This window comes from Pangasianodon hypophthalmus, chromosome 30 (assembly GCF_027358585.1).
Source record: "Pangasianodon hypophthalmus isolate fPanHyp1 chromosome 30, fPanHyp1.pri, whole genome shotgun sequence".
NCBI lineage: Eukaryota > Metazoa > Chordata > Actinopteri > Siluriformes > Pangasiidae > Pangasianodon > Pangasianodon hypophthalmus.
In genome coordinates, this window is record NC_069739.1 from 8,515,324 (window position 1) to 8,587,412 (window position 72,089).

The following is a 72,089-nucleotide window of genomic DNA, read 5'->3' on the forward strand; positions in this document are numbered from 1 at the left end:
ATTCTAACAGTGAAAAGCACAGCGCTTAGAGCATTTCCTTGACTACAGCTAAAATTAATAAATGGAGATTTATTAATCTTAGAGGAAAAACAGTGTGTGTGGATTTTTTTAACACTATTTTGGCTGAACTGACTTTATTTTATACACCAGGCTGAGGTAACGTTTAGACTGGCCAGGGTTGAGACGTACACCACAAAATATTCTATTCAAAACATTTTGTTTAAGAATGTCGATGAGTATAAACACATCAGCTTTATACTCTTCCTAGGACAGCCATAACAAAGATGCACTAGTAGTGAGGAAACAATACCTAAACACACGTTTACTATTTCTGAACAGCCCTTAATGTCTCTACCTCATGTTCCATTTTGCTGATAAGTAGTTCATGACATTATGTAGTCACTTGAACATGTGAATAAAACCCCACTCCAGTGATTTTAAAAGCAAAACGCAGATGCAGATAACAGGACAAAGCACTGAAACACTAGTGCAGGAAAAAAACAGTTCATTATCATCATTCGTGTACTCTTTGGTCTTCGGAGAAAAAAAAACGGGGAAAAAAAAACATCTATTACATTTATTTTAGAAATGTTCTCTTAGGTGCTGTAAAGTTAGGCACTAATTCAGCTCCATTAAATCCAAAGCACACACCCAAACATTCAGTATCAACGCCTTATCTGAAAGTTGGCCATAATTCCGAAATATAATATGACCTTGGAATCGACTGATGGGTTTTGTGTTTCTTTAGGGGCTAAAATACAGCAGCGATTGGTTTATTAGGTGGGAACTGATGGAACTTATGGCATTTCCATACCTCATTGAGGGCTGTAACACTGTCAAAGTCTGATGTCTGCATGATTGACTCCCAAGACCTGGCACTAGTGCCACCGTTTCTTTAAAAGCAATAGAAATAGAAATACAGGAAGTATAGAGAAAATATAGAAACTGGAAAAATGGAGAAAAAAAACAGTCAACTATTCGTTATCTCAAGAAGACTTCTGGAAAGAAGATCAGTAAGTATTCTATGAAAATTGCTGGAATTTATTTATTTATTTATTTATTTATTTATTTAACGAGTCGATATCTTTTGGATGTTGATGTGCATCGTGGTTAAATGTAATAATTGCACATTGATTTGCACGAAGCATTCAATATTGCAATTATATGCCTATAATAAACATTAATTATAAACATGAATCCCTTTTACAGCTACATTAACTACATTATTGACAACAGATCAAGCCTTTAATCTGCTCACGGATTCTGTGTTGGAATAATATCTGGAACAGTGGATGAGAAAACCCTTACAATGAGAAATGGCAAAAACATTGTTGGAATTTTTTTGGTAAATGTGATTATAATAAGGGAACCATATGGCAATATGGAAATGTGGTGGAAGACTAATTAATATAGCTTAATGTATAAAATAACTCTAAACACATTTTTTTCTGTATGAATAAAGCAAACATTGCCAGTACATGTCATTACAGAGAAACTGGATGTCTTTATTTCTCAGATAGATTGAATTTTAAAAAGTGGGACACTTTAGTTTTATTCTTGGGGTTCTCCAGTTTCCTCCCACATGTAGGTCGGTGGAATAACTACGCTAAATTGCCCCAGGGTTTAAATGAGTGTGTGAGGGTGTGATGCAATGGACTGTTGTCTTGTCAAATGTGTATTCCTGGGTAACTACTACTGTTAGTACTAATAGTACTGATACTAATATCAATAATAATAATCATCCCCATCATCCTTATCATCATAACGACAACAATAATATAACTAACAATTATTATATATCATATACAATATAACAACTAACAATTAACTCTTATATTGTATGTACTATATAATTAATATTAATGGTATATAATATACAATCAATATTAGTTAACCTCTAATATAATTCATTAGTGATATCAGATGGTGACATGCACTTTGCCTAATTCATTAACGTTTAATAATTATCTTCATATCTTCTTTTGGTATCACTAATCATCATAGTGATATTACCACACTAATATATTCTCACTAATATATTCTCTGCTAGTTTGGTGATGTGCAATTAAATTCGCTAATTATTAGCCTTTAACAATCCCGTGAATAAAAAGAGATAACGTATGAAGTCATTCCTTGATGAACCCTGTTTTGACCAGCATTAATGTTAGGACAAGAAAGGGATCTACTCAGCACTTCTCTCCCCTTTAAAGTGCCAGAATGTAACTACAGGACATCTAAAAGGGTCATGAGAGACAGGTATACAACTAATTTTTAGAGTAGAGTGTTTATTAAAGTTTGCCTGATAATAGACACCAGCGTCTAAGGTTTGTGTGATGATAAACCCTGGCTTCTACAGTCTGACTATTGTGTAAAAAATAGCGTTTGTATAAAGAATATAGCAGCAATATCAAGAAAATCTGCATGTCATCTTTCATAGTAATAAGCTTTCTGTTAGCATATGAAATTTGAGCTAGCATGGCCAAGCATTTGGGACATCACAAATCAAATAATTAAAAAAATCTTGTTCCAAAAAGGCAAAAATAAAATACAGATGATGGGTAGAAACAATTATATCATAGTTTATTTTGTTTATTTAGTTTATTCTTTAGTAAAATTAAATTCTTAAACCATGATCTATTTTGGTCCATGTTTGTCCTTTCATGTAAGTGAGTAGTCATTGGTGTGCAGTGCTTATATTTTGAGACTGTAAGACATAAAGGACCCTATTTTGTCCTCTGAACAATGTGCTCAGTGTGCTCAGTGTATGGTGGTAGAACCACTAACAAATTACCGGGTTCTTTATGACTAGCAGCATTACAGAATTCCTCCAGAACACAATGGACTGCTTTGGTGATGTTATATGTCAAATGTATTCTTGCTGTTGATCACCACGCTCCCGTTCCTCAAATTCAGTGTGTCAAGTTGCCTAAAGCCTGTTAGGTTCGACTTTATATATGGCAGCAGCTCAGAAGAGGAAATGGAAGAAACACTTGTTAAATTTTGTCCTTTAGTCTCATGAATTTTTTTTTTTTTAGCATGAAACCATAGAAGATCTCTCCTTGGCCTATCTTTTGCCCTTGATTAAGGTCTGTGGTGTTTTCCACTGTCCATAGAAGCTGCATTTATTGTGGTACTATTACAGAACTTGCTATTTTACAAGTTTCTTTCATAAGGATGAAGATTGAATGAGGTTTTAGGACCATGTGATTCTCACATGATACACATGGCTTATTTCAAATTAAAATTACCTTTTTTAGATTAAATGAGAAAACCACAAACAAGAAGAAGACATTGAACCTTATAATGGATTTACTGCCTGTGGACCATAGAGAACGAACTTAATGCCTCAAGAGTGTTCCTGAGTCGAAATTAAGCCTTGCTCTCTTCACACATACATGGTACGTGATTGAGGCAAAAATACGAGACCTTTTTTTTTTTTTTTTTTTTTTTCTAAATAAGAACTCATTTCCAGTGCTCACCATGCTTGGGCAACTGCAATTCTTCAAATGGATTTGTTCAAGGCAAAATATGTATTTTTTTCCAACTCACCCTAGGGCAGAGTGAAAACAAGCAAAGACCTGAGAGAAGCCTTTATAGAAGACGTTAATGAGCCCATGAAGAGACCTTAGTGACAGAGCACACTTTTAATCTGTTGTTTAACCCTGTGCTGGGGTCATTCAGGTGAGCGCTGCTCTAAAGTTTAAAACGTCCCTCGGTTTCAGATTTCTGCATCTTCTCCTGGTCTGACATCACACAGGGTAAATGATGTGTCTGGTTTTTTGTTGTGCAATATTTATGAGTCATGATTTCAGTTTTGTACAGTACATAAACACAAGAATAGCTAGGTTCATGTTCTGGCAATACCGAAAATCACACTGCCGTGTATTTATTTTTTATTTATTTATGCGGGGAAAGTATTCAGAGACAATTTGCACAGCGTCCAAGACAGCATTTTTCAATATCATCTAGACCACAAACACAAGCCTTTAAGCCTGTAAAAAATCAGGATTAGAAAATCCTGTCTATTTTTCTTTGCTGATAAATATAGTACGATAACTGCAAGCGGCAATTTAAAAATGAAAAATAAAAATCAGTGATGTATTAAAATCAACATCTAATAGGTGTTTATTATATTGCCTGTATATTGCTGCATGAATAGTCCTAATTGTAATTATCACATTAATCACTGCAAATTTGGTTTAACAATATGATTCTACCATCGTTATTCGTAAGCTTATAAAATAGCACTTGATCCAGCACATCTTGTTATTTTGCATTTTATTTGTTTTATATTGTGCTCTGACAGTTACTCATGCACGCACCTTAATGAAGTCAAGAAATACTAAATTGAGAAAATGAAATCGTAAGATTTTATCACGTTTTTCGTTTGCTATTTTGAGTTTTTGTTAATTAGATGTGTTCTCCTATAAAGAAAAAAAACGCTGGCGGGTTGAAGGATAAGCTGACCAAGCAATCATCTGCAACACTTACAGCTCACTTTAAGTAGGTGTTGTTCATAATTTTAGCCATAAACATTCACTCCTCAAGATATGCAGTGTCTCCGATAAAGACTCCACACTTCTTGTGTAACGATCATGTAACTTCTGAATATTTTCAATTTCAGTATTAACTGTTCACTATGTATGTTTAACTCAACTCTGAATGTTTGATGAGACATTATCTCTCAAGCAAATGCATAGCTGAGTTATGACTATGGAGATTTACTGCAATAATAATATGGCTTCCTCTGAGTTGGTGTAAAATATCACCTTGTGGTTGACATAAAATTCACATTTTTTGATAATTTTGGATTCCTTGGGAGGAGATGGTTCTTGCTCTTCCTTGACCTCTGTCTTCATATTCTCATCAGGTTGCCTCTCAGACTGAACATTAGCTGCACTGTCTTCATACGCCTCCATAATAGGCACTTATTTTATTTCAAATGCCCATTATTTTCTTCTATGAAAACTGGTTCAGAAAGTTCATCTTCATGATGAGAATAACCCATATTATCGACCTCTACAGATTGATGATAACTAGTGTCCTGACCAGGTGTATTAACCTCTTCCTTCAGCTTTTTCCCCCTTGTCTCATGTTTAGACTCTTGTTCAGGTGTTCCTTTCTCAAATGATATATCTGGTTCTGCTAATTTGCTGTTTTTCACATGTTGTCCTGCCCCACCCTCAGCGTCTGGTTCATGCATCACCTGTTGCCTGAAAATCTTCCTCAGTTTGTTTTTCTTTCTATTTTCACTTTCTATTGATCATCTTCAGTTTTGGTTAAACTTTTCCCAGGTTTCAATGTCTTTTTCGGCTTCTGTTACCCCAATATCTTTTTCTGTTTCTGTCACCTCAATCTCTACTACAGGTTCTGTTGTGTCTTCTGTTGGTTCTTCAACCTTATTTGGCACAGGCATGGTTTCTACCTCCAGATTTGATAGCACAATCCTCAGGGTCCGCTTCTTCACCCTTGTTTTTGGGCTCTGCTTCATGGCCCTCGAAACAAATATTTCAGCTTTCTTTGGTTTACTGTAGGTAGCTCTGGTACCTCAGGTACCTTGGAGTCGTCATCAATTGGAAGTACTGTATTCTCTTTTTTCCAGTTGTTAGGTAATGCCTGGATCTGTTGTTCCTGGAAATTCAGTGATATCAGAGAGAGTGGTTGTTGTTGTGGTGACTGGTGTTGAAATGTTATCATTGGAGGATACAATATTAGGACTCTGGTGAATAAATGGGTCAGGCCTCTTTTGGGCATCATGATGTTCCCTTGGTGAAATGAAGGCTGTAGTGAGATTACTATCTAGGCCATCTTTGTCCTCTTCACTAGCATCCTCAGTAGATGGCTCAGTGGCTGTTGCTGTGGCAGAGATGTCTCTTTTTGGTTCACTGTTTTCTCCTTGCATTATTTTGATGTGTGTGAAAAATACCTCCTCATCATGTACTGTTGTTTTTGAGAGAGGCGCCTCTATAGTAAATGTTGGATCTAAGAGTGTGTCATTCTCATCTTTGGCAAGAGAAACAAGAATTTCCACAACTGCTGATTTCTCTGTTAGTACACAGAGTTCATCAAAAATAATGGCCTTGGTTTTTAGCAGGTTAAAGTTAATATGAAATGGTGTGCGTCACTTTGGCTATAAAACTTCTGGGTCTGGTGATGAGGTTGATGCTGAACTTTTGCTTGGTGTGACTGGAGAACATTTGATAAAATAATATCTGATACAAAAAAAGGGTATCAAAGGCCAGACACTTTGAAATATATATGCTAAACCCTTACAGTTTTGCTTTGGGGAAGCGTTGAAATAGTTCAGATAATTTAGTGGCATGTATATTTAATTAGATTTCACAAAAATGACTCAGCTTGAGGTATAGTTTAATTATTCAGTATTCTGGCTGCCTGAACCAAGACAATCATCTGCCTACCTGACTCAGAAGTCAGCGTATTGAGGTCAACTGGCAAAGAGGACTTCTCAGTCAGTGCTTTTATCATAGTTTCCCTCAGGCTTGGACTTCCTGATGAAGCTCCTCTAACTGGGCTGTCCTTACTGATGTCTGTTGTATTAATCTAAAATATAGCCACATAGTGAACTGATATTCCTCCAGAGCTGTGAAGTCATAATGTATTTAAGTCAAGGCTTAAAGGGTACAGCATTTCAAGAGCTACATAAACATGCTGCAATACTGTTTCAGCTGTTTACCATAGAGCCATAGAGCTTTTTATTCCTGTACGTTCCTCTGACAGAACACATTAGGAACTTATTTATAGGCTACTTGTTTTTGAATTATTGGGGTTTGGATTAAACTCATTGAATTCAAGCAAGCAGTCAAACAGGCTAATATAACTAGAAGACATCAATAATAAATATAATAGCTTTGATGATAATGGGTTGTGATTTCCATTACTGTAACAAAATAAGAAAAATAAAACTCAAAATAATTCACCTGAGCAATAAGGGATATCATGTCATCAATAGCACAAGGGGTCCAGCTAGCTCAGTTAGTCATGGGACCCTTGATCTCGGGAGCGTGGGTTTGAGCCCCACACTGGGCGCCGGTCCCCGCCACTGGGGGAGCACAGGCTAGTGCACTCTCAGTGTCAGTCCCAAGCCCAGATAAATGGGGAGGGTTGCGTTGGGAAGGGAATCCGGCATAAAACATGTTCCAAATCAACACGCTGACAATGGAAGGTGATCCAATGTGGTGACTCCTAATGGGACCAGCTGAAAGAACAACAACAACAGCAGCCTAGATTTTGTTTAATAGTAATATGTATAGAACAGTATATGTTTTATAAGAATATAATATACTGTCATACTGCTACAGCATTAACAAATTCCTGTGTGTATATACATGAGCCTCACTGAATGATGGACAATGTGGTATTTAAGGTACTTGTGGGGGCGAGTTTGCATGTTCTCCCTGTGCTTCAGGAGTTTCTTCCAGGTACTCTGGTTTCCTTCCCCAGTCCAAAGACAAGCTGTAGGCTGTAGTCTGATTGGTATTTTCAAATTGTCCATAGTGTGTGAATGGGTATGTGATTGTGCCCTGCAATGGGTTGGTACCCCGCCCAGGGTGTCCCCTGCCTTGCGCCCTGAGTCCCCTGGAATAGGCTCCAGGCTCCCCCGTGACCCCGTGTAGGATAAGACGTACAAAGAATGGATGGATGGATTTAAGGTACTTGTTTAATTTACTGAGAGTAACCTCTAAAGTACCACTTTGCTGAAGCAATGATAGGTCATTTAGCTAATTCAACATAGTCTTGGTGTAAACACCAAGATTCCGATTTCATGCCATTGAAATCCCTGTGCCATAAGATTTCCTAATTGTGTATTTATTCTCTCATCATTCAATATTCCTAGTCTTGAATAACACTTTTCAAAAGATGTTTGGCTCTTGACTAGCTGTATAAGTTAACCAGGGGTAGAAAATAGTTGAATAATTGTAATTCTTTAATATATTTCTGTAATTATATTTTTCTTGAGTGTTATTGATATTGAAGTTGTCTCACTTAACTACATTACCAAGAAATAACCTTACTTATTACTCCGTATATTTTTTATTGATACTTTCAATGTACTCTTTAGAAATCTCGAAAGTCTCTTCCAATGACCGTATACTAGACATCATTAGAATTGCCTCCTTTGTGATTTATTTGTAATTTAAATGTGTGTATCAGACTAATGCTGCACTTTGTTATACTGAACACCCCTGTATATGTATGGTGAAAATAAAAGTTGAATTGTGTGTATCAGATTAGTACAATGTCTAAGCAGTTTATATCTATGACCGGTGAGCAGTGCATCATACAACTAATGACTCACTGACTAATCAACAAGCTTTAGTAGAGAGGATATGGATTTTGAATGACTACAGAAAATGACCTCATTCTCCTCATTCCCGCTCTTATCCCCAGCTGTGCTGAGGCTCAGACTACCTATTTCCCAGAACTATGATATCTTTAAACCCAACAAGGTCATCGAAGACATGCTGCATACATGGGAGAGAAAACACAATACAAGAGATATTTATGCTATATTTTATTGCTTTTAACGAGTCAGATGTAGTTTTGCTAATTAGTGGCTCTACCAACTGTTGCCATGCTTCAGGTTATTATTAAGGGTGCTTGGATTTGGCAGGGATGAAATAGCATACTGATCTTAGTAAATATATCTTAGTTCCCCAGCAGGGATGAAAAAATACAGAACAATTATACTTAAGTGTAGATAATGTATTAAAATCATACTCATTCAAACAGTATCCAGTCAAAAATGCTAATTTTAAATGTATTCAAGTATTGAAACATAAAAGAGTTGATGAAAATAAGTAAGTCACAGCAGGTAATGAATTTGCAAGATCCTTAATCTTTTTTTTTCTACATTGATGAATTTGATTGGATGCTTTAAGCTTTAAATAAATCGCAAAGGAGGCAATTCTGATGATGTCTAGCATACGGTCATTGGAAGAGACTTTTGAGATTTCTAAAGAGTACATTTAAAGTCAAAATACTTTTGTATTTCATTAATACATATATTAATGAAATACAACTACTCAACTATTTTCTACCCCTGGTTAACTTATACAGCTAGTCAAGAGCCAAACATCTTTTGAAAAGTGTTATTCAAGACTAGGAATATTGAATGATGAGAGAATAAATACACAGTTAGGAAATCTTATGGCAAGGGATTTCAATGGCATGAAATCAGTAGCCAAATCCTTGTTTATGCCAAGACTATTTATGTTGCATGAGCTAATTTCTTTAGCAAAGCAGTACTTTAGAGGTTACGCTCAGTAAATTAAACAAGTACCTTAAATACCACGTTAAATTAATTGCCTATCATCCAGTGAGTCTCGTGTTGCCATGCAAATGAGCCAAACATAATTGCCACATATGTGATTAGAAATTATGTTTTTAGCATCTTTAATGTATACATATACACTATTTAGCAAGTTTATGTACATTAACCAAATGTGAGGGATCAGGTTGTAGTTACGGGTCTTGCTCAAGGGCACTATAGTCACTGCTGTACTGGATTTCAATTCGTGGTCAGTCTCATGTCTGCTTTTGTTAAGTTCTTTGGCTAAATTCTATGTAACTGGTGCATTTCCTTAGAAAATGTTGTGTTAAAACTCCCACCTGGTCTTGTAGGTGATACAAGTGGTCATGGTACTGAGGTGAATTAGCATCACCAAGCAGCTCCTTGTATCCAGGATCATCCAGGATAATACTGCACACTGTCATTTTCTCTAAAGACTTTTCAGGCACTATGTTGGCCAACTCCATTTCCTGCATATGGGACATTTGCTTGAGCCCATGTGATCATTCAGAATCCTTAAGGAAATAATAAGCACTGATCTATAGAGATAACTCAGCAAACTATAATATACTTGTAGAACAATTTAACATGCTTTCTGATAGTTTTATTGCGATTATACATAAATGTGGTTATCAGGACTCTCTCAGCTCTCCAGTTTAACTTCTACACCTTTCCAGGGCTCTATGAAGAGGTTAGGCAATGTATTCTATATGTCTTTGTCCTGCAGATAAATATCCTGCTGAGTCATTATATTAGAACATTGACAGCTACAGTTGAGTTTTAGCACTCACAGGTTGCTGTGAATAATTCATTGTGGAATATTGAATAAGTTTTCATTAGTCTGGGTTTGATGAAAGATTTCACGTAGCTTCTCCATATGGTGCAATGTGCCAATCACATAGTTTGCCAGGGAAGCTTGTGGAAAACAGCTTTATTACCTCAAATGTATTATTTTACCATGGCACCACCTTTAGGTTTCGCTTGGTTCCTCCTCTAGGACTTCTCTAGATTCCTCATTGGAGAGTTTTATAGTTTTCTCCTTTGGGACTTCTTTAGTTAGCTCCTCTGATGCTTCTCTAGTTTCCTTCACAGGGTCCTTTTAGGTTCCCCTTTGGGGCATTCTCTGGTTTGCTCTATTGAGGGTTCTTTAGTGTCCTCCTTAGGGGGTTCTCTGAGTTCCTCCTCTGGGAAATCTTCTCTGGTAATTCAATAACTTCTTCCTGTCGAGATTCTGTAGTGTTCTTCTCTGGGGGTTTCTCTAGTTTCCTCTTTTGGAGTTTCTTTAGTTTCCTAGTTTCTAGTTTCCTCTTCTGGCACTTCTTTGGTATCTTCATGTGGAGCTTCCCTAGTATTTCCCTCATTTCATCTTCTTGTGGTTCTCTAGTTTCCTCCCTTGGGGCTGTCTTTGGTTTCGTCATATGGAGCTTCTCTAGTGTTCTTCTCTAGAGGTTCTCTCCCTGAGTGTTCCTTTGGGAGGCCATAGGGCATAATGGTAATGGTATCAGCAATGATTAGATAAATTACATGATGCCTCAGTTGGAACCCTTGCTGTTGTGACTTCTCTGTGAGGAAGTTTACTACATGTTATTTTTTCAAGTTTGTATGAACTGGAACTATTATAATGGTGGTATCGCCTTTCTTGAAGTCCATCAAGTCCATCATTTTTTCTAAAACAAATGACAGAGTTACCACACAGAGCATTTCAATGTAATGGAATGTCTTTAGCAGTTCTCAATAAAAAGACAATGAGCTCAAGCAATTCATAGAAATGATTAACATTCAATGTGAAACAAATAAAACAGAAGGCTAGAGCATGTGAAAGAAGCAATTCATTAATTCAACCATTACATTTTTAGTAGTAAACACAGTAAACCTATTAACCCATCACAGGAGTAATGATGAAATACATCTGTGAATAATGCCAAATATAATAAGGTGTTCTAATACATATTTTATAGAATCTTTGTACAGCTTTGTACAGCTTAGACTGGGTGCATGCTCCAGCGGGTTAAGGATCTATTGTGTGTTCAAATGTGGCTAAGATCTACACAAAGGTGCATAACTATAATTCCAATTAATTAATTTTTTAAATAATATATTTAATTGTGCTCTGTGGGATTTTAGAATCATTTCTATAACCAAATCTTGACTGATACTTTTCCAGAACTTTGTCCCAGACTCGTTTTGATAGCAGCCCTCGTACATCAATTATTATAGGCTATATTGTGTAAATTCATGACATATAATGCCAAATTAGTCCATTTCAGTTCAGTTGTATACTACAAAATGTGGAAAGGTTAGCAGGGGGTGAATATTATGCAAATCACTGTAGCATACTGATGCAAGAATTCTTGGAAGAATTGTTGTGAATTAATACTTCATTAATGCTTGGAATATTTCCATTTCACAATCAAACATTCATATATATTTTTATTGGGAATACTGAAGCATCTTATTGGTATTCTCATCAGATTTTCACGTTGGTTTTCAAGGTGTTGAGCGAAGAAGACATTAACAATGCATGCCTTGATTTAATCAGTCATATTTGTAGTCTCAGAGCCATGAATATTGCTAGCACTCCATAGTACTTAATCTTCATTTGTGTTCACTTTCTGTGTGTGCACAATCCTGGCTTTGAACATTCCAAAGACCGAGGAGGTTCATGGATTTTAATATACTGAATTGCAGCCAGTATTCTGACTCTGATCTGAAAGGCGTTGCAGGATTTCCTTTAAACTGCCGTGTTAGTCCTCCTCGAATATAGAAACGAATGAAAAAAAAATGGTGTGTTACATTCAAAGGGAAAAAAAGATTCTCGCTTCCTAAATGGCTCTTCTGTGTTTCTGTGAGTAACTCTGAAAGGTTCTGTGTTGAAGCCTATAACAGAGAGATTCCTTTATTAAAGCTAGAGCCTTTAACCATTCAAAGAACACTTTTTTTTTCTATGAGTGTACGATGTGTATACATTAAAACACATTTCGTTTTCCAAAGTAATATAATTTAGTGTTTAAGCCACTCATCCTCTGCACCACATCTTCTCATCCTCTGCACCACTTCAGAATTGCTGAGCCAGATCATAGATACACATGGATTCAATCGACACAGGAATCATGTCGATAAAGACCCAAAACACCTCCCACACTGCCTCCTGACACACTGATGGACGGGGGACAAGAAAGAATCAGGTCCTGTGAGACATCTTTAATCAATCATACTGGACCTGCCACAGGCCAAGAGATGAGTTATGTTGAACTCAGAAGAAAACTATATTTTGATGTGGATTATGGATTGCACAGTAAGTGCTCATATGTCATCCAAATTATGTTTATTTGTATTTTGAATAACCATCAATAAGAAAATGATTCATAGGGTACTTTGGACTTCATCTCTTATCCATAAGGATGTGTGACAGTCAAACCCACTGGATGTTGCTGAGGCTGTGCAGAAATAATAAAAAATAAGGATTTTGATGAATCCTGAAATTGGATTTCTCTGGCTTTAACACTTTTTGATACCTCTACTTTTGGAAAATGTAAATGGACACTACATGGCCAAACGTATGTGGACACCTGACCGTCACATCCATATGTGGTTCTTCCCCAAACTGTTGCCAAAAAGTTTAAAGCACACAATTGTCTAGAATGTATTTGTATGATGTAGAATTAAGAGTTCCCTTCACTGGAACTAAGAGGCCCAAACCTGTTCCAGCATGACAGTGCCCCTGTGCATAAAGTGAGCTCCATGAACACAGGGTTTGCCAAGGTTGGAGTGGAAGACCTTGAGAGTCCTGACCTCAACCCCACTGAACACCTTTGGGATGAATTGTAACTGCAGGCCAGGCATAAAGATGGTTTACTTACTAGCTTCCTGGATAAATGTGCTTGCTTTACTCAGTGAATGTCATGCTTTGATCAAGCCATAGTGAAACAGATTTGGTTTGTAAACAGTTATAATGCCAGCTATCAAATTATCTACAATGCACACGCTCAGTCCCTGACATAGTAGAGATTTCAGAGGACAAAGTTGTAATTTGTGATTGTTAATTTTTAAAAAAAAATTTCAAACAGAACAAAATTCACTGAATGAATCAGTGATTATTTGTGATGAAAAAGCTAAGAAAGATCACTCGAGTCAAGAGTGAAGATGAGGCCTGCGTTCCTCATATGCTATAACTGACATTTACCTCAGGATAAGATTAGAGACTAGAGAGACTGATGCGAATGATGCTTATGATCAAAGCGATTACTCATTTTTCATTGTAGATTTTTAATCTTTGATAAAGCATCACTAACATTGTTTTTGCGCTCGCCTGATATTGCCCGCCGTCTCAGGATAAAATTAAATCAGATGAAGATAATTGCATCTGAGATCATATAGAGAGGACAGCAGAGTAATCGAGGACTCAAAATCTGCTTTATAATGCAATCCATAAAGGTTATTTTCCATTAAAATAAATGATGAATGGGCCAGGCTGCCATATTTATTATTTATATATTTTATTTATTACATATCAAATACAATATAAATTAAATTCATATACAGTATATTAGTTGCTTTTTGAGAATCAGTGTTGGTCTCTTTCAGTGAAAATAAAATATTCAAATGTAATGTTCTCCCTTTTCACTTTTTCATTTTGGTGTGATCAGATTTGAAAAGTCTGTGAGAGAGAAACATGCTTCAGTTGAGGAAGACCTATACTTTTATGTAATAGATAATGTTCAAATTTCAGCATGTGGAGGGTTTCTCAGACCATCACCCACTTATTAGAGAGAGAGAGAGAGAGAGAGAGAGAGAGAGAGTATGGCGTGATTAATAGGACGTTCATGTGGTTGTCTGTGTGTTTGTTGGTCCTTGTGGCACTAAGCACGTTCGCAGTCAAACACACCTTTCTGTGACTTATGGATTTCGCCTCACTACCTACCGCCTGTGCAGTCCAAGATCTCATTTAGTTCCCCTAGACAGTGAGAGAGAAAAAGATTTCTCTGTGGCCCAGCCTACCAATTGATCTCTAAGAGGCATGGAGAAAGCCAGAATGTCAAAATGATAGAAAGGCAGCGAGTGTGAAAGAAAGGTGTCTTTAAGTGGACACTGACATTCATTTATCGAGGCTGACACTGTTGTTCTCTCAGTCCTGGATAATCTTAGTGTTCTGTAGGATGACAGGAGCACTCATGCAACGCCCTTCTCCTGCTCATAACCCATTGCTGAGATAAGAGTTTATTTTCACCCTGAGAATATTGCAGCCGTGGCTTCTCAGCTGTTTTAATGCAGTAAGGAATTTCATTTGCTACTATCCGAACCCAGTAGGGTGCCCGGGAGATTAGATTTCTCATCTGAGATTGCATCTGCAGTGCCGAGTCCGATCCGAAGCATGCCTGCACCCAAACTGCATGGTAAAGTTGAAAATCGTGTGTAGCACAAATAAAAGGTGCAATGTTGTGTGTGTCAGCATCGCAGTTTAGCTGTAATATGAAATATATACTATATATACACACATAGTACTGTGCAAAAGTCTTTGGCACATGCAAAGAAATGCTGTAGAGCAAAGATGCCTTTAAAAATAATGAAATTAAATGTTTCTACATTAAAAAAATACTATAAAGAGCGGTAAACAGTAATAAATGAAAGAAAGTCAATATTTGGTGTGACGACCCTTTGCTTAAAAAAAAATTAGTAGTCTCAGATACAATTTGTGCAGTTTTAAAAGGAAATTAGCTGGTAAGTTTTATTGAGCACCTTGCACAAGCAGCCACAGTTCTTCTGGAGACTTTGTCGTTCTTGCTTATTTTTGCAGCCTTCATTATGTTTTTCGTCATCAGCCATAACATTAAACTGCCTGCCTAATATTGTGTAGGTCCCCCTTGTGCCGCCAAAACAGCTCTGTCCCGTCGAGGTATGGACTCCACAAGACCTCTGAAGGTGTGCTGTGGTATCTGGCACCAAGACATTAGCAGCAGATCCTTTAAGTCCTGTAAGTTGTGAGGTGGGGCCTCCATGCATTGAACTTGTTTGTCCAGCACATCCCACAGATGCTCGATCAGACTGAGATCTGGGAAATTTGGAGGCCAATTCAACACCTTGAACTCTTTGTCATGATCCTCAAACCATTCTTGAACAATTTTTGCAGTGTGGCAGGGCGCACTATCCTGCTGAAAGAGGCCACTGCCTGTGTGTACTTGTCTGCAACAATGTTTAGGTAGGTGGTACGTGTCAAAGTAACATCCACGTGAATGCAAGGACCCAAAATTTCCCAGCAGAACATTGCCCAGAGCATCGCACTGCCTCCGCCGGCTTGCCTTCTTCCCATAGTGCATCCTGGTGCCATCTCTTCCCCAGGTAAGTGAAGCACATGCACCAGGCCGTCCAAATGATGTTAAAGAAAACATGATTCATCAGACCAGGCCAGCTTCTTCCATTGCTCCATGGTCCAGTTCTGATGTTCATGTGTCCATTGTAGGCGCTTTCGGTGGTGGACAGAGGTCAGCATGGGCACTCTGACCGGCCTGCAGCTACGCAGCTCCATACACAGCAAGCCGTGATGCGCTGTGTGGTCTGACACATTTCTATCATAGCCAGCATTAACTTTTTCAGCAGTTTGTGCTACAGTAGCTCTTCTGTGGGATCGGACCAGACAGGCTAGCCTTCACACCCCAAACGCATCAGTGAGCAGTGGATGCCCATGACCCTGTCGCTAGTTCACCGGTTGTCCTTCCTTGGACCACTTTTAGTAGGTACTAACCACTGCATACCAGGAACACCCCACAAGACCTGCCGTTTTGAAGATGCTCTGACCCAGTAGTCTAGCCATCACAATTTGGCCCTTGTGAAAGTCACACAGACCCTTATGCTTGCCCATTTGATTAACACCTTTGGTTTTGTTGCAGAGGTTTATATTAATGCGTTCTTCCTAATATTTTATCATTTTTTATCATATAACATTTTACATTTTAGAATTGTAAGATGTTAATTTGTATAGTAACATCTTACACAGTGACTTATATGGTGGACACTCCACATTATCTAAGCTTAATAAAACATGGATTAAAACATTGTGTGTAATCGTTGATGTGGTGAAGTTTTCTGGGAGATGACGTTTATTTAGCGTTTTTGGAAGGAGTCTGCAGCATCAGCGCTTTGTAATGCACTTGTCAGACACAGGAAAGTGTTCAGGACAGACAGCTTGGTGGGTTCTCTGTAACAAGCTGTCTTATTAGAAAGAAGAAAAAGAGAGACTGGAGAGGAAATGACTCTTTTAGAGCTGTAAAACATAAGGGAAAACAGAACTAACTTGTTTTTGCAGACTTTCCGCAACATTATCCGTAACTACAAAATCCTAAAAAGTATGCCATTCTTTAATTAATTTTAGATAACTGATCTTTGGCAAACTACTGTGGTATAAGAGCAATAAACACTTCACGATGTGCTGCTGGAAAATAGTCAGCTTCAGGGTTGCCAACAGTAACTGTTATCATGTCTGTTCTCATTACACCACCCTATCATTGATTATTTTTCTATAACAGCATGCCCCATTTTGTTCTATTCCTTATTTGGCAAAGCAAAAGAACAAAAGATAGACCACTGAAGGAAATGAACCAGTGACAAGGATGAAACCAAAATACAAACAAAAGCAAATGGCAAAGAACTTTGGCACAAATTGAGGAGGACAGGCTCAGTTTCTGTCCATGCATCCCTATGTATAACAACAGCAAGATGTTAGAAATGGTGTGCATGAAACTGAATCAAAATGTTCCTGTTACGAAACAAGTATCACCCTGAAATTTTGCATAAACTGAACTTTGCATGAATAAAAATGCTTACCTCTCAGTTTGTAATAGGCCTGATGGCTCGCTAGAATCTCTCTAAAGGTCTCCTGTACACACAGGTTGACCGCTGAATGGAAAAACGCTGACCTCTTCAGTTCATATACCATCCTGATCCCAGAGGTCTGCTTGGTTGTGCTCGGGTGTTCGATCAGAAGTGAAGAGCTGCTGACTTGTGCTGCAGGGATCTGTCTGAAAATGTCTAGCTCAAACATCAATGAGGAAGCAATCATGTGTGATAAATAACGATGTTGGCTTGCAGCAGATAGCGACATTTGTTCAGCTTATTATATACGTTATAATATTATATTATATTGTATATTATATACATTATATATTATATACACTGGGGCAGATGGGATGTAACCGAATATGTATATATTATAACAGTATGAACAGATCATGTGTTCTAAACAAATACAAATGGAGAATCTGAATCTTTTTTTTTTTTTTTTTTTAGAAAGCTTTTAGAAAGGTCAAAGGTTGAGACTAAAGGTGTGCTTTAATCAGGACTAGAATTCTGCAGGAAGCAACAAAAAAGTTTATTCATTCATCCTTAGTAACAGCCTACTAGTTTGATTATATTTTGGGAAATAGCACCAAATAAATTTGTTAGAAAATAATGCAGACAGGTCCATGCAAAAAAAAATAACTGTGTAAGTGGGATTAAAAAAAAAAGTCCTGTGCACATGTCTGGTTGAGACCAATTATGAACTGGAGTGATGTAGCTGAGGTTGAGGAACTGCCAGAGCCAGAATTTACACATCATACTTCAAGTGTTGGCATTTGAGTCTCTGGAGGAGGAACCAGGGAACCAACCCCAACCACTTCCTGGTTGCATACAACAGTGCACTCCCAGTGCTGGTCTCAAGTCTGGGTAAAATAGGGGAGGGTTGCTTCAGGAAGGGCATAGTATCAGGGTTCATATTTAATTCAACAAAAACAGTGAAGAAAGAATATTAAAAAACCACTTCTGCATACAGATACTGCTATGTTCCGCCCCCTTTCTGTGTGTGTGCATGTCTGTCAGTGTTCCATGTTTTGCCACGTTACTTCCGGATTCCAGTTACGTCACCTCCCACCATCTGCAGGTTTGCTAACGTCATCAATGCGACGGTATAACGGCGCCAATTTGTGGTTTGTCGTGATTTTGTGGTTTTGATTGATACTTGTGTATGACCCTTTTGTTTTCATTTGAATTTTAATATTAGCATCCCACTCTGGTTGTGGTTGTCAGTTTTGTAAATAGTTACATCCCTGTATCACTTTGTATATATATTCCAAGTCACCGGGTGTAGGGCTTGGCTTCCATTTGGTTTGGTTTGGTTTTTTTTGTGTGTGTGTGTGTTTTTGGTTGGTCAGGGAGTAAGGGAAGGACTTGTCGTTTGTTTGTTTCTTTTGACAGATAATGTAGTGTCTGTCTGTACAGTTAGTGTCAGGTTTTCGTGTGTTATTTTGGCCTTGGCCAGCCTGATGTTTTCTGGCGATTGGAAATATCCATATTGCGCAATATATCTTTCATAAACCAAAGAATTTTTGCCAGTGTCCTTTTGTCCATTCACCTTTTTTTCCCCAGTCAAGCTTTTTCCGTTATCGTCCCCAACCCTAGACTGGGAAGTAACAGTGCAGATACAGATATTTGCAGCACTAAACAAATCCAGACACCGATCGTGTTAAACCCCTGTGAGACCCAGAGGAAGTCATAAATGTTGCTGCAGGTCCCACAGAGAGGAAGTATAGAGAAAGAGAACTCATCCATCACTCTCTTCACCTTGCTGGCAGCAGTAATTATACCCGAGATAATATGATGTCAGTGCTTTAGATTAGCAGTCACCAAGGAAACAAAGACCAGACGCCTGTTTTAATGTTGTCAGTGCATTTCAATTCAATTCTTAGCACAGCCAGATACCTGATAGTTACTCCCCTGGAACAGTGCTGAAAGCATGCTGTAATTTGACCTATTTAAACATCACTTGGTAATGTGATAATAACAATAAAAAAAAAATTTAAATAAATAAATAATAATAAACACAATTATTATTATTATTATTATTATTATTATTATTATTATTATTATACTCAAACGTCTCACACCTTCCTCTTCTATGTAAGAATCAACAAAGTACAATTACTGCTTTTTTTAAGAATATGTACTTCTGTTTCTTTTCACCTAATACTTTTGACTTTTACTTGCAACATTTCAACAGAAAAATCTCTAATGTCCACTCATTTCCCAACATCACTGCATTTCTTTATAACCATATACATAGTTGTAAAGTCATAAGCTGAGTTGTTAGCAAATTCCTAACAAATCTAAACTTTAGCAGCAAGAATGCAACCTGTAATCTGTCTGCTGCTACGTGCACTTTGTATTTATCAGGAACAGCAAGCTATTCGCATTAGGCTAGTTTGTATCGCATGATGGCTAACATATGAGAGATTAGGAGTAAATCTGTTGTTAGTTAGCTGTAGCCAATATATTTTGACGTTCCTTGGTCCTTCTTTGATGGAAGTGACACTAATTTGCATCAGGAACCAAATTCAATGTATGATTTGAGGTTTTTCTTTTAAATTGAGTGGAAAAAGTTAAAGCTGTACTTCAATTTTTACCAGAAAGTTCAGTTAGATGAGGAGCTTTGTTTTTATTTCAGTAAAGAACTTGGGTTTCATCAACATTTCACCACCTCTCCTGTTAATAAACAAATCCTTGGTTGACCATTAGCTAATCCATCATATAAATTGACTTGGATAACTCAATCAATTCACAGCACTGAGTATGTCAACACATTCTGAGAAGGAGGTGTTAAGAGAAGCTATGAGAATGGATAAGATTGAATGAGAATGTCGACCAGACGACCCATCTCCCATTTTGACAATGGGCAAAATATCCACGTGTCTGCGCTGGGGTTAATAGGCTGCCTGGGAAAGTGTTTACACAGGGGTCATGTCCAAAGGCAAATCGATTTTAGACAGCGAGTCAGCACACTGTCTAACACCATCAACAGTGGAAATACCTTTCAGACCATCAGTGCTTAATCGCTTATTACCATGTTATTAGCATAAAGTTATTAGCATAATGAACTACTTGCTCCCAAAATGCTTTTGATCATAATACATGAAGGGTATGAGTAAAAGATATGAGTAGGCTAAGCTAAGCTAAGCAATACTGTTATGTGCTAGTTTTAAAGTTGAGCCTTCAGGGGTTAAGTAATCTGACCTGCCATGTGTTGTCATGACCTTGCGATACGTTATCACGTGATCATACCAGGCCATTACGCAATGCCAGCTGGGCTGTTTTTTTGGGTTTTTTTAGGTCTTTAATGTAATCTTGGTAAACAGCAGGTAGGGCCAGGCCAATCTTAGATTAGTCAAAAGTGTGTAATTCATATAGTGTCAATGAGTGAGAAGGTTTTGTAGGGTTAATTATTTTCACAAATAGTGTTCTGTCATTTTTACAAGTTCAGTTGACCCTCATATCTCCCCTAATATTTTTCCCTATGATAAATGCGTTTTATAGTTATATGACGATAAATAAAAGGCCCTGGTTAATGAGGTGACTGACAGTTTTGTACACGGAAACCGAGCCTCATGAACCCTCATGCACTTTCAAACATGTACCTGAAGCTCTTGACAGTTCTGTAGCAAAGCCATGTCCTGTTCTGCTGTAAAATGTTGTAACAGACCCTTAGCCTGGAGTTATTTGCCATTTTTTTCTGTTATGTTGCTCATTCTGATGTCTAAGCTAACTTGCTGTATGAACATTAGAACTAGCAAACCATTGTGACGGAATGAAGTGATGGCACAAACCAAGGCAGCTAACACTAGCTAAATTTAATAATCATTTAATATTGACTGTATGACCTTAGCGAACACTTGAAATAGCTTGGTAAGGTTAGCCAGTCACTCCTTTTTAAAATGAACTGTACTGATAAAATGAGTGGAGAATAAAAAATGTTTGTTGATGAAAACCATGCAGACTCTGGCTCCACTTTTCATGGCAACTCCCATTTCAACCTAAAAAAGGCTCCAAAAACGAACCATGGGAGTGAATGGCGCCATGTTGTCCACTCATATATACAGTCATTGGGTGTCACACACACTACCTAAGACCAAACTTCAAACCTCCTGAATGTACAAGTTACCAAATAGCAGATGCATATAAGGATAAAACTGTCTAAATTGTACGTGAGAATTTCACAGACAAATAAATAATACCTAAATATTAGTAATAGTCACAATCTTTATCTATCAACATATCTGTATCGGTATTTGTTCAGTGCTCCAAATATCTGCATCCGTATTTGGATTTAAACCTGAAGTAGGCATGGCGTAAACCAGAATGAGTTTTTCTTACTTTTATACTTTCTTTCTTTCTTTTAATTAAATATGAACCCAGAAAACCCAAAGAAATCCCACCACTGTCACTATAATGTGTGAGTTCCTCTACCTCAGCTACATCACTCCAGTTACTGATCATCACATCCCTCCATAACTGATCTCAACCAGAGATGTCTAACAATTCTTGCCCTAGAATGAGTATTATGACTGTCAGTTTTCTGTAACATTTGATTATATATGTTAATCCAGTGAGTCTTACCTTTGGTCAAAGTGGTTGAGCAAAGAGGAAAAGGCGGAGTAGAAGTCCTTGTAATCATTGTAGCCTTGTGCTGTACATTGGAGAGAAATAATAAACAAAGTTTCTACTACATCAGATACACATCCCAGCCATTGCAGTCATCTAGACAAACATCTAGAAACAGAATCAAATTGGTCCGGATGTGTCATTAGATAAGGGCAGTATAAAATTACAGGATGTGAAAAGTTTATTGCAGAAAGGAAGTGTTCAGGAAAGTGCACTTAGTGTAGGAGAGTTGTCGCGTTTAACCCCATGGAATGGATCCACGTCATCCGTTTAGTGGCCTCCATCCTCCATACTTCATATTCATCCTCATCCAAATTTGCTAGTTCAGTTGCTTTGGGGTTTTTTTCTGCACTAACAGGTCCACACCACTAACAGCTAATCGAATCCCATGGCTGGTGTCCTGTAGTCTGCAGAGCTGTAGATGGTCATCTTGCCTCCACAGGGGTTTAGAGAGCGAGCTCTGGTACAGTTGGATTATCACTGCTAGTTCAAGCCTGTTCATGCATATTGCTCATGAATCCTTTCAGTTTCAGGGTGGACAATTTATAAATTCATTAGCTAATCTACAAGGCTAGTGAAAGCTCCAATGTGCTTGTCTGGTCCTGTGCCAATTAATCAGGCTAAAAATTGGCAAATAGCATAATTTAACTCAGAAGTATGATGAGCTAATTTAGTGCATTAATACTGACTTTAGAAAATAAATGAATACCTGATTCTCTGGGAAGTCTTTTTCCGCTTCTGATAATGTCTCTGCTGATGACGCATCATGTTTTCAACCCTAAACAAAAAGGCAGAAAGTCTTTGGTTAACATTTAAGCTACATGCTATGGTGTTTTTCTCGTGTGTACATAAAAACATTATTTGAATTCAGCTAGCATTTTTTGTTTAAATGTGAGGCGAGTGTGTGTTCCTGTTATTGCTTGGTATTACCATCTGTGGGTGTCTATATGAAAGTATATGAAGAAGTTTGCAGGGCAGTTTGCACTCTTGCAGCCTTGCAACCTGAAGCTCAGTGGTACGTCCCATCTCTGTTTTTTAACCAAAGAAGAAACTGAGAACATGGATGAATCATCTTGGTTTTCTTTGATGCATTTTCCTTTGTGTACAACCTGTCAGCCTAGTCGGCTTAGACATTTATCTCTATCAAACTCTCAGTAGTGCTGTTTTCATGCAATGAAATATCTCCAGAACGATATTTGGAGGCCCTCACTTTATCTTACTTTACGCCTGCTGGCCCGTTCTCAAAGGCGCCGTATCATATGGAAATGAATCCTTTACCCTAAAGGATATGACCATGATAAAATTCTCCAAAATTCCAGCAATTGCACTATTTGTTCTTCAATCGGAGTGAGATAACGTAGCTAGCACTGAAAACCTGAAGCACGATTATAGGCTTTGAATAAAAGCTAAACGAACGTGGCATTGGATGCTGATGGTAGAATCTGTTGCGAAGGTGATTTTGAAAAGAGAAAACATATTTCTGTGGTGTTTTTGTTTTAGGCAGTGTGGTCAGGGTATATATCAGTTCCCTTAACAGCCAGCTGAGAAATTATGCCTCTTGTTGTCCACATTTCTTCCAGGGTGCATTTAAGTCTAAGGGCTTCCCGGCTCAGCTGAACAGAGCCCGATCGAAGGTAATTATCTTTAAAAGTCTCTGAAGGAGATTCTCTTCTTTTTAAGGGAAAACAGGCAAGATGCTACAGTTGAATAGGGTAGATTTACAGAACAGGTTGTTGGAATGTCATTTTTTATTGTTTAATCCAAAAACAATAAAATTTGTTGTGCCAATTTCATTGTAAAATCTATCATAATTCTAACAATGATCAACAATTTGATACACTTCTTTATAATATCATTCTAATTACAGATAGGGATACACACGTAAAATTTCATGAATGTATACCATGAGATGTAAATATTTTAAAAATACAATATGATTTCATGTGTTTCCACTCTAGTATACTTTCTATACTAATACTAGTATACTAAAGGAAGCTTGCATGGCATGTGCATCATAATGGCATAACTATAGAAGAGAAAACTATAGAAGCTTTTCTGCAATATATGAAATGAAATTACAAAATGGGCGGAGCTTGCACTTCCTTCAGTGCTAGTAATAGTATCAGGTAATATAGTGGTCATGAGTGCACAGAAATGCTGAAATAAAGTAAACATTTTTCTTCTGAGCTTTGACTTTTTTATTATTATAGCTTAAAGAAGACATTATAGATGTTATTAAAAGTAAATATGAAAAACAGATTGACATGAACAAAATTGTCATTTCTACCTGTATCTTTAATAGCCTTTAATAGTCTTTATAAATTATGATCTGATCCTATTTGATCTATTTTCTGATTAGACAGAAATAAGTGTTAAATAAGTGCTTAAACTTCAGTTGAATAGACTAATTAGTTGTTCTCACATGTAAGCACATGCAAGACTTCTGGTCACTAATTACCACTTCTTTATGCATGAACCAGTATAATACTCACTTTTCCATTAAAAGCTACAAAAACTGAAAGGTGTAAAGTGACTTATTAAATGCTGTACTAGTAAAGGTAAAGCATTACTAACTTTTTGGTCTCGCTTTTCTCTTTCATTTGCATAAAGTAAGAGTTTCACCTACTATGTTAATGTTCACATGTAAGCGAACGTCACCAAAGATATCAGGAAGTAATCTTTATTCAACTAAAATAACACTAAAATAATGAAACTCCTCCCATACCAAAGACCAGATAAGCCACTAACCTAGCTGAATGGTTAACAGTTTTAGCACAGTTTAATGCTTAACTATTAGTGATAAGTTTAAGGCTACAAATAAGACACATGAGTTTAAAATGGTTATGTTTTGTTTTGCACTGGCGTTTCATGATGCTATGGACTCAGTTTTGAACTTGATTAGAAAATTAAATGCATATTTCTCTGTATCTTCTCCAACTGTCTTTAAACATTCTTTCAGTTTTCACCATTGACCGAGCCATGTCATTATTTCACAAATCAGACAAAAGAGGCTAAATGAAATTAAAAAAAAACACACACAAATCTATAAAAGTCTGTAAAATGAGCTGACTTCACGTGAATAATTTCCATAAACGCATGTGATTGGCCACAGCAGAGGATCTGCTACAGAAGCCTCAATGGTCCATGTTTAAAAAAACTCAAGTTGATGAATCACAATATGAGCTCGGTCCGATCCAGTGAAAAACTTTCCTGGATCCACATCCGGACCAGTTCACAACCCCTGACATACTGATTTTTACTGAAGGCTAAATGTGGGCTATGGATAGTTTTGCAACTCTATTTTTTATGCATAGAAGCCGATACTGCCTCTGTAGCAGATCCTCTGTTGTGGCTTAACCAGTCACACACATTTACATTTATTATTTAGCTGAAGGCAACTCATCGGACCTTAGACGAGCTATGGAGCAAGAGACACCAGACATTTGTAAGCAAGGAATCTTATGTAACTGGACAAATTTTTGTTAATTACCGCTGCCCTAACATTCAGGTTAATTTGATATGACAGAAACAAATTGCACACTTTGGTCCAGACCCTGTGGGACATCTAAAACAAAACATGTCTTCTTCCAGCAACTTCTCATAGTCCTTTGATTGGTATTATTTATTTGTTTCCTTGATAAGTTCATGTGCTTGTGACATTTCTGGTAAGCACATATTTATCCTAAAAGCCTGCAAAGAAATTATGGCTGCTGTTGTTCACCCATTTGTTCCAAAGTGCATTTAAGTCTCCAAGCCAAGGGCAAGCCCTGTTGTTCTCCACCTCAGCTAAATAGAGACAGATCGAAAGTGATTATCTTAAATGTCTCTGAATGGGATTCTTGTTGGTATGCGAAGAGTGGTGGATGTGGAGCACCAGCCATTATTTCACCTCCTTCTATTGTGGCCTTTCTTTATGCTATTTAATTACCCTGTCTCTGTTCTTTAATAGACCTTCTCTGAAAGGTTCTGTCTTCCCTATCTTCTGATTATACAAAAATTAGCCAAACTTTGTTTTAATAGAGCTAGTGATATAGAGGCTTATTTAATTCTACAGACAACAACAATGCTGAATCCAAATAAATAATTTGGAGGATCTGTAGAAGGTGGTTCTGTCTGGAGATTAATGTGTTTGGGTTTTGGCGTCAGCCAGGTAGGATTTGGAGCCAACTCAGGCTTAACACTGCTACAGTTTAAATTGTTCTGAGACAAAGACAAAGAAAAGAGACTGAAGCAGTTGCAAAATGTCTAGTTGCGTTCCACTAGCCAAACATTTGCACTGTAACAGAAAGACAGCAGATTTCAGATGAATCTGAATTGAACTTGAGCAGATCGCTCACTGCTGCTGGGGGTGGCCCCACATGGACGGCCTGAAGATCATTGGGATTGCTGAGGATGGTGCCAATTGGGGGCTGTGGAGATGGTTTGGGGATCTCATATGGGCAGTTGTACTGTGATGGATTGGGACTGCGACTGCTGTGGTGGCTTTGGGGCTGCGGTTGCTGTGAGCAGTTTTGCACTCAGGTCTCCATCAGTGGACAGTGAATAGGTTCAACAAACCAGACTTCATGTGAAAACTGTAATGAATTTACTGGTTACACAATTGCACTATTTGTCCATGTAGTATACGTTACAGTTATAGAAAGGATTTATTTATAATCGCACTATCCATTATCACCCAGATGAGGATGGATTCCCTTTTGAGTCTGGTTCCTCTCAAGGTTTCTTCCTCATATCGTCTCAGGGAGTTTTTCCTTGCCACTGTCGCCTCTTGTTTTCTCGTTAAGGATAAATTCCTAGATTTACAATTTATTTTGATTTAATTTAATTTTAATATATTAAATATATTAGCTAATGATAGCTAGTGCTCATTTATGGCATCATGATCTGAGAAATATACACTGGCATTTTGGATGCAAACCTGCAGAAATTAGTGAAAAAACTGACAGAAGTGGACGTCAGACGACCTCTGACCTGAACCGTATAGAGAATCTATGGGATGCAATGGAGAAGAAGTGAGCAGATTGTCAGTGCTCTAGTGTGGATAAACTGAATGTTTTGTTGGTTGTCATTTGGAGAAAACATCCACCACTTCACTTGTTTCAGAAACTGATTAATTCCAGGCCCAGATGTTGTGAAGACGTTCTGTGAAACCAGTGATGGCAAATTAAATACAAAAACACTGTAACTGTGATCTTTAAGGAAGCAAATATTGAGTGTCCACATATTTTATTGTCTAATTATGACCATCAGTTTTTTAAAATATAATTTTTAAACATCACGATCTATTTTTTAGAACATATTTTGCTTGAAAGTGTCCAAACACTTACTTTTCTTTACTTTTTTCACAACTATGCTCTAAGGACTAGTAGAAAGTCGGCTTGATGAGAGCAGCCCTCTCTGTGGTTGCAGTGTTGATGGTGGAGAGTGTGGAGAAGCTGGCCTGTTCCCAGTGTGTGACAAAAGAGGGTTGAGAGTTGAAGTGGAGCCTGGGGTCTGTGCAGCTGTGTGATGCCAGCCTGCGGAGGCGGCCAGTGCCAACTCCTCTCCATCACACAGTTAAAGAGCAGGACGAGCTTGTCATTTTCTTCATGACTACTGGTCATGAAGCGTTTAAAGTGGATCTCATGGGGGAAACTGCACACAGTTTGAATGTTATTCAGCCTGACTCTGATGGTATTTACTCTTAAAAATGCTCAAAACAGGCACCAAAGCGTGACAATGATTTAAAGCTGGTCTTACAGACAGCTGCAGTTCTGCAGGGGATTTTACTGGAAGCACAAAAACATTTATATTACAAAATTTATAGATAAGCAGATAAGTGTTGAATAAGCAATTATGTAAACTGATTTTTAATGCAGGACTGTTGACTGGGTTTTATAGAGTGAAAGCTACAAAATGATGTTTTTTTTTAACAAAAAACAAAAAACTTAAAAACATTCTTATAGCACAATGCTGTTTAAGGTATGCTCGATTGTGATTGGTCAGAAGATGTGATTAATTTTCTAGAACCACAGCTCGGACATTAGTGCCGGGTGCCATGATTATATTAACGCACTTGTTGTAATATTTCATTGTTTCTATAGTAACAACTTGCATAAGTGAATCTTCCACATAACCAGATTTAATTGTTTCTGTGACGAGATGTTTATTTAACTTTTTTGGACGGAGTCTCCAGCGTAACAGTCAGATGTAAAGCCATTCCTTTAAGTATTCTATCACGGGAAAGTTTTGTGCTTTCCGGTTTCTCAGATAATCTGATAAGCTGCTTTTTTTTTTTTTGTCACAAATGATGGTTTATAGCCAGTATAACTTAAGCAATAACAGGAATTCACTTGTCTTCTGGACATTCCACAACAATTAACCATAAACGGATAAAAATTACAGTGTTTAATTATTGATAATAAATTTAAAAAATGTAAACATTGGCAAATTGCTGTGGTATAAGAGGAATTAAACACTCTGACACTTTCAAATATTAAATATTCAATTTATAGTGTTAGTATTGAAAGAAACTGTAAATAAAGATGATGATGATGATCTCTAGTCATCTAGAAAGAATATATGTCACCCCCTGGTATGTTAATAAAGCTAATTTAGCTTAACTTCCTTAAACAGGCTCTGACTCGGTTGTCTTGGCCAATATGGGTTTAGATGAAAGGCTGAAAGGTGTGGAATATTTAAGACCTTAAATATTTCATTTAAGCCTTTCTCATGCAACAGTTGTTTTGTCATGGCCATCTAAAGACCTCTTCTTTGAAGCAGTGACCAGTAATCAGACTTCCGACACAGAAGTACGCATACATGCTCCAAATTCCTTTTTATTAGGAATAAAACACAGCAAGGAAGTTACAGGAATTTATAGAAAATAACCGAAAAATAGGAAAATAATCACTGATGGGGTGATGTAAAGTTGATTATTTCCTCAATGTAAAGTTGATTATTTCCCTATAATAGCGTGTCTGAAATGTTTCATTCCTCTTACACCATGGCAATTTGCCAACACATTTTTATTGTACTTTTTATCCATTTATAGTTGCATTGTGGAACATCCAAGAAACAAGTTATTGCTTAAATTATAGTAGCTATAAACAGCCTTTCCCTCATCAGCCTTTCTTTTTTCTATCTCAAAGTTGAGAAGACTAAAGGACAGCTTGTCACCACAAAGGCCTCGGTCCTGAAGACTTTCCCATGTTGGAAAACTTAAAGAAACAGCTTTAGGTTCTGACACTCCAAAAAAAAAAAAAAGCTAAATAACCCTCTCCTTACAAAAACTTCATTATATCAACACTTACACATATTTAATCCATGTATGTTGAGCGTCCACTGTACAAGTCTCCATGTTAGTTGTTACCATAGAAACGATAACATATCATTGGATTATTATAAATCTCTGATTTAATTTACAGCCATCACTTTTGGCAGAGCTTCTATTAGAGAAAATGAATCAACACCTCCTGACCAATCAGTCACTAATTCAGTTATGCTGTGGTATAAATATTTTAATATCTACACAGAATGCTACACGGCATGTGCAGTGATTAATGCTTATATTCATTCTTTTAGAGGAATAGATGCAGTAAACAGTTTTAACTGATGTGCCACTGAAATATTTCGAAATATACTGACATTTTACACTCATTTTGCTGTTAAATCAAAACAGATCAATAGGTCATCCATTGCTACTTAATGGACAGAATATGAGATGTATTCATTTAATCTCGGATGAATAGTGAATACAGTGCTATAACAGAAAATTAGATGTCCTTGGATCTTTATAGCCAATAAGAGCCAGGAGAAGAGCTTGAATGGATTGTAAATTAACATCCAGAGTTTCATGCTGAGCCCCCAATCTGAAACGTTTAACTTGTAATGAAATATTCAACAGCCCATATGCAACTCAATGCTGTTCTGGACTCTTGAACCCTATGTACGTCTCAGGGACGTAAACAGAACTTGAGCAATATGCCATTTCACATAACTGGCAGTTCTACGTATCGACTCATGAGTTTTTTTATTTGACTGTGACTAAGTATTTCAGAGAATTTGAGTATTAAAATGGTAGACCGGTGAGTTCGGAATTGTTGATCTGGACATGCGGAAAAGAAAAAAAATCTAATTAAATCCTTCTCTCAGATGAGAAGGATCAGTAATGAAAGCACATAAATTTTGTCCAAAATATCTGAACAAAGCTATTCCCACACACTTTTTTTGTAGAGTACTCAGCAGCCTCTCTCAGTGTGTGTGTGTGTGTGTGTGTGTGTGTGTGTGTGTGTGTGTGTGTGTGTGTGGCTGTCCATGTGTGTTCTCTTTTGCAGTGCTGTTACCTGCTAATGTGATCTGTTCATGATGCAATCATCTGTTTCATAGTACTCTCTTGGAATTTGGTCTCCTTTAACATGTAAGATTGCATCATTCATAGTTTCTTGACTAGTGTGTGTAGTACTCCTGAGCACCAGCACCCTCAGGTTTCTAATTTAGTATGGCTGTAAGACTCAAGTCCAGCCTTGAAATGTTTTCTATATTCATTCAGCCTTCAATTCAATTCAATTCAATTCAGTTCAATTTTATTTGTATAGCGCTTTTAACAATGAACATTGTCACAAAGCAGCTTTACAGAAATAAGTAAATTCAGGATATAAATTGTAAATGTGTGAATTTATCCTTAATGAGCAATCCAGAGGTGATGGTGGCAAGGAAAAACTCCCTGAGACGATATGAGGAAGAAACCTTGAGAGGAACCCATTCTCATCTAGGTGATAATGAACAGTGCAATTATAAATAAATCCCTTCTATAACCGTGTACTACATGGACAAATAGTGCAATTGTGTAACCAGGAAATTCATTACAGTTTTCACATGAAGTCTGTTTTGTTGAACCTATCCACTGTCCACTGATGGAGACTTGAGTGCAAGTCAAGTCTCTGCTGGCAGCAACCACAGCCCCAAAGCCACCACAGCAACCGCATCCCCAAAGCCACCACAGCAACCGCATCCCCAAAGCCACCACAGCAACCGCATCCCCAAAGCCACCACAGCAACCGCATCCCCAAAGCCACCAGAGCAATCACAGTTGCAAGTCATTCACTGTACAACTGCCCATATGAACCGCAGTCCAAAGCCATCTCCACGGTCCTCAAGCGGCACCATCCCCAGCAATCCCAGTGATCTTCAGGCCGTCCATGTGGGGCCACCCCCATCAGCAGCGAGCGATCTCCAATCGATGAGACTTGTCTCAGATTAATTGGCATTTGTACTTGGACTTGGTCTCAGCTGAGAGTTTGTAACAACAACCTTCGAGTTTTCTTTCAGCATGCACAACGTTTGACAATGAGTAAGTTTTTCTTTTAGGAAACAGCCTAGTCTTTGGCTAGCTGAAGTTAACGCTTGAACATGAAAAGATTTGATTTGATGTTTTTCGGTCTCCTTCTTGACTCAGTCTCGATCTCGACCCCTCAACGGTTCACTCTTTACTGAATTTCTGCTAATCCTGGTCTTGGACTTCTTTTGAACTTGACAATAGTGGTCTTGACTACAGCCCTAGTGTTTAGCTTTGGCTTTCTTTGTATTTTTGTTAATTACTTCACATTCGTTTTTGGTCAGTAGGTTGAAGTCATTGTTGGTTCTACGCTTGGGTTGAATCCTGCCTTATTTCTTGGTTGCTTAGCATAAAATCAGCTGCCAAATGCATAAGCTTTCGTCCTTTATTGTGTCTGGGTCTCTCACCTCCTCATCTGTACGCTCTGCTCAGATCAGGTCTTAAAACTTGAACTTTCATGCTAATACCTCCATCAACTATGTCATACTTGTCATTTCATAAATCACTAACTAGCCAAGCTGAGACTGTGAGTGGTTGGCCACAACATTTAAAATATTTCAATGTTTTATGCATTGTCTCTATTTTTTTTTTTCTAGAGAAACACATTGAAATTGAAGTCACATTTAATTTAACTGAACTTCATTTAAAATTGTAATCTACAAAGATGTTGTTCATTTTCTTGACAAAAATGAAGCAGCACGTACAGAACAGGCATTGTGTGGACTGAATGGACTGTTAATGAATTCCTGATAAACAGCGAGCATTTAAGAATTCAGTTCCTGTAGTCAGACACAGTTTTGTGTTACTTTTCCAATTCATTAATCCAGGTGGTGTTACAAGCAGAACTAATGGCCATGTCTGTTTTAGGAAGTGAAGCATGTTTCTAATCTCTAATAAGATGGCTGTTTTTCTAGCGAATCAATTAACTGCTCAGACAAGACATGAAGAGATTTACAACCTTCTTTGAATCAATCTTCCTGGCTCATCTAGCTTCCACTGAGAAATTCTATTGAACCTAGATGTCATGGTGGAACTTGGCACTAACTGTATATCTGTCAGCTGTTGTTCCTGGCTGTAGCTAATTTGTTGTTCTATAGGTAATTGAAGTAGACAGTAAGAACCAATACACTGGGCTTTTTTATTTTATTTATTTTATTTATTTTTTTGCATAGTTAGCAAAATGTCATAATGCCACAGTTGATGCAATCTTGTAAGGAGTGTTAGGGCTTATTATTGGTCTTAACAATGGATGTCTATTTTTAAGTAAAGGGATGTGCTTTTACATGGTGCCCAGGAGATTGGTGTGCTGTTTTCAGTGAATAAATTGGGCCAGAATACTGTATGTCCTGGAGCAGAGTAGCATTGCTCTTGGACATCATTTTTTATTTAGTCATTACGAAATACATTTCCAGAAAGAAACAGCTCAATACTCATATAGTTACTGGTGATATTTGGTGGTGGGCTTTTATTATCCAGTGGCAGCCTTGGCAGATTTGTTCTGTTCTATATTAAAAATGATCACAGTCCAGTCCAGTCCAGTGGGATTATGTTATTTGGGTTATGGGGTATAACATGAGGTATTTGATTTCATTGAATTTTCTTGTTATTGTAATTATACAGCACATGAGGAAATGTACACACAGTGACATGGTTTGAGACCAGCAATAAGTATTGTCTTCATGTGACAGAAGAGCACATAAATGACAACCTATACTAGACAAGTTTCAGTAATAATAGTAATAATAATAATAATAATAATAATAATAATAATCATAAGTAAAAATCTGAGGCACAGCCATCACCAGTGCTTCTTCACCAGTGTTCAGTGCTGTATGCTGACACAAGAACAAAAGCACACACTAAGCTGTGGTACAAGAACTGTCAGTCTGAGTGTGACAAATATTTGAGAAGTGACACCCCAACCCAAAAAGCCTGCTAGTTCCCTCTAAGATTGAAGCGTGAGGATATGACATATCAGAGATGGCACATGGTACAGGATATGCATTAAAAAAAAAACAACCAAATCAAACCCATCTGCTCTAAATGTAAATTGCAATTATGGGATTTCCAGGGCGAATCACAGCAGCTTGGGAATACCATGTTTTAGAGGATTTTTTTTACTCCTCTGACTGATTTTTTTGTCCATCTACACACCATTTAAATAAGTTCTGATAATGGCGCTTGGTGGTAAATGTAAAGCGAACCACCAGCTCTAGCAAAGCATTTAAAATATCATTATGTGCTCAATGTGCAGAGTGGAATTGTGTTGTTATAAAACATGAAATGGAAATTATGCAGGAATCTTTTTTTATTTACTTGTTCTGTATCAGGTAATGTTCAGTAGCACATCGGAGCATATAGAGTGTGAATGATTTATGACTTGGGAGTGGAACATGACACTGCTATGAGTGTTGAAGATGTTAGGATATTAGTCCACAATGATATATTTACCACCATTCTGGTCCAGTTGTCTTGCAAATGTGCACTCTGACACAATTAAAGAATACAACATAAGAGGACAGGCTGTTATAGGAAAATAATCAGTGGTGGGGTGGTGTAACGTGGCCCAATGCAAAGCGGAGGTGCTGTTATCTAAAGATATTATCAAGTTGATTATATCTTTAGAGCAGCAAGTTTTATTCCTCTTATACCAGCGCAGTTTGCCAATAATTACCATTTCTGTTTATTAAAAATCAATACATCATGCATTTATCCATGTTCTATCCATTTATAGTAATATTTAATGTTGCAGAACGGCTGCGAAACAGGTTAGTTCCTGTTATCACTTACGTTAGAGCAGCTATAAACAACAAAAACAACAAAAAGCTTGTCATGTTACAGAGACACATCTATCCTGAAGACTTTCTTGTGGTGGAAATCTTAATGTTACAAAGTGCTGACACTGGAGACTCCTTCCATTATTGTTAAATAAATGTCTCCAAACAGAAAGCTTCACCATACCAATGATTAATTGTTTTATATGTTACTGTATATATGTTGTTATATATGTTATCTAACAATACACTTTTAATTTATTTATTATTAGCCTTATATTATGTAAAGTGTCCATTGTGATTTGGTGGTAATATAGAAACTCTAATGTATTATACCAAGTGCACTGATATAAACCTTGTAGTTGACATTATTGCCAGAGCTGCTGTAATAGAAAATGAGTCACCACCTTGTGACCAATCAGATTGGAAAATTCAACAGTGCTGTGGTATAAATGTGCATGAAACACTCCCACACCCAGACTAACACACTGCTTGCGTAATTACACCTTTCTTTTTCAATCCAGTTCAATTTTTTCTCTCTTTCATTTCACATTAGCTTTACTGACATGCTCATAATCAGCTTCAGCATTGCCTAAGCATTTTTTTCCCTGTAGTCCTCTTCAACACATTTATACAGAATAGTCCATAACCAATATCATGGTTGTTTGCCATTATATGCATTATTATTTATAGCAGCAGATGCTAGTTTGTCAGTGATGGATGTATGAAGCCGTCTGAACTGAGCACATTCACACACAGTGGTCTGACTTCCAGCTATGCTCCAATACACAGTCACACTCTGCTATGTGCCAATCACATATTTTGTTTTGTCTCGTACACAATACACCAGGGTTTTTCATAAAGCACCGGATTATTTTTTACCAAAAATACATGATGTTTAACACAATAGCACTTCATTAATTCATGAGGCTCTACATTTTGGCCCTGCATACCAATATTTGTACAAAATGAAATGCAATATCTAAATTTAAAGAGACACATGCTCATTAAACTGGAAGGAAAAGTACTTGCTCGACTGGAGATATTGACATGTGAGACGTCCTGCTCCATGGTGAGTTTACCATTGTGATGATTTCATTAGGCGTTATTGATTTTTCCTGTTTATCAAATGAGGAATACTATAGTGTATAGTGGGCCATCTCAAAGGGTGGGCGGCAGGGGCAGTCGCCCACGCTGGCTACGCATCAGCTGAAATTATAGCAAGAGACTGTGAGTAGAAAAAATATTGAGCTAAAATTTGGCAAGAAAAGAAATATGCAAAGCAGCTACTGAGACCTCCAACCAAATGTTGTTATTTTTTGTTTCGATTTTTTTTTTCCCTATTCAATTCCCAATTCGCACCCATCAGCCAGCTCTGCCCTGTCACACAACAGCTAACCCCCCTGCAGAGTGTGACAGGGCAGAGCTGGCAGTGCTTCCTCTGAGACATGAAGCCAGCCAACTATATCTTTACAGACTTCTGCTCATGCTGCATCACAGGGAAGTGTAACACACTCAGAGGAAAGCGCTATCCACCCTCTTCCGCATACATGACAAAAACTCTGACAGAGCATGTTGACAAATTATTGTTATACATCGTACAGAATTCTGTATAAGAGATACTTATAGAAAAACCCACTGTTTATAACCATCACAATCACAAACTGACATTTCTGACATGTTATACAAAAGTAATGGATGCCAACCTTAATAGAGGATGATAGTAACATAAATAAAAGAATAGATAAACGAAAACCCAGTGTGTGTTTCATCTAACAGTTTTGTCTGTTGAGCTCTGGTGAAAAGGCACCAGTGAAGAACTGCAACTTCCTCTACTCCTATCTTCTGCCATCTGTTTTTAATGTAGCGAACCAGAGACGAGACCAGAGAAGTATCTTTCTAAAAGAAGGTCAAGGCAAAGATGAAGTGCAATTGTCATTATTGTACAATGTAATCAGACAGCTCTTCATCTTCACACTACACTGGAATTAACTCCATTGAGGGAAGCAAAAAAGCTCTGCGATGGTGAGATGTTTAAAAACGGATGCTGTATCAATAGGAGGTGAAGATGTACACCCTCTATTCAACAACTGTAGCCATTTTTTAAAAAATAATGTCTGGATTTGCACTTCTTATACACCACAATGTTGGTCACAAGGATTTTCTTGATAATTTAAAAGTAAAAAAAACAAAAAAAAAACAACAACAACAGGGAACAGGTAGTATAACGTTAGTGTGGGATTTATTGATAATTGGATTGGATTTAAGGGCTAGTTTTTACAGCAGGACGGTATCCATCTCACTCGGGAAGGTGCTCCTCTCATTACTGGCAGCAAAACTCACCGTTTTAGAACAGGTCTAGTAAATCCATGACAAAAACGCTAGCTGCCTTAATTCGTCACTCAGGTTCCATCGTACTGAGACTGTGTCTATTCCCCAAGCTATATAAAAAGCTGAAAATACTCAGAAAATTTGTTTTAGTAATCTAATTAACAAAAAGTCTGATACTAAATGCACAACCAGCACCTTTGATCTGAAGCTAGGACAGCTAAATATTACATATCTTACATCAAAAATACTACATGTAAAGGATAAAATTACTGGTCAGGGATTTAATGTGATTTGTTTAACAGTAATATGGGTTAGTCCAAATGAGTATGTAGCCATAACAACAATCTAGGGCCATATTCTGAATTTATACATGATATTTCAGACTTCCTGTTGAACCGGGTTGTTTCTGTAGACAAAGTATTAATTGTTGGAGACTTTAATATTCATTTTGATAATCTACAGAACCCTCTGAGAACAGCATTTGGGTCCATTCTAGGTTAATCAGAACATAATAGGACACGTTCATTAGGGCAGACACACCCTTGATTTAATACTGACATTTGGGTTAAATATAGAAAACATAGCCACACTAGGTCAGTCTGAATCTATCTCAGATCATTACCTCACCTCATTTAAAATGTGTCGTAGTCATAGTATATGAAATTTGCCACGCTACAGCGTCAAGTGTACAATCACTTCAGTATACACTTTTATTGAAAAGCTCTCAGACTTGCCAGCTTGCGGATTTGTTCAACGTCTGATCAAACAGCACTCGATCAGTAGCACTTTTTTGACTTTATGGCATATGGTTGTGGAAGAGTAATGACTCTTAATCGCACTATCCAGTGTCACCCATAAAGTGGATGGGTTCCCTTTTGTGTCTGGTTCCTTCTCAACATTTCTTCCTTGTGTCATCTCAGGCTTGCTCATTAGGGATCTAAATCTACATCTATACCTGGATTTCTGTAAAGCTGCTGCTGTAAAGTGCTACATAAATAAAATTGAATTAAATTGAATTGAATTATGCTTACCTGACTATAGCTGAATTATATTTCCTGACTATGACAGGGCGTGATATTAGCATCTGTCATACAAGTGCCTTTGAAAAATTACTATTATACCAGTAATAATGATATGAATAACAGCTTGTTAATAATACTGTTGTTAATAACAGCTTGTCATGGCTGCTGTTATAAATTATTCAACACCTTTTGACCAATTAGATCCAAGAATTCAACACCTAATAGTTAATTGGACATCTGAGACACATAAACATATGTCTCACCATGTCTCTAATTTCCCCATTGTTCAATCGCTGTACATGTAAATACCACTGACAAATTAAAGCTGACGTGTTTTTACTGCAAATCTAATATGGACTCTAGGGCCATGAAGACAAACAATACGATCCAGTTGCTTACAGACAGCCCTGCCATGAGATAACCCAGCTGATCCAGAAGACACTAAGAGCAGTTGGAGATCTTTCTGCAGCCCCCTCACATATCAGAAGGAATGTAGCATGTCTTTCTTTAAAACTTTCCATGCTATTACAAAGTCAGAAGGCCATCTAAGGGCTGAGAGGTGACGCAGTAATACTTTTTAAAAGGATGCCAATAGAAGCCTTCTGCTGGGTAGAAGGAAATAATTCTGCCTCAGTTTCCTGGAAACGTGTCTCCCTGGATGTATGGAGCCAAACTCCTGCAACACAGAAGAATATATTGGAAATGCTTAAAGTCTGACTATCGCTGGTAACTATTTATTTATTTTTTTATAAAACAAAATAGTTACCAGCGATAGGCAGACTTTAAGATATGGATAATTTTTTTTTCTGCCCTAATAGAAATGAGTCATCATAATTCTTGTGACTTGCTTTCTGCAGCCTTCGATGGTCAGGATTGCTCTTCCCAAAAACAAAAAGTTTAAAAGTTTAAAGGATAATCTCGTCTGGATAGTGTAGACTTACAGTAGTACCTAAGAACTGCTGCTGTAATCATAAACACTGTCCTGGGCTCATCCTAGGACCTTTATTCACAAATTCCATTTTAACCATTAAACTTATTGACCAGGCACTAAATTGTATTTTCTAAACTGCACAGCCATATACATAGTCTTGCCTCAATGCCTTAATCTTTATAATAATCTTTATAATCTTTATAACTTTCAACAGGTATTTCCTATAGTCTTGATAGTGTCTGAGCTGCATTTGGGACTAGCCCATGCAACTTTTCACCTTGCGTTAAAGATGTCCATTTGCAGAGATGAGAGCACTTCCTCTGGCCCAAATGTGTTGACATGATTTGTAGGTATAGCTGTGGGACAGATTTCGACAGCCCTTTCATTAATCTACCTGGGTCGGGTTATTGTCCTTTGCTGACACCCTAGTTGGTCATGTCTCTGTCAGCGCATGGCTATAACTCATCCGAAGTCTCATAAGTGGACACAGAGAACTCTGGGGAAGTCTCTTCATCTATGAGCCTTAATGCTCCTTCTTCCTATGTGCAAGACCTCGAAATGTAACAGAGTGGCCTACTTAACCAAGAATGTTTCACTGGCCAATAACCAACGAACATCTGGGAGCCCTAGATCAGAAATGCCCAACCATCATACCAGAGATTTTTTCCTTTATACAGAGTTTATTTGATGTCTGATCTAACACACCTGGATGTAATATCCAACCACCCACTTGCCGCAGTTATCTGCAACACCTGTGTTAGATTAGAGGGTGTCAAACTTTTCTATTGGAGGAATGTAGCAACGATACTAATCTAACACACCTGGCTTTATTATGCAGATGTTCTTGTTGGACTTAATTAGCTGTACCAATTGTGTTAGATTAGAGGGTGTCGAAACTTATTATTGGAAGCTGGTCTTCCTGTGTAATTAATCTCCCAGCATAACACACCTGGCTATACCATTTAGAAGAACAGAGGGTTCTTACGTCTGCTTCTGGAGAACCTGTGTTCTCCAAAGTGCGAAGTTTCTCATACTCTGATGCTGTTCATGAAAAAGAGAAATAGGTTGGGAAAGCATAAGGAGATGACATTAACATTTGCTGCGCTAGTTAAAATGAACAAACCATGATCTTCAGTATAAATATAATAAACCACGTTACTAAGTAATGTTAACAATGTATATAAAAAAGTAAGTTAACATGCATCAATTGATGTTAACAAAATACGGTATATCTGCATTAACTAATGTTTATTCAATTCATGACTAAAATAAGTCCACATAAATTTGCAAAAAAAAAAAAATTCAATTGCAGCATATTTCTAAATGTTGAGAACTTACTGAACTCTGATCTTCAGGTGTAAACGTACTGGAACCTTCTTTAGTTCTGAATTTTTCCAGTTTATAACCATAAGCATGTTCATTAAGGTGGTCTTCATATTGGTCATTGGAGGATTCATTTGATAATTTTTTTTATTAATGTACACCTTTACAACAACAATGACAACAACACCTACTACGATTACTGCTAATAATACTAAGACAATGACGATGACAGCAACAACAACAATAATAATCAAAATATACAACCGTATTTATGCAGCACTTTTCAGGTATTAAAACTAAAAAACAAAAGTAACACAATAATCCAACAGAGGATAAAATAAATAAAATGAGCATGAAAGATAAATGAGTTCAAATACAGGACATGATCCAAAAAAAAAAAAAAAAAAAATCTCCAGGTCTAAGCTCTGTTACTGTAATTCAGTGAAAATATAAATCATAGCATAGTATTAGTAATAATAATAATAATAATTATTATTATTATTATTATTATTATTGTAGGATCCCTGGAGAGCTAGTGGTTAGGCCACAGCGCTCTCACCGCTGTGGCCTGGGTTTGATCAAATCAAAATACGCGGATCAATGATCCATGTGGCAACCCCTAATGGGAGCAGCTGAAAGAGGAGCAACAACATTATATTATTATCATTATTATTATGTATTACAAAATTATATTATATGGAAATTTATTTCCTCAATCAAGACAATTATTAACAGTTGTGCATGTACATTTGCTCATTAGAGCGAGATGTGCTAGTTAAAGGCTTCCATAAATTTCAATTCAATTTCATTTGTATACAACTTAAAACACATCATCATAGAAACCTGGATGTAGATTTATATCCCTAATGATTACGAAATTCCCCCTGAGAAGACAAAATAGAAGAAACTTTGAGAGACTCCAAAGGGATCCAGGACAGTGGAGTTATAAATTATTACTCTTCTACAAATGTTTACTATAAAGTCCAACAGTACAGAGTGTGTTTAAATGATGTTCAACATGAGCAGGTTGTAAATAAGTGTCCTGGGATGAGTCTTTGTGATTACAGCAGCAGTTTGTAGGTACAAATCTACAGCATCCTGATGAGGTTATCTGCTGGAACTTGGGCATCAGTTGTTTTATCTTTGGTGTATCCATGTGGCACCATCCACAGCAGGAGAAAGTGAGTCACGAGTGCAGAAAGCTCCTGTTTGCTGAAAGCAGAAAGTTCCTGTTGCCGTTCGCCTTTTTGCATTTTAACAAGACAGGTGTTGCAGATCATACACCTGATGTGTTCAACAAAACCTGACCAAAAGCACTCAAATTTGCTTAAATCTTTTTATGACTAATTATCTGAAAGGTTCAGCACAAGCAAGTGGGATCTGAATTTATCTGAGTAAAGCCATTATCAGCTTTGTCAAGAAATAAAAGCATTTTAATATCCGAATTTGGTTAGGAGCCAGTGGAGCGATCCAAGATTATGGTCATTATTTCTTTTTCCAGTAAGCACCTTTGCTGCAGGATTTTAAATAAGCTGGAGCTGATGTATTGATTTTTTTTTTTTTTTTAGCAAATCCAGTCAACAGAGTTTTGCATTAAATTTCTGAAGATGGATTAGTTCAGAGTTTTTTCAGCATCAGGAAAGGACAAGAAGCCAAATTAGGTGATGTTAATAATAAATGAATAAATTATCTTAATAATAAAAGCCTTTTTGTCTAGCCTGTTCACCGTAGGAGTCGATGTGGTAGCATTTCCTGCATCCCTGCCCACTGCATATAGCTCATTCTTTTTGTAAATTATGGAGCATCCACTGACTTTCCACTGATTTTGTGAAGGCCTTTGCTGAGCTTATTGCCAGGCTGGGCTTGGCAGAGTAGAGAGAGAGAGAGAGCTTTCCAAAAGCTGTATTCACAGCTGAATAAATCTGATTATGCCATACAAGTCAATCTATAAGTAGCTACAATAGAAACACTAATTTATTACAACCAGCATATTATTATATACACTCTGAGCTGCTGTTATGGAATATTAACCAATGCCTTCTGACCAATCAGAATCAAGAATGTGGTATGTGATAAAATAATGAACGAATAGTAAATAGGATCTGATATTAAGCATGAAACAACAAAATATAGAAGAATGCACTTGTATCTATGATCTTGAGCACTTACAAAAAAAACAAAGCAAGTATAAAGTGCACTTATAGACAAAAGTCCATTGACAGGCAGCAGATGAGTGGAATATTAGTGGCAGCAAGCACTATGAATGTGAATGGCTCTTGGCACAAAAAAGCATTTATAATGTTTGGAATAATTAAGTGCTGACTAAACCAGCTTGCCAAGCAGCTCCAGTATATAGTGTGCTTGGCACTGAATGGATTGATAATAAGTTGGATTGGTTAATTAGTGCAGTCCAGGGAACCAAGGTTGAAAATTTGTGCCTTAAGATACCTCTTTTGTCTATGTAGAGATTATTAGATCAAAAACTGAACTCTATAAGACAGTAGGTTTACTGTATATGAAAGATCCTGGCATTTTTTCTATACACAATCTATAGGGTAATTGCCATGTTTTCCTGACGATATGGATGTGTTCACTTTATTTGGTGCATTTTCACATTCCCATCGTGACTAGGGCTATTTAAATCTGAATAAACCATACAGAATGAAGCATGGAAATATTTTGTAGTGAGAGCTGGGTAAATACGCTACCTTAGGGAACAATGAGATCCCCCACTGCATCTCAAGCTGCTCTCTGCATTCGGAGGAACGCCAGAGATCAAAAGCCCGCTCAACCTCGCACTTTCTCTTTCCTTCCTCCTCAGTGGGGAGAATCAATACATCGCGGAATGGCTGGAGTGCTTTGCGCCTTTCGAGATACTCATTGTTTAATCTGGAGTGACCCTTTCTATGAGCTTCAAAAGGAATTTGCAATTATAAAGGATTAGGCAGAACTCTATGGTTGTCAGGTTCCCAGCAAGGCTATGTAAATTTTTTTTTTGCTTCAATTTCCAAACATGCCCATGGTTACAGAACAATGCATACTTTCAGGAATGAATGAGTAATACTATATTAACATCTAGGTCATTACTATTAACTACTAGTGAATACTGGGTAATTACTCAGTAGGTAATAATGAACTCCCAAACCATTATTATTATGAGCAAGTTCCCCTGATATTATTCAAATTGAACAGGTAATGCATGGTAAACAAATAGGAATACAGATATGAAAAATACACAAAGTGTTCCGGTTGCCAGATTTAGGGACTGGAATCCTGCCAAAAAAAAAAAACAAAAACAAAACATGAGCATAAGGTCTTTACCTTAAGGTAAAGTCTTAAAGAATAGCTCACTGAAGCCCAAGGGGAGGGTTGCCAAAAATTGCCACCCCAAGTACAAATCAAAAACCAGACGAAAAGACATCAATCTAGCCCAAAATGTTCGGCATAGCAAAGGGTACACGTCTATATTTCTTCTTTTTCTCAGTCTTTTTGGGGAAACAAGTTAACAATGGTGTGCATTTTTGATTTGCAGTGTATATCTGCAATTTGTGAACATTATACACTTTAAAAAAATAGTCCATTAGTATGATACTAATGGGAGATGAACTGTTCAGTTTTAGCCCAGCTGCCTTACTGAGGTCCAAAATAAAACCAAATTTCTATCATATTTCTGTACAAAGAAATATTCTTTCATATATACATATATATGTAGAGCCACTGCTTCATATAGCTCTCACAGACCACACGCTGTACACACTATGTATTCGGTTACATGTGCATTGAGACTGGGAGCCTGCAATCTATAAAGTAATAGATATATATTATATTATATTAATAATATAAACACATAAGACAAGGATCAACTAGGAAACCTTGTATTAAACTTCTCATTTTCTCAGCCAACATATTACAATGAGTCTGCATCAGGCAGCCCACGTGGTCCATTGCATTTATTTTCAGCACATGTGCAAAAATAGGAGGTGAAAAGATTGAAACGCACCTTGTTCTTGTTTGCTTAGAGCAGGTTTTACCAATGAACCAATACTCTGTCTTTTCTGAGGGCTGACTGGAAAAAGCAATGTTGATGAAATTGTTTATCTCTTCTATAGCATGAAAAGCGGACTGGATCTTGGGGGGAGAAAATGATATATTTTGTAATGTAAGTTTTCCTGGGAGTGGGGATGCTGACAATAAATGCTGATTTCAAGCCTCGAAATCCAAGGAGTGTAAATGAACTTATAACAATATTCGGAACTTGTGCTCCTTGGTACCTTAGGAGGAAAAAAAAACTTTAGAATCTATCCAAAGAAACCTGGAAAACCCTAGAAAGATTCATTTTTCTGAGAGAAAAAAAGAGAGGCTAGTGTAGTGAATGACTGTTGTAGCTTTTGGACTGTAAATGGATAAAAATGATGACATATTCTTCAATAAATTTAAAAAAATGTTATAAGGTACAAGGCAAATAAATCACCTCTTAAAGGACATCCTGTTATTGGAAAATAATCACCTTAGCTCTTCTTTGTGTAGGGCTGCAACACACCATCGCGTCATTGATTATTTTCCTATATCAGCACACCCCTTCATGTTTTATTCCTTATGTATTTACTAAAGATGAATAATTGAACTGAGTAATTCACAGACTAATTAACACAATGTTTCTTCTATCACTTGATATGATGCAAATTCTCATGCTCATGAGGCTAGCGTCCCTGTATAATCAGATGTAATTAGTGTAATCGTCCCAGAGGCAGTTCTCTTTGTCTCTGCATTTTGTGTCTAATTAATACTGTCTTTGTAAGAATACAGAAAAAGAGGAAGTGAAATCCTTCCAGGACTAAGGTTCGCTAAAAAGTGTGCAACTGAGCTGTAGTAGCGCTTTGCAAAGAGATTATTGTGTCAAATTTCACGTACGATGGAGTCTACATAATAAAGAATATTTTCCCCCACTCTCTCTCTCTCTCTCTCTCTCTCTCTCTCTCCATGCTAATGTGACATATACAATTACCCATCCCAGGATACTGTCTTCCTCTCTTTTCCTCGCTTGCTGAAACCTCTTACCTCTGAAAGGGTAGCAAAAATGTTATATTGTTGCTGTTTAATACAAATTTCAATGTGGTATTTTTAGCCATGCTCATTTCAAGGGAGTCCAAGAAAACAAATTCACAGAGAGTTCAGAATTTTTTTCTCCCCAGTTTGGTCACTTGCCAAATCAGCTACCAACTGGGGAAGGTGAAGTCTAAAACATGCGTCCTCCAAGACACGTGAAACCCGACCAGCCACATCTTTTCGAACTGCTGCTCATGCTGAGTCTCAGGGTTGGTGTAACACACCTGAAAGAAAGCACTATCTGCCCTCTTCCGCATACACGAGCTCACAGCCGCCCATGATTGGCTAGCTTCACTGTGATTGACAGGACAGAGAGAGTATGTGATCCCTCCCACCCAGAGAGCACAACCAGTTTTGCTAACACCCACCCACCCACGGATGGCTGTGGGAAAGTTGTAGAAGGCTTGAACCTTCAGAGAGATATCAATAGGAATTTTCTGATTTCAGAGTCGTATGCTGTCTGAATATGACATATTTTTTGCTACACGAGTAACGTGGTGTCAGATTAGGTTGTTGGTGATTGAGTTTGAAAGTGAAAGGAGCTTAAAGCAGGGCTGATGTACTTCACAAACAAGTGTTCCACATGTGAAAGCCAAAGTCAGAATGATTGGGTAATGAAAGGCTATTATAGAACATAGTCATACAGAATAAGAGAACTATAATTATCATTATTATCGTTATTCATACAAAAATGGCCTTGTAGTGTTCTTGTACAGGTCTTAGCAGCTATTTTCCATTCCGCTGATGGAAAACATGCTGAGACTTGTCATACTTTTACAGACTGTACAGAAATAACACTGGTTTAATACATACCAATGTGAATGTTTTGGTCAGTCTAGCTAGAACAGACAGATTTCATTATTCATTTTTTGTAGTTCGTTTCAAACTTGAAATAGTGAACTAGTGAGCTAATGGTGGGTAAATCAATGATCTGATGACATGAAAAGCCTCGCTGACTGAGCAGCAGTTGGAGCAATGGTAAGGTTGCATGTCTAGCAATTACAGCACTAGCATTACTGTACTACAGGAGAAAAATGTCACCATTTTATCAACGCCAAGTGTAGAACCCTTTGAACTTTTCCACATTTTCTAATGTTACAACTGGAAGATGTATTGATGAATGTACACAAAATACCCCATAATATAATACCAATAGGGAACGATATAAAAAGTCATTTTTACCAACATATTAGATGAATTTTAGATGAATTTTAAATTGTATTTTGTATAACATGGTGTAGTGCGTACTTTGATGCTTGAAACAAGGGGGGCTGTATGAAATACAGCATTGTGCAGTATTTTTATTTATTATTTTTATACTTATTTTGTTTAATCTATTTATTGTGTGGCGAGCTTTGCTGTGACATGTGAATTTCCCTTTGGGATTAATAAAGTCAATCAAATCAGAGAGTCGGACTTGCAACCCAAGGGTGAACCTGAAGGTCGTGAGTTCGAGTCTCAGGTCCAGCAGGGATTGTAGGTGGGGAGAGTGAATGACCAGCGCTCTCCTCCACCCTCAATACCACGACTGAGGTGAGACCCTTGAGCAAGGCACCGAACCCCAAACCGCTCCCCGGGCGCCACAGCAAAATAGGCTGCCCACTGTGTGCGTGTGTGTGTTCACTACTGTGTGTGTGCACTTGGATGGGTTAAATGCAGAGCACAAATTCCTAGTATGGGTCACCATACTTGGCCACAAGTCACTTCACTTCACCACTTCAATATAAAAAGACCTGATCCTGGAATGCCCCAGAGTGTTAGAGAACATATCTAAGTAAACAGCATCATGATGTGTTCATCATGATCAAAACAAGTTTGGGACAAAGTTCTGGAAAAGTGTCAATCTGGATTTGATTATTTAAAAAAATCCCAGACTTTGGACATTCCTCAGAGTGACATTAAATCCAATAGGATTAAGAAAAATGTAGAAAAGTTCAGGTAGGTCCCCAGTTCCCAAAATAAAGGCATCTCTTAACAACAGAGTCTATGATTTAATATAGCATGTTATGCTGTTCAAATCAGATATCTCCATTATTTGCTATTGGAATTTGTTATCAGTACTGGACAATCTAATAAGGAAAATAATCAATGACAGGGTGATAGGATAGTTCCTTATACCACAACAATTTGCCAACAGTTACAATTTTTTAAAATTTTTTTGAATTACATTTTTAGTTTTCAGCTATAGCAGCTATAAACAGTTGTTTCCTCACCGGCCTCTCTCAAGTTTTACTGGCAAAATCTTTCTTTCATCTGCTATGTTTTTTCGATTTGACTCGAAGCATGGATATTGTCGAATCCATCTTTCAAAGGCCAGGAGAATGAGACAAACTCCTAAAGCCCAAACATTGATTCATACACATGACTTCTGCTTAAAACAGCTGCTCTTGTGGTTACAACCCTGCCAGAAGAATCAACCACTTTATCAACAAACAAAACAAAAATACATTATTTCTGCAGCTTGTTTAGGAGTTAGCGCCAACTACAATTTAACAATTGTGAAGAAAAAGAAGCAGTGAAAACTCACTTTTGGATTCTTCAGGCACACCAGGCTGACTTTCACAGGCTGCCAAATGCATTAACGTCTTCACTGTGCTAATAGACGTTTGCTCATCGACACTCATTTGTATGCCGAACTCTGAGTGTCAATTTGAAATTTTGATGCGTCTCCTTGTTTATCCTAATCACCGAGTTCATAATAAGGGTGAGCGGAATGAGCTTTTGCAAAGTGGTTATGGATTGTTTTAGAAGCCTTGTTGCCTTGTATGCAAGCTCTCCTCCATCCCCTACAGAATTACTCTCCCTGATTTGCATGATTCAATTTTCAGTTTAGCTCATCCCATTGTATACCAGATAGCAATGAGAGTATACTTGTATTAAGCACTGAATTACGTGCATAATCGTGCATAATCAGGCTTAGCAATGCCAAAGCTAAAGGTCATTCTATGATTCCAGGGTTTGAAAGAGGCCCTCAACCTTTCTATCAATCATGTCACTGCAATTGTTGTCATAATTATCATTATTGCTTTACATTTCAGGGGATACAAACCTATTGTTAGTAGAATCTGTATTGTGAAAGTTCTGTACCTGACACTTTCCTTTTACACAGTTAGTAAAAGATTTGCATGTTTGGTAAACGAGTCCCGATGGTTTTTAGCTCAGCATGCTTTCCAAAATTCAAATTAAAGAGTATTTATATGATCCCACACATTTGGAAAGTTGTCAGTGGTTCATGTTATGCCCAGGTGACAATTGGTGTTGATTTCATTTATATTAAACCCGCCCCCATTTTTGTATCCAATTTGGTCATCTGCCAATTCCCATCCACCAACCAGCTATCCCCTATCACAAGACAGCTTCCAACTGGGGAGGGTGAAGGCTAACACATGCTCCCTCCAAGACATATGAAGCCAGCCAACCAGATCTTTTCAAACTGCTGCACATGCTGCATCACAGGGCAGCGTAACACACTCTGAGGAAAAGTGCAATCTGCCCTCTTCCACATACATTAGCTTACAGGCACCTATGATTGGCTAGTGTCACTGTGATTGATATTGGAGTATGCCATCCCTCCCACCCAGACGGCATGACCAATTTTTGCTCCCTTGACTCCAGGCCATTGTCAGGATTCGAGCGAACACTTTTCTGTTGTGCCACTTGGGGTGTGGCTGGTTTTCTAACACAAGTACAGTTCACTTCAACTGGCCTCAAACTATCAGAGTAGTTCTAATCCTATCCAGGATTCAAGACATGGGTATGTTTGGAACGGATTTGTTTTACACATGTTTTATGTATTCTTAGACAAAATGGAGTTACCAAAGGCTGTACAAAATTTATCAAATGAGCAATATGGATGCACAAAGATCTCTTTGTTCATAAGCCTCAGTCCAAGAAACTCCATCCTGATGCCCTACTTCTGGTTGCATTTCTCATCACTTGGAAACCACTTGCTGCTGCTGAGGACAGCCCCACATGGACAGCCTAAAGTTACATGAAATTACTGTGGATGGTCCCTCTTAGAAACCATGTAGGTGGCTTTGGACTTCAATTGATATGAACAGTTTTGCTACGATGGCTTAAGACTACAATTGCTATGATAGCTTTAGGACTGCAATTCCCACGAACAGTTTTGCACTCAAGTCTCTATCACTGAACAGTTGATAACTTCAGCAAAATAGACTTCACATGAAAACTATAATGAATTTTTATGGTTATACAATTGTACTTTTTGACCATATAGTAATACAGTTATATAATGGAATTAATTATAATCACACTATCCAGTATCACCCAGGTGAGGATGGGTTCCCGTTTGAGTCTGGTTCCTCTCAAGGTTTCTTCTTCATGTCATCTCTGGGAGTTTTTCCTTGCCATCATCTTCCACCAGCTTTTCTTGCCACCGGCTTCCTCATTAGGGATAAATTCATAAATTTTAAATTTATATCCTGAGCTTATATATTTCTGTAAAGCTGCTTTGTGACAATGTCCATTGTTAAAAGTGCTATACAAATAAAAAAGAAGATTTTGAGATTGTTGAGACTGATTAAAAAAACACACACACACAGGTTTGGTTCCCAAACACCAGCTGAGACACCAGAAAAACAAAGTAAAAAAAATGTAGTACATGAAAGCTATGACTACGGGAAATTCTGATTTTCTTTTCTTAAGTCAAGGGTGGACTGACTTTGAGCCGTTCTACCTCAAAGTGTAAAATATAGGGCAGAGTCAATGTGAATAGGTTCACTCAACACCCACAATGTGATTTCTTGCACCTTAAAGTCACTTCAATAACAGCAAATTACAACCGAATGGCAGGTATTACATTTGAACATTTGCACCTTCAGTGCCAAGAGTTGTCAACTATCCTGTGTAATATCTTGAAAATCTTTACATGAACCTCATGAACAGAATGCTGAACAGTTTTTTCAAAGGGTTCCACTGCCACATTTATCTTTTCACTTAGTTTATCAGACTGTACACACATTAATTAATGCTCTTTATTTAAATCTAAGGGTGATTTCACATATGCAGCATTGAATGGAATCTTGGTGTTCGGACCACAACAACCGCCCCGAGACTATTTAAATAATCATTTATTTAGCACCAACTCCTTGTTCTCCAGATGATTTTTGTGGATTTCTATGCACTTGGTAAAGACTTGTTTACCTTTTTATGACCAGTGAATCAAAGTTTTGCATCAATTTCTTTCTGATTTGGATTCAGAAAGTGGACTAATCGGTGTAAAAGCATCCTTAGGGAGTCACTACAGCTGGAGAGCCAAAGTCCAAGACAGTTTGATCATTTAGAGTGGTGAGTTCAATCAGGTGTTTCACGCTAGGTGTGGAATTAAGGAACCCTGCTGTACAGGATCTGGTGAAAATGAATGATGAGTGTCATGATAATGATCCAATCTCTGGTTCAGCTGTGCACATACAAACACCCTTTACAGTGCTGCACCTCAGACAGCACTTTCTCCTTATTATTTCAGATTTAAATGCTTTTTTTAAGTGGCTTTTTAAATTCTTAATGCTTCCAACAATGCATCTCTGAATTATTTTGTCATTTGTCTGGTCTTTTCAATTTACAGTACAAAGTAATGTTCAAGCTTAATGGTGACACCTGAATCGAAATGAAACCGAATGAAAAAAAAAACTGACGAGAAAATAACACTATTCTGCTGTTACTCACCGGCCATTATGACAAGTGCTATAATGTGGCTTTCCAATGGCTTCCCAGCAATCAAACCAAGTGCAATCTCTAAGTGAAAACCACACAGGAACAATTGTGAATAACTATAATTCCATGGGTTTTTATAAAATGAGTTTGAACTGTCTATTCCTGTATTTCAGTGTGAGCTGTTATTTTTCAGTCATTTCAAATAAGAAATGATCAGTGCTGGAAAGTAACACCCTGTAATCTCTTTATAGTACTTCAGTGTATGGTTCGCTGTCACAGTAAAATTAAATCATAGTATTGATTGTATTTTTAAAATAAAATATTCAACTGTGTGACATTAAAAAAGAAAGAAAAAAAAAACCAGTAACCCCAGAAGACGCCAATTAAAAGACAGTACAAACAAATTTTAAATAATTCAATTTCGAGATCCAATCAAAATAAAGCCGTTTTCTGCCAAAAGTCTACACTTCAAGTCCCAGATTCTTTATTCAGCAGCAGCAATGTCTGAGACAGTGAAGTCAGATTAACATCTCTGCCCCTATTTATCATGAATCTTCAGCTTCAAAGGAAACAGTGTGATAATGATCTGTGAATTACGCAAGCTAAAACCCGTGGAAATATCCGCATTTCACAGCTCAACATCTAACCTGTAGAAGCGTGTACATATAAGCCATTAGCTAGCTGATTGAGCTTGACTAGCTAGCCAGATCTGTTGTGATTTTTACAGTACAAAAGCTCCGTATTAAACTTAAGATGCCACTTCGATGTTTATTAGCGATTGCTTGTTTATCTGAGTGCTCCTACAGCCTATTAGTAACACTCAGGATCATGTGTAAGAGGCATTTTAGCTAGATAGCTAACTATGTAGTGAAAAACATGTATGAATTAACATAGCAAGCTACCAGAACCTGAACAGCATTTGACTAACTTAGCTAGCCAACTAATGTTACGTTTCTTTACATGGAGTTCACTTCAGCATAGTTCAGTTGGTTAGTTAAGAATAGAAAATAGAAATCTTTGGATTCATTGTGTCAGTTGTTGACTTTTAGCACTGTGCAAAAGTCTAGGCACCCTAGTTTTTTTCAGTACAAATTTTGTTTATTTTATAATGATTTCTGCATTATTGAGTCAGTACAAAAACATTTTGCATTTCCAAACATTACTTTTCCAACAAAAAATTAAATGCTACAGAAAAATGTTTGTATGTCAATAAAGAAAGTAATGTATTATGTCACAAAACACTTTTCAGACAAAAAACATCTGTGGCAGATTCTCTACAATGCTTGATTAAAGTTAACTGAGCTAAAAAAGTTCCTTATAAAACTGTCTTAGTACCTAAGTACCTTAGTACCTAAGACTACTAATATATATATACATATACATACATATATATATATATATATATATATATATATATATATATATATATATATATATATATACATACACATATATATATATATATATATATATATATATATATATATATATATATATATATATATATATATATATATATATATAAGGTTGTCACTTAAAATATTGGCTTTGTTTAGTTTATTACTGTTTACTGAACTTTATAGTATTTTTTATCTAGTTTCATTTTTGAAGGTTATACAAAAATATCTTTTTGTATAAAAATACAAAAATATTCTTTTGCACACAATAGTGTACCATAACGTAATTTAGAAAGTAGTTGCTCAAGTAGTTTTTTTTTTTAACCGGATGATTTATTGACTCTTACTTGATTAATTCTTTGATGACTACTTTCACTGAATTATTACTATAACAGCAGTAATTCTGGTCAAGTTAGTATACTTAGTATATTTTGTACTCCTTGTAATCTTCTTTTAGCTTCCAACCACACCAACTGTATGCAAACTGTGCAACTGATTCAGCTTCGACACAAGAAACCCATAATCACTTATTAAGCCGTGAACACGGCACGTTCCCCTCTGCCTGATGACTACTGATCACTAATGTATGTAATGAGAAACGGCAGCTCTATTAGCTCTGCCACTGAAAGATGAATAAACTAATGGAACCCCTGCCGTCATGCTGTCTGCTGCCTATGAATCACTTTTTTCTTTTTTTCTTTTTTTTGTCTTCCCCTCAGCATTTCCTCTCAGAAAAACTGTGTCACTTTCTTACGAGATGTTTTAATGCTTTATTAATTACAGTGATGTATGCCAGTGGCCTGAGGGATCAAATCAGCATCAACATATACTTCAGGAACAACAGCTGCCTAAAGGATCATTGTGGTTTTCCTTTCTAAAGTAGTAGATGAAGCCGTTTATAAATGCAAATTAGATCAAGAATATGATAATATTTCCAAAACCTAACATTTGATTTGCAGTTCAAATTGTATTTTACATAGGCAACTACAACATCTGTCCATACTGACAGATAGGTAACTTCATTCACCATACTGCAAGCTAGTCAGAAAGCCAACTAATGATCCTGTGTGTATGATTTAATAGAAAAAAATAGTGCAAATGACAGGAAATCTATTCAGTTAAACTGTATTTGCTGCATTTCTCCTGCTCCTTCTCTTTTGTGTGACCATTTAGGCTGTAATGGAAATTTTTGTGAAGTAGGTGATGCGCATGTCATGTAGAAAATGTCAGTGTCAGAAAATGTCATGAGATTCTGTCAGCGTTTACATATAAAAAATATTTGAAATAATATTGTGAATGTTGCACGTTAAAATTGCACATGTGAAATTTAAGTTTAAAAACATCATGTGAATGATAAAAGACGAATGAAAAGCACAGGACCTACATGTGCAAAATTAGCAGGTCATATTTGAAAATATTTGAATCATGAGGGGAAAAAATCATGTGAAAATGAAGTAATCTTATGTAAAAAAAAAAAAAAAAAAAAAAAAAAGAGAGAGATAAAAAGAAAAAAAAGAAAAAGAATTTAATCGTGTGGAGAAAAAATCCTACATGAAAATAAAAGATTCATTTGTCCAAAAGTGGAAGGTGAATATTAATGAATCGTGTGTGAAACAAATGTGAAAATTAATTTGTTTGGAAAAAAAATTGCACATGAAATAAATGTGTAAAAAATATGAAAAAAATTACATGCAAATAAATGAATTGTTTGTAAAAAAAAAAAAAAAAAAAAGAATCACACATGAAAAATAAATGAATTGTGTGGAAAAAAGCATATATAATGAGAAATGAGTCACATGTAAAAAAAAACCTCACATGAAAATAAATGAATCAAGTAAAAAATCACATGAGACAAATTAATTGTGTGGAAAAATATCACGTGAAGAATAAATGAATCTTATAAAAAATTGCATGTGAAAATCATTGAATTATGTGTAAAAAAAAAAAAAAAAAAATTCCCAGAAAATAAATTATTCAAGTATAAAAAAATGTGAAAAATGAATCAGGTGAAAAAATCCCACATGAAAATAAATTAATCATGTCTAAAAAAATGAATAACAATAAAAAAATCTTTTCAAAAAAATGAAAATAGGCAATTGTGTGAAAAAAGCATATCTAAAAATAAATGAATCATGCGTAAATAAAGTAATGTGAATTGTGTGGGGAAAAAAATCATGTGACAAATAAAAACATGTATTAGATTTGAAAAGTCTTTCATTCTAAAAAAAAAAAAAAAAAAATGTGCCTGGTCAGTCACTTGTTAAATTCGTATGACTTTTCTGTAAAAGGTCTTTCAGGGAAAGCATGCGGAAACAACAGTATTGGAACGCAGGTGTATTAGAAGCTAAAATGCGCCTTGAAGGAATGTTCATTTCCATGAGATGGACCATGTGCTGCTCAGTCATATGTAATGAGAATTAACACACCAAGCGGAATTAACATCTGAGTGAAACCGAAAGCAAATTCACACTGTATAGTTACATTAGTCACAACAGCACAATGGTAGGTGTTAATTAGGTTTAATCACTGGTGACTTCAGTGTGTGAACTTGGTCCTACTTTTAGCAACAATCCACTAGACTTGCTTTTTTAATTAGCTTTACACATGTTCTATATTCATATAGTACAGAAAGATGCACTGATGTTAAGAGGGAACATGAATAAGTAAGTTGACCTTACTTATGTGAAACTACAAATCAACTATTTCCATTCTTTTATGTCTTTTGAGGTGCAATCTATTATACGTTTCTCTCCAACGTTTATCTGGTGGTCTGCAAAAACCCATCAACTGAAATCTGGGTTTGGGAATTGGTTTTAATTTAGGCTCTTTCCTAATCTTTCTGCCTGCAAAAATCATGTTAAGGAATGTCAGGCTTTAATCAAGTTGTTGGATAGCTATGTGCCATGGCAAAATGGACATAAGCCTAATCGATTCAGATTGTGATCAGACAGCGGCTGTCAAAATATCCCACAATGCTCCTGCGCCATCTCATCATCATCATCAAAACAGAGAAGAGCGCTTATATAATCTGCGTAGATGACAGTGGACAAAGTTTTTGTTTAAATGACCTAAAAAATGTATTTAGCAGAACAGAACTGACTGAATGAATCAGCGATTATTTCCTCATTGATCTTAGCATTAACAGAGATGTAACATAAGCTTTGTGTCAGGTGGCAGAGGCAGTCACAGGTGCAGGTTAAAATGGTTTATTTATATTAAAACTGGCAGACAACTCCAAAATGCAAGGCAAGGTCATAAATGTGATAACAGGCCAGGGTCAGGTGATCAACAAACAGAGTGAAGTAGACAGGGCTAGAATCAGTAACCAGGAAACGAGACAAATATCAAAATCAGAAAAGCAATAACAATGATAATGCTTGGTATGTCAGGAGAACAAGCTATATACTGGGCAATACTTCGCGTTGAGTGAATGTAAACAGTCTGTTTATATAGTGTGTGTGTGTGTGTGTGTGCATGATCAGTAATCAGGTGAGCTTGAACGTGAAAATGAGAGTGTGCTTTGGGAGTTGTAGTCTGTGACGGCCATGTTTGTAGGCCTCAGTGCTTCCACAGCTGAAAAAAAGCTGAGAACCACTGCCTTTTAGCACTGCAAGGTAGGTTTGTTTATTTGGCATAAGTTAGTCTTGTAATACTGTACTACTACATGACACACTTCTGTAACCTCTAACCGTTTTCAGATAGCAGCTAATTAACTGTGTGACCTTTTACTTGGTGTTTATTGCACCACCTGTCTTTAACGTTAAACCCTTAAACCTGGGATGGAAAAAGTCCTGAGAAATTATACTTAAGTGAAAGTATAGATAATGTGTATAAATCATACTCAGTTAAAAGTGAAAGTTAAAAAGTTGCTACTTTTAAATGTACTCAAGTATTAAAAAAGTAGATGATATATGACGATAGAATTATGAGGAAAGGATAATTTCCTCCTTCCCATTTTCATTTCTTCATTTTACAAATCAAAAGTAAGCTAGGCATCTTTAATGTTGCGTCTAGTTTATTCAAAAATAATAAAAGCTACTTTACAGATGTAAACATGACATGACATAATTCTATCATGTCATCTATCATCTACTTTTTTAATATTTTACATTTAAAAGTCCTCCTGATACAGAAAATTAAAATGCTAATTTTTCAGAAGTAACATATCCTGTAAATAACCAGTATTTGGCATTAGCTAGAATCTGACTTGCTGTCTAGCCAGTTTATGTTAGCTACTGGAATTGATGCTAGTCTAACCTGGCGTTAGCAAAGAAAACGGGCTAACTTAGATAAGTTATATAGGCAGTTAATGTTAGCAAATTGCTAATACTTAATATCAACACAAATTTACCATGTGAATTATCATGTGAGATGTACATGTGTTTTTTTTAGACACTTCTTTTAGAATTTCTCCATAAATGTTAGCAATTTGGTGAAACTTCATGTCAGCTTACCTCAATGTGCTTTTTTTAAAAATTAGATTAGATTTTTTTTTCCCATGCTAACACTGAAAGAGACGCCTCATTTTAAACAAGTATTTGTTTACTTCAGCATATTAAATCATTTTTCTGAGGTAAGGCTAGGGCCGCTCATTCATACAGTCAACACTGCGTTCTGTTGTGTTATCCGTCTCCAGAGACACACGGATAGCTAGAGTGCTAACTACATCGTGTAGATCAGCAGTTGGCATGATTCTTGATGCAAATAAAAAGAGTAGTAAAGTATAAAGTGGGTCCTGTCCTGTCAGTGGGTCTAGACTTCTGTAACTCTGTACCTTTTCCTGTTTACTCTCATGGCAGTTGCTAAATAATCAGCAGTAATCCCTGAAGAATTCGTAGTAGTTATTAAATAGCTCATAGTATTTACTGCTTTGTGATGTATAACGAATGAAAAGATCTTGTTTTGCCTAGGGAGGAATAACGATGTTCTCAACAGGATTGAGAGCGTGTAGTGTAGAGTTAATTGAGTTGCACGGTGTTGCATAAGTTCATCGAGCTTTTTTTATTTGGTGGTGTTGTCTAATTAAATAGACATGCACAACCTTTATAACCCTAAATATTACATTAGCATGCAAACTATTAACCTACATATATTTAAAACATACGGTTAAAATTCACCAGCTCACATGCATTAATCAGTTTCACCAGCCTGACAGAATACGAATGCTGTTTAATAGTTTTTTTTTTAAATTTACATTTCAAGGAAACAACCAACATGATATATTATGTTGTAATATTAGCCTGCATATATATATATATACTGATAAGGCCAGTGTAAATAGACTCACTGTTCACTTTATTAGGAACACCTGTACACCTGCACATTCATGCAGTTATCTAATCAGCCAATCATGTGGCAGCAGCACAAAATCACGTAGATGGAGGTCAAAAGCTTCAGTTAATGTTCGCATTTACATTTATGGCATTTGGCAGTTGCCCTTAGCCAGACCGACTTACAAAAGTGCTTTGAAGTCTCTATCAATAAATGCATTCAGTCCAAAAACTCTGTTGGGGAGGTAATATAGTAACAAGCGCTCAGACGATACAAAGGGTAAAGATAAGTCTTTAGACGTCATTTGGAGACTGCCAGTGACTCAGCTGTTTGGACATCTACGGGAAGTTCATTCCACCACCTAGGTGCCAGAACAGAGAAGAGTCTCGATGCATGCCTTCCTTGTACCCTGAAAGATGGTGCGATCAGTCGATTTGTTACATTGATGAAAAATGGATGTCTGCTGATGGTGTCGCTAACTCTAATGTAATAACGATTTCCAACTAGGAGGATGAAATATTAGACGAGTAGAGTGGTTCTCCTTTTAGTTATGCTGTTATAGCTAGTCCTGCCGGAGTCCCCTGCACTCCTCATTAAGTTTTATCTCCACACAGTGATTGTGAGTGTACCTAACCACTTTCCTTCTCTTTCTGCCGAGCTACACTCCTGAGCTGCTGGTAATCCAGACCTCCCCCCCCTTCACTCTGGACCTGTCCACCGGCAATGCTTCACACTGCCACGAAGATGCTTCAGCTGTTTTCTATGGACTACACCAACACACATTGTGCTCACACACATGCGCACTACAGTGTAAACCCATATGAGGATGGGTTCTCTGTTGAGTCTGGTTCCTCTCAAGGTTTCTTCCTATCACCATCTCAGGGAGTTTTTCCTTGCCACCGCCGCCCTGCTTGCTCATCAGAGACGTCACACACACACACTTCACTTTACTTTTGTTTGTGTAAAGCTGCTTTGAGACAATGACCTTTGTAAAAAAGCGCTATACAAATAAAAATGAATTGAATTGAATTGGAGTGACACACACTGTGAAACGTCTCAGTGCAGTTGTACTAAATATAAGCACTCTTGGAATGCTGCTCCACCAATCAGATTAATGAACGACAACTAACCATCGTATAATAGAAATTTTATCAGGAGAGGATAAGGACTACACACTCCTCTGGAATTCATAAACTTGTTTATGTCCCTTAGTTAGTCTGTATTAACTAGCTAACTAGCTTGCCATACTTTATCGCATTATATTAGCTACCACTTTTTAGCCTAGCCAATTAGGTTTCTGGGCAACCAAAATAACAGACTGGGCATGCACATTAAATCAGTGGAGCCACAATAATTTTATCCTGGTCAGGTTGTTCTTAAGCCTCTTACCCATGATAAAAACCTACTGCTTTCAGAAAACTGTGACAAAAACAATATAATTTGCAATAAACAATTCTTCCACCACGCAATGTAGTCTGTTAACAGTAATGGTGCATTTAACTAAAGGCCGTAACTCATAATTTCTGACCTCTGACTAGGAAAAAACGAAGAAATCGTCCTTCAACTTGGAATTTCTACCCAGGAACTTGAGACGGTTTCCTCAACTCCGAGTTCAGCAAGTGACATCAAATCAACATGGCTGTTCACAGCATGAACTGTAAACAAAGCGGCACTTCGGTACTGTATATACTGTATATACAATGTATTTGCTTTAGATCAATCAACATACAGACTTATATAGACTCATATTGTCTTGTAAAATCTATAACAGTATCTATACAGTTCACTGTTTTGAGGAGGTAAATACACATCACTCATTACAGTTAGCTGTTAGCTTGTTGCTAACAAAAGAAGGGCATGGAGGCATCCATGGTTTGTTCCCACTCTGTAGCTAGGATGAAAATTATGTAAGCATAAGCTTGGATTGCTAATCAACATAATGGAAAGATTAGCGGCTCAGCCAGCCATGGCTCGGCCAATCAGATGTCAGAACTGTTGGGCTAGCTAATAAATTTTTGGTCTGAAAATGTGTTCTGACTTTACATACTTATCAAGGTTTTTAAATAAGCACTTTCCAGACTTTTTTGTGCAGGAGCCGTGTTTCGTACCAGCAATTTTTTGTCATTGTATTTGATCTCAGACGAGTCAAGGGGTAATGTTGAGTTCCTTCATGCCTTTTCTGCAAGTTGTTGCTGTTGATTTACAGCTCACATGTTCTTCACGACCAAGTCGTGACTTTGTGTCACGCGATCGCTGGTGTGTGAAAACGAGTGTAATAGTCTATTCTTTTTGAAACCTGATATGTAAATTAGACCTCGTTGACGCATCTTGCTGTCTTCTAGAGACACCGACTTTAGACAGAGAGACAGAACCATGTACTCATTATAACTGCAATGCAACATGGGAATAATCTCATTTTAGTGTTTAATGATAGCAGCAAGCCAAACGCACTTGGAAAGACATGGCTATTTGTCGGTCTGATGAAAGGCACTTTTTTAGAGGCAGGATGCCGCGTCCTGATTATTGTGTGAATTCACATTGCAACTGCATAAAACTGCCAAAGTCTGCATGTTGCCACGCAAAGTGAAGCAGCTTGATCGCAATCCTTACACTGCTATAATTTAAGGATGTTTAATTGGTGTTTAAATACCTCCATAATAAAGCACTCCAGTGTTTTCAGCTCAAGTGGAAGCTCAATGTGCTGTACAATCAAGTATTTAAAAAATTAAATATCAACAGTAATGTAATAGAATTCAGAGGATAAAATAAAAAGAATAAAAATAGGGAGAGTATAGGGAGATAGAGAAAGTATAGAATAAAAATTGAATGTATTTTTAAATTATAGAATAAAATATAGAATAAAAAATTAGAATACAATAATTTGACGCATTTTAAAATAATTAAATCCAAATAAAATGTAACTATATAAGAATACCAAAACAGAGGAATAAATGGTGGCGTCTTAGAAATGCAGTACACTAGAAAGGGTGTATAAAAGGTTTGTTATATGAAGGAGGGCGTATTGGGATTGAAGCGGAGAAGTAAGCAGGATGCTGACAGCAAAAACAGGATTTCGGTTAGATTTAAGGTTTAACATGTAAAATAATAATAATAATAATAATGATAATAATAATAATAATAAATTAATTAATTAAGTAAGAAAAAAATTATGGTAAGTGTTAGTGAAGAGATAAATGTAAATTCAGTTTTTGAGCACATAAGACCATATAATATTGGAAATAAATCTTTTTTTTTTTTTCTCACTATATGGCATGAAATAGGTTTTCACAAATATCTCTAAGATTCATGGGTGAATCCTGCTGTTTAATCCTGCTCTCTTTGCGTGTGTGTGTATGTGTGTGTGCTCTCCAGATGGACAAGGAAAACTGATGTACTGTAGCCTATATGCATGTCATGATTTCACACTTTAGAGAAAACAAGAGTGTACACTTGTGCCAGCTCTCCTCTATTCTGTTTTGTTCTCCTACTTTAGATGAGTCATGAAAATTCACAACTCTATTCAACTAATCAAGTCTTACAGAGTTTATAACAAGTGGCGTACGCTGCATTGTGTCATAGCTGTCACTCTGTGAGCTCCAACTCCCATAATCCTTCACCAACAGCCACACCCACTCACTGTAGCTCCCCTGCCTGCTTACGGTTCTCACCTATAGCTCATTTACGTGGTTTAACTTCTGTATATATATATAAACTCCTCAGTAGGTTGCGCGCTTTTGTCTGCATTGCTAAGCCTTATTCGAAATTCTTGAATCTGATTGGTCAGGAGGTGTTAATTAATTTTGTATTAAAAAATTTAGCAGCTCTGATAGTAGTCGCAGCTGTATTTCAAGTCATAGTTTTACATTAACGCATTCATTTTATTATGTTAGTGTTTCTATAGTAACAGCACATTTATAGGGACTTGGCAGACGTACATATGGCAGACGCTTCACATAGAAACATGTTATTATTTAACAAAGAGGATGAAGGTTTCTGTAAGGAGTCTCCAGTGTTAGTGCTTTATACCAGTGAGTGTGTGTGTTTTTTGTTTGTTTTTTTTTTCAGGACAAGAGTTTGTGCTTTGTGGTTTCTCAGTAACAATAGCTGTAACAAGGCCAAAAAAGAAAAGAAGAGAAAAAAAAAAAAAGGGTGGTGAGGGAATGAACGTTTATAGGTGCTGTAATGGAAGTGATCACAGGAACTAACTTGCTTTTGCAGATGTTCCACAACATTAAATGTAAGTATAAACTGGTAAAAAGTATAAAATGATGGTCTTTAATATATATATATATTTTTTTTATTTACTCATTGGCAAATTGCTGTGGTTTAAGACAAATAAACCGCATCAGATCCTGCTGTTATAGGAAAATAATCCACTTCAGGGTGTAAGAGTAACTCCACTTCACGTCAGACCACGTCACACAACCCCATTGTTGATTAGTTTCCAATCACAGCACACCCTGTAGTGTTTTATTCCATACTTATAGACACTATGTTTCCCTCTTTTTTCCCAATAAAGGATTTTTATGTGTTTTCTGGACATTGGGTTCTATTTGGATGTCTTTTGTGTAATAAAGCCCTGACTTTGATTTTTAGCTTCATGCCTTTTCACTCTTCATTTTCTGACACATTGTGCCTACACATGATTACCATAGGCTAATAAACAAGGTGCTTGCCTTGGCAAGAACATTTGTTTTTTTGCCACCGAAAGCAATGACTAGGGATAGACTGATTTAGATTGACATTTTCCATGGCGAGTAGTGACTGTGGGTTAGTAAGTGCTGAGAACTCATTACTTTTATTAATATGCACTTGTCAACTTGCCCATGCCTTTGGCCTTTGAAGGAATCATCACCATCTTATACGGTGATTCATTACTTCAAGTGAAGTTTGTTAGGTGAAACCATGGAGGCTTGAGGGATCAAGTGAACTGTGGACTTCAGAAATAGAAAACAAATGACATACATTTGATATACTATGTTTAAAATGTTTTTATATAGCCAACTATTATATCTATACCTGATAGCAGATGTAAACTCCCATCACTTTATTCTTTATTACATTACACTTTGTTCTGCTTGCCAGTTAGCAAGGCATTTGATTTCCTCCAAATATAAAACAAATAAACAGAGAAGCTGTAACTCTTTTGTTAAAAAAAAAAAAAAAAAAAAAAAAACCCTTACAGTTTGGTCATCTGTCCTTTTGTGGAATTTGTACATTGATTGTACAACTGTATTTCAATGTATTTTTCTTACAATCACAGGTAATGCTGTTGTGCTTGGTTCTACAAAAGTCCAAAATAGTCTGTCTTCTTAAGTGCAAATTATCTGATGTGGATGCCGGAAACTGAAACATTATCTTTGAAAGACAGGAAAGTCACGAACTGGAGGCGAAGGCGGATGCAAGTGCAGACAATTTATTAAGTAAAGTGCAGACAAACAGCCAAAAACGTGAAAACAAGAACCATAAACATGAACCATGGATACAAGGCCAAAAAAAAAAAAAAAAAAAAAGACAACCCATGCAGACTACAAGCAATACTGTGGCACACATGACACCAAATGACAACAGAAGCTCAACAACAAGATGCTGAAAAACTAGAACTTAAATAGTGGTACTAATCAAGATGAACCAGGAAGCAGGTCTGAGTGATTGGTGAGACGTGTGACACGCAGGGGCTGATGGGTAGTGTAGTTCTGAGCCCTCTTTGTAATCCTCGAATCCTTTGTAACCCCCATTTATAATCCTGTATATAATTCAAAACTGAGTTACATTCAAAATACATTCTACAAAGTTGAACATGTTCCTGTTAAAAAAAAAAAATAGGAAAAATCTGCTCCCTCTTAAACAGTTTTAAAACAATTTTCACTTGGAATGACAATCTTGTCTAGGAGTTCACAGAATACAATACTTACGCTGACTTCAGCTTAATACGAATGACAAGCTAAACTGTGTGGACTTGTAACACAGGGAAGTCACTGTAATCTGTTTAAACATGGGGCCTTGTAATTTTGTCTCAAAAACATGAAACATAAAACAAAGCAAAATGTTAGCTAGTAACAGCTAGTAACAGCAAGGTCAGAGTTCCCTGCTTTCTATGAGTCAACTTGTTGTTTTAACACCGGAGGTTATTGCTAACTAGCTAGCTAACTTACACAACCAGAGCCTCTTTATGATGAAAGTTGAATATTTCAGATTTCGAATTTAGGAATTATAAACACGAAACGTGAAAATGTTCCATAATTGTATTGCTCATTTATTGCCTGATTTTTGCATGCCTCAGTCCAATGTTTAATTTAATTCAGACACCCAAGAACTTATAGTTGAGTCGCTGTGTCTTCCGTCTCTATGTTCGATTTATGAATTATGACTCTAATATGTTCTCGTTAACAAGTCAGCTTGATATCTGGGTAAAATCACGAACACTTAGTATGTAGGTATGTAAGCTATTACCACTACTTGCATTATTAAGTATTAGAAGAATGATGATAAGCAAAGATATGACAATGCAAAAAAAAAAAATCTGAACACAAATTTACACAGATTTACACCATATGCACAAATAATTACCTCTCTTCTAGATCTCACCGCACTACCTGTGGTGTAGATGCTATTATTTCATACTGATCGCAGCACCCTTATATATAAACAAGATATTCAGGATTTGGCCCTTAATACATCTGGCTCATTACAATACTGCGATCCCCGTTCCTTGTCCTTCATGGCAAAAGCGGTGAAAGTAAGGATGGCAGTGTGTGGTAAACAAGACAGAAGAAAGAGATAACTCAAGCTCTCGTTCCAAAAAGACAGCTAGCATGCCGAGCCACTTATGAATCACCCCCTGGGAGAGATATTTATTCCTGCCAATTACACAGGAAATGAGTACATCTATCTATCTAGCCATCTCTCTCTCTCTTTCTCTCTAAGCCCTCCACCCCACCCCCCTTGCGTGCGCGCACACACACACACTCCATTGCATGCACACACAGTTAGACATGCTGCAGCAGCCGGTCCTTTGATGAACTCTAATATGCAACACTGAAATCAATAAGAAATGGAAAATGCATGACGCACAACGTGTCAAAAGCAAAATAAAAATCATGAATATATGATTATTTTCTAATATTCCACACTATTAGGTGTTGTCATTGGTATCCAGCTGAAACAAGAAGCTGTGTTTTTTGGTGATATTTAGCTTCATTTCAGATGCTATAATAGATATTTCACCATTTATCCTTAGGTTTTCTGTTCTAAATGATGTACACTGACCTGCTACATTGAATGACCCTTGGTGTTAAATGCTTTGCCCAAGAGCACTAGACAAGCCATTTAATTGAAGTCTTTTAAGCCATAGCCAAGCACTACTATCTTCTCAATGAAGCTTAAAGTCTTAGGTATTTGGCACGGAGCATAAGCGTTCATTGCCAGGATTAATGCCATGATATAAGGGAAAACTTTTTTCCCAATCAAAAAGTCGCTAATAGAGCGGTATGGTATATACCGTAGATATACTTTTTTTTCTGCCACAGTCTTACCTTATCTAATGAATACAAGTCACATGGTGTAGCTTGGGAAAATGCTTCATGTACAGTGTAGTGAGGGGTATTCATACAATTTGTTTTTGTTATTTCATATACTTCCAGTGCATTTATCCACCTCAAATGAACACATATAACGTATTTTGTCTTTGTACTAAATATATACCAGAAAGTATGTTTTTGTAAGCATAAACAACAATATGTTTAAAAATTAAAATTAAAATTAATAATCTAGATATAAATGCTGCAAAATGTTCTTCTGGTATCATTATAAAAGATGATAAGGAAGGTAAGAGAGAAGCCGAGAGGCACTTGAAAAGAGTTGCAGGACGACCTGAAAGCAGCAGGACCAGCAGTTACACAGAGAACAATAAGCAACGAACTGCACCGTAAAGATCTCCATTCCTACACCTCATGCAAAACTCCTCTGCTAAAAAAGAAGCACATAGATGCATGTCTAAAAGCATTTAGACAAATCAGAACCCTTTTGAAACAATATACTCTCAAAAATAATTCAGCTCGCCATGTTTGGAGAAATAAGGATTGCGCATATGATACCAAACTAAAGTAGTGATCCGAAAGTATTTTGCCAAAAAAAAAAAAAAAAAAAAAAAATCTTGATCAAAACCAGATTTTTATTATTTTTGGCTGTTTTCCAGAACTCAACAACAGCGATTTCCAACAGGTTTTTCACCAGATTTCCACCAGACCTCCTCACTAACATTGTCAGAATGTGAATAAACAATTTATTTGTTGGAAGCCATGCAGCTGAAATCCTAAAAAAAAGCCCTGACCATTGTGCACACACCCTTTGTCCTGACCTAAGCTGGTTTTAACTTTGAATCATGTATGAATACTGTATATTCATGAGCTCATACAATCTCTTCAGCAACTGAAGCCTTTCATGAATAAAAAAAAACTGGCTAATACATATGTTAACTCGGTAGTCTGAAGGGATTCTATCTTGACACAAGTATTCAAAATCTACTGTGCTGAAAAATTTCAAAGCAGCACATTACTGTGTATGGGTAATGCTATGCATCAGGAGGAAGTTGAGAATCCATTCATCACCCTGAAAAACACATTGAGACTGAAAAACAGGACGTATAAATTTCTCGTTTCTCAGAATCAAGGCAAAGTAAAGCAGCATTTCATCGATATGCCGATATGTTGGCTGGATCAAATGTATCTTTCTTGCATAATGACACAAACAGCTAAGGAGTTGTGGTCATAGCTTCAAATTAATTAGCATCTGCTGCTGTCAAATGCAGGCCTAATTTGCTTAGACTGGAAGCAAGTTGCTGAACTAGCCACTTTCCAGCTCTTTCTAGTAGGGATAGCTTAGTGTTTAAGGCTCTGCACTGGTGACCCGAAGGTTGAGATTTTATATACTACAAGTGTCAGAGAGCTACAGTTCGTCCCCCAGCTTTCGTCCCAGTTCGTCCCCTGCAACCCTTGAGTTATCCGTGTTCTCTCCACAGCCATTGGGGTTTCTTTTGACTACTTGCTAGTAAGCGGATTGGCTGCTCTAAATTCATTCTAGAGTAACCAATTTGGGTTTCTCAGATTGGACGTGATTAAACCAGGATTCTCATCACAGCAGTTTAGCAGCAATCAGTACATGGGAGCCTCTCTGAGGCATAGTAGAGCTAAATGTGGAATCCCAGGTCTTCCTACTACACCAAACCCAGTTCCAGGACATTCTCTCTAGCAAGAGTCCAGGAGAAACTTGCCATCAAAGCTTGCTACAGTTGGCTGACACACACAATGAGAGCAAATGATGAAGGACTTGAATTAAAAAAAAAGGGTTTCAGACATTGGAAGTGAAGTTGCAGGACCTGGCAATGGTACAAGAAGAAGAAGCCTTTATGTGTCACATATACCTTCCAGCACAGCGAAACTCTTTTCTTTGCATATCCCAGCTTGTTAGGATCTTGGCGTCAGAGTGTGGTGTCAGCTGTGATACAGTGCCCCTGGAGCAGAGAGGGTTAAGGGCCTTGCTCAAGGGCCCAACGGTGGCAGCTTGGTGGTGCTGGAGCTTGAATCCCAAGCCCCTGAACAGTAACCCAGAGCCTTAACCTTTGAGCCACCACTGCCCCATAATAAGAACAAGACAAGCACTCGAAAAACAGATCTATTACAGCTAGGGTTTCATCTCTCACTGAACTTTGTCCCTGTATCTCATCATCTCAGAAGGTTATACAAGCACAAACCCTGACTCTAGGTCCTGCATGATCAAAAAATTACAGCAGTGTGGATTGTGAAGGTCAGCTGATTGGCAATCACTACTCCAAGGTTCCTAGTGGGTTAGGCAGGTCGTTTTGGAGACGATCTTACTCATGATGCGATAGATTGCAGAAGTAGATGGGATGACTAAAAGTTCTGATCTTCAAGGGGTTAAGATCTACATTCAGTTGGCACTTTTTGGTTTGTTCGTTTGTTTGTTTCTCTTATTCTCTTTCAGAATGAAGCATTATCAAGAGAAAAGAACAGGTAGAATTTGTTGTTTCATCTCCAAAAGGCAACAATTGTGAATTTCCCTGAGAATATATTCACAAAAATCCACCCTGAATGACATTCTCCTGAATTCTCATCATTATGTGGTCTCTCTGGTGCAAAAGATTTATTTAATTTAATTTAAATTCTGAGTTTATTTTTTTGTTTGTTTTTTTCAACATCCTCCTTATCCACAGTGCCGTTCTACCTGCTGATGGTGGTGCCAGTGAGATTTAGCTCTCGCTTCATGTCTACCTCAAGAGAACGATGCAGCAGAGCTTTAGTCCTGGAACTTAGATTGCAATGCTTACTATCTCCAATATTTAAGTGAAACTCTTGCTCTTTTTTTTCAGGAGCTAACAGTGAAACCTGACTGTATGTATGCACATTAATGCAGTAAAATGCCCTTATGGGTAATACTGGGAGTTTATTTTTTTGTTTCAGGAAGGATGCTGTAGTTTATGTTACCAACATAATCCATTTCCAGTTTGCTGGAATTCTGTTTCCATGACCTCAGAAGACTTGCTTTGAAGCAAAGTGGAGTTGATAAGTGTTTGCAATTAAGGAGGTGAAATTAAAACTGGAGTTTTATATAAACCAATTAAAGCAGACTCTCACAGAAGAAAAACAGAATCAAGCGTGTTTTGTTCCTCTCATTTCTTCACATATTCAGGTGCCACAGGAGGTGTTTCTAATGTGATTATCCATGACAACACTAATTTTGGTTGATGCTCGTCTACAGCTGCGCGTATGTGTTGACGTCAATCACTTGCAGGCAGCAATGGAAAACGACAGACTTAAACGAAGTCATGCTATAGTGCTATATCCATAATAATTTTATGTTGCTTTTATTGTTATTGTATGACAAAATGGCTTTTCCACAAGCTGAGGTTATATTAGAGATGATTAGAAAATGAAGTGGATGTGGACTAGTTGTTTTTGGTTTGTGAGGGAACCCATTGTACCTCTCTCTCTCTCTCTCTCTCTCTCTCTCTCTCTTTCTTTCTCTCTCTCTCTCTCTCTCTCCTTGCATTTGATGTCTATGTGCTTATATAGTATGAATACGAAAAATAACTCAGTACTTCTGCACTGTACTTTACTTGAGCATTTCTCTAGTTTTATGTTGTAACGTTTGACAATTATTTTTAAAAATTGTATTTCAAAATTGTTTTACTTTTTGCTGAACTACACTATACAATTCGTTATTACTTGTTTATCTTAATAACCTAATTATTTTATGGTTGGTTTATTTAAATTTTTAGAATGATTTATTCTATATACAGATGAATATCTATTACATTTTTCTGTTCTCTATTTTCTACCCTTACATTGGTTTTATTGCCTTTGTAAAGCACTTTGAGTTGCATTTTAATCTATGAATAGAGCTTTATAAATAAGGTTTCTGATTATTATTTGTAGAAGCCGGAGTTCGAGTCTCAGGATTTCCAGAGATCCAGTATTGACCCTTGACCCAGGCCAATCCAATCCCTTGATTGCTCAGCTTTATGCTTGAAATGAATTGTGCCTTGTGTTTTGTTGAGTTTTTGAGCTTGCGCAGTGACGCTCAAGAGTTCAGTGAATATGAGCGAATCTTGTATCATGTTTTGATTCATGCCTCAACAGTTTCATTATGCATATCCTCCATTTTCTAATTGACTCAGGGAGATAACGGGAAATAAAATGTGCCAGGATAAGGCAATGAGGTTACATGGGTACAGCGACGTCCCGTGACAAGTAAATCTGAAGTATTTATACCATTAACATTACCTTTACCATGACAGGGTAGTCTACTGCAATGGGTAGACTATATCTACCGAAAATAAAGTGATTTCAGCGGCCGGTTATAAAATGCACTGCTACTGCACTGTTAATTACATCCTATTTGAAAATGTAAAGCTTTTTCTAAACATGATTGTACCATTAGTTACATAATTATTCACCCCACTTTTACATTTTGTAGTGTTACAACCTGGAACTCAACTATCTGGGATAAATATATATGCCATATATCTACACAACAGCCCATATTATTGATATTGTATGTGGGGTGGATCTATATAGTTTGTAAAATTATTTGTTGCTTCTCTGACTAGTGCCCTCTTTACTCGGTCACCCTCTAGGCAAAGCCTTTCCAGTATTCTTTCTTTTTAATACTAGATTGAATACTGGATGTATCCCCCTGCTTCAATATTATGGGCAATTTTGTAAGGACATATACTGTAATCCTTATTCCAAGTTCCTTTTAGTTAGCTAGTGTCAGGTTATAACACTACAAAATGTGGATAAGTGCAAAGCACTGTATATTGTCACTTTTCACTGTATATTGTCATATCATAGGTTTGTCATACATTTCCTCCCAATAAACAACCTCTCTCTTGTGATAGGCTCTACCACCAGTCCTTGCATTAGCACCGAATCACATTGGCTTCTTTACCCTGCATTAACGTCTCATTATGGCTACAAATATATGATTTGGTGCAGGCAGCATGTGTATGTGGAGTGAATGATTTTGTTCAGGCAGAACCTCACAGTGGTTCGACAATTTCTTTTGGTGGTGAGGGACCACGCTGTGTCTCTTTCTCCCTCTTCATTAGCATCCTATTGTTCTCATACTGTACAGAGACGAATATAGACAGTGCTTGATGCGGAATGAGAGTGGAGAGGCAGAGGAGTTGCTGTGCAATGACAAACACCTGTAGGACACGACGGCCTGCTGGCTCAAAATGAGAAAATGATTCAGCAGCAATGGAAAAAAAAGAAAAAAGATGTTGGCACAGCTGACATTATTATATTGTACTGTATACCATATTGATTATACTCTGCAACACAATATAATATTAATATTTAATACCACAGTGCTGTTGAATTCTCAATACAGGTTTCACAGGTTTATATTAACATTCTTCTTCTAATACTTTATTTGACTGTTGCATGGTTGTTGTTGTTGTTGCCAAAAACATCTAGTGAGTGGCAGTTGTGTGGGGAGAAATGCCTTGTTGATGCGAGAGCTCAGAGGAAAATAGACTGTTTCTAGCTGAGAGGAAGGCTACAGTGAGTCAAACAAGCACTCTTTACAACCAAGGTGAGCAGAAAAGCATCTCATAACACACCAAATGTCAAACCTTGAGGTGGATGGGCTACAACAGCATAAGACTATATCATGAACCACTCCCGACAGCCAAGAACAAGAATCTGAGGCTACAAACTCAACGAAACTGAAAAACATCGCCTAAGCTTTTTTTAAAATCAGTTTCGGTGTCCAATTTTGGTGGAATGTCCCATTTTGGTGACCCTGTGGCCACTGTAGGCTCAAATCCCTGTTCTTAGCTAACAGGAGTGGAGTTAGTCTTCTGCTATTGCAGCCCATCTGGAGCAGGCTTTAACATGCTATAAGTTTCACTGCTCTTATTTAGAACAACTGGTGTGCCATATTGTCTAAAACATTTAATCATTGTTTGCATTAATATTTAACTGACATAATGAAAATGAATTAAACCCTAAAATCATCTTTCATCTTTCATGCAGTGTAGCTCCAGCTATAAATTTTTTAGAAATGTTCTATTCACTGTTCTAATCACTGAAATCACCTAGAGAAAAAAAAACAGAATTATTCCCCATGGCATATGATATGTAAGGAATAAAACAGTAGGTTTGCTGTTATAGGAAAATATGGAAAAAATAACCAGTGACAGGGTGGTGTCATGCGGTCCAACACAAAATAGACTTACTGTTACCACCTCAGCGTGCATTATTTTCTCATAACAGCAACCAAAAATGTTTTATTCCTTTTATACCACAGCAATTTGCCAATGATTACAATGATTCATTTATGAACGTATTGCTTTTTAACTGTTTATAGTTACTTTTAAGTGGTATGGATCGTCTATGTTCTAGCAGCTATAAATACTCATTCCCTCACCAGGCTTTCTTTATCAGCTGTCTTAAAGTTATTCATATAAAAAAAATTGTGCACGGGGCAAAGACTTTTCCGGGGTTAGATAATGTATCGACTGTTACAAAGTGCTAAGACTGGAGACTCCTTCCATAAACGTCTTCTTACAGAAAGCTTCACCAAATTAACAATGACAAAATCCATTTATTATGATTAAGATGATGTGAAACATCTACCATACAAGTCCCTGTGAATAAGTCACTATATAAATGATATTGTATCAGAACGCACATTAACATAACTATTGTCAGAGCTGCTGTTATAGAAAGTTAATCAGTATCTTCTGACCAATCAGATTGGAGGGTACATGTTTTTTTTTTTTTTTGCTTGCCTGTAGCTCACATTGGTTGAATGAAAATGGTATTCCAGGCACCCAGGCATTACTACTGACCATTTAAACCACGGAAAGGGAAAACATGGTCTGATTCAAGGTAACTCTTCATCTGATATTATTTTTTTATTTCTCCCAGTTCAGAGCTGAGGAAGTGGAAGTGAGTGAAAGAGACAACACTCTGAGACAATGTCATGAACTCACATTGGCTCCATTTGCATTCATAAAAACCTCATTAAGGATACAATTTAGGTGATTTCTTCGCCGTCATAAGTAGGAAAAAGGATGTTACTCTTGATGCTGACAGAAACTCACAGCTTGTCCAAGAATAAAATAGAATAGAGGACCCTGGAGCTCCATCAGGGAGCCAGTGAGCCAGAGAGCTGTTCATGGCACTGAGAAATGATTTAGAGGCTCATTGATCCGCCCCGTTCCACAACCTACAGCTCTCTGCTGAGTAACCGCTCAGTCAAAATGCCAGGCAGCAGAACGACGTGCATAAAGCATGGTCATGACTCGCATCATAATCTCGCCCCAAAGGTTGCTCTGCACTTTGAATTAACACCCCAAGTTCTCAAAAAAGACAGCCTTCCCTGCTGAATCTGAAATCCTGAAACGTTTGAATGGATGTGGTGCAGACACGACGGCTCGTTAATTATTGAACTTTTCATAGACTTTAAGCTATCTCTCTCTCTTTTTCTTTTTTCTAACAGAGATGAATTAATCTACTGCACTAGCCGGTTAGATGGGGACAGATTAAGGGTGTGATGGTTTATCAGCATAAATGTATTCCATGATGTGGAAGTCTGAAACAGAATCATGTAAAGAATAACACAAAATAGCAAAATAATCA